At 49.9% G+C, this 70,365-nt stretch overlaps 2 protein-coding genes and 1 long non-coding RNA gene across 5 annotated transcripts; 2 read left to right on the top strand and 1 right to left on the bottom strand.

Moving 5' to 3' along the window:
* The first annotated feature begins 14,683 nt into the window (after positions 1-14,683).
* On the top strand, positions 14,684-21,462 carry LOC130266075 (coiled-coil domain-containing protein 81-like). Of its 2 annotated transcripts, none has more exons than XM_056515393.1 (7): positions 14,684-14,867; positions 14,945-15,009; positions 15,399-15,552; positions 17,052-17,302; positions 17,796-17,881; positions 18,820-18,974; positions 21,075-21,462. In XM_056515393.1, the coding sequence occupies exons 1-7, from the start codon at positions 14,783-14,785 to the stop codon at positions 21,197-21,199; spliced, it is 921 nt and encodes a 306-aa protein (XP_056371368.1). In that variant the 5' UTR covers positions 14,684-14,782; the 3' UTR covers positions 21,200-21,462. The 2 variants fall into 2 exon arrangements, with proteins under 2 accessions (XP_056371368.1, XP_056371367.1); XM_056515392.1 differs by having other exon boundaries at positions 14,695-14,867; positions 19,436-21,462.
* Positions 21,463-34,790: 13,328 nt separating this feature from the next.
* Positions 34,791-35,153, top strand: LOC130266092 (uncharacterized). The gene is made up of 2 exons (XR_008842738.1): positions 34,791-34,850; positions 34,952-35,153. It is a non-coding gene; the product is annotated as an uncharacterized LOC130266092 (long non-coding RNA).
* Positions 35,154-36,377: 1,224 nt separating this feature from the next.
* On the bottom strand, positions 36,378-59,544 carry FCGBP (Fc gamma binding protein). Of its 2 annotated transcripts, XM_056515390.1 has the most exons (22): positions 59,172-59,209; positions 58,584-58,642; positions 57,101-57,151; positions 53,033-54,241; positions 52,612-52,946; positions 51,818-52,388; positions 50,880-51,484; positions 49,951-50,521; positions 48,740-49,320; positions 47,811-48,378; positions 47,406-47,599; positions 46,547-46,688; positions 45,707-46,038; positions 44,454-45,033; positions 43,312-43,910; positions 42,317-42,881; positions 41,226-41,818; positions 40,092-40,584; positions 39,386-39,585; positions 38,146-38,520; positions 37,370-37,651; positions 36,378-36,524 (listed from the first exon to the last, which is right to left on the bottom strand). In XM_056515390.1, the coding sequence occupies exons 1-22, from the start codon at positions 59,180-59,182 to the stop codon at positions 36,522-36,524; spliced, it is 8,919 nt and encodes a 2,972-aa protein (XP_056371365.1). In that variant the 5' UTR covers positions 59,183-59,209; the 3' UTR covers positions 36,378-36,521. The 2 variants fall into 2 exon arrangements, with proteins under 2 accessions (XP_056371365.1, XP_056371366.1); XM_056515391.1 differs by lacking the exon at positions 58,584-58,642 and having other exon boundaries at positions 59,172-59,544.
* Between the last annotated feature and the right edge of the window lie 10,821 nt (positions 59,545-70,365).

The raw sequence follows: 70,365 nt of genomic DNA, 5'->3' as shown, positions 1-70,365 counted from the left end.
CATACATGCAGTTACAGGCACAGTATCATAGATATTTCACCCTAGAACAAGGTCTCGTTGGGGTATGCATTGTGTCTCTCCATCCTTTTGCATCACCCACCAAGTGCAGCCTGGTCTGTGAGCAAAAACCACCCCACGAACAGGATTGTCTTTGCTGGAGGGAGAGTTCACTCAAACAGTTTTTCCTAACATGCCTCTCAGGTGTACCACAGGGACCTTATCCCCATCTGGTGTTCCCAAGGGCTCAGATTGGGCAGGGCCTGCTCAGTTAGTGGAACCTCGGGTATTCACTAACCATGACTAACCATTCACTAACCTTTGGTAGATAGATCTCCCAGTTCTTGAAAATCCCCCCACCAAGTGTCTTTAAGGTGGTTTTAAGCAGACCATTGCACCGTTCAACTTTCCCAGCTGCTGGTGCATGGTAGGGAATATGGTACACCCACTCAATGCCATGTTCTCTAGCCCAGGTGCTTATAAGGCTATTTTTGAAATGAGACCCACTGTCTGATTCAATTCTTTCAGGGGTACCATGCCTCCAGAGGACTTGCTTTTCCAGGCCCAGGATGGTGTTCCGAGCAGTGGCATGAGGCACAGGGTAGGTCTCCAACCACCCGGTGGTGGCTTCCACCATGGTCAGCACGTAGTGCTTGCCTTGGCGGGTCTGAGGCAGTGTGATATAGTCAATCTGCCAGGCCTCTCCGTACTTGTACTTGGACCACCGCCCCCATACCAGAGGGGCTTCACCCGCTTGGCCTGCTTGATGGCAGCGCACGTGTCACAGTCGTGGATAACCTGGGAGATGCTGTCCATGGTTAGATCCACCCCTCGGTCTCGTGCCCACTTATAGGTGGCATCTCTGCCCTGATGACCTGAGGCATCATAGGCCCATTGAGCCAGGAACAATTCTCCCTTGTGTTCCCAATCAAGGTCTATCTTTGAGACCTCTATCTGTGCAGCCTGATCTACCTGCTCGTTATGCCGGTGTTCTTCATTAGCCCGACTCTTGGGAACATGGGCATCCACATGACGGACTTTCACGGGTAGCTTCTCTACCCGAGTGGCAATGTCTTTCCACTCATCAGCAGCCCAGATTGGTTTCCCTCTACATTACCAATCAGCCTTTTTCCACCTTTCCAGCCACCCCCACAGAGCATTGGCTACTATCCAGGAATCAGTGTAAAGGTAGAGCTTTGGCCATTTCTCTCTCTCAGCAATGTCCAAGGCCAGCTGAACAGCTTTGAGCTCAGCAAGTTGACTTGATCAACCTTCTCCTTCAGTAGCTTGTGCAACCTGTCGTGTGGGGCTCCATACGGCTGCTTTCCACTTCCGGTTCATCCCCACAATGCGACAGGAACCGTCGGTGAAAAGGGCGTAGCATTTTTCATCTGCTGGCAGTTGGTTGTATGGTGGGGCTTCTTCAGCCCGGGTCACTTGTTTCTGCTCCTCTTCATCAGCAAGACCAAAGTCTTCACCTTCCGGCCAGTTTGGAATTATCTCCAAAATCCCAGAGCGATTCGGGTTGCCAATACGGGCACGCTGCGTGATGAGGGCAATCCACTTGCTCCATGTGGCGTCGGTGGCGTGGTGGGTAGAGGGAACCTTTCCTTTGAACATCCACCCCAGCACTGGCAGTCGGGGTGCCAGGAGAAGCTGTGCTTCCGTGCCAATCACCTCTGAGGCAGCTTGAACTCCTTCATAGGCAGCCAGGATTTCCTTCTCTGTGGGAGTGTAATTGGCTTCAGATCCTTTGTAACTTCTTCTCCAGAATCCCAGGGGTCGGCCTCGGGTCTCACCAGGCACTTTCTGCCAAAGGCTCCAGGACAGACCATGGTTCCCGGCTGCAGAGTAGAGCACATTCTTTACCTGTGGTCCTGTCCTGACTGGGCCAAGGGCCACTGCATGAGCGATCTCCTGCTTGATCTGGGCAAAGGCTTGCTGCTGTTCAGTTTCCCAGTGGAAATCGTTCTTCTTGCAGGTGACCAGGTAGAGAGGGCTCACAATCTGGCTGTACTCAGGGATGTGCATTCTCCAAAAGCCTATGGCACCTAGGAAAGCTTGTGTCTCCTTCTTGTTAGTAGGTGGGGACATAGCTGTAATTTTGTTAATGACATCAGTAGGAATCTGACGCCGTCCATCTTGCCACTTCACTTCCAGGAACTGGATCTCTCGGGCAGGTCCTTTGACTTTGCTCCTTTTAATGGCAAAACCAGCTCCCAGCAAAATCTGGATGATCTTCTCTCCCTTCTCAAATACCTCTATTGCCGTGTTCCCCCACACAATGATGTCATCGATGTACTGCAAATGTTCTGGAGCCTCACCCTTTTCCAGTGCAGCCTGGATCAGTCCGTGGCAGATGGTGGGGCTGTGTTTCCACCCCTGGGGCAGTCGGTTCCAGGTGTACTGCACGCCTCTCCAGGTAAAAGCAAACTGAGGCCTGCACTCTGCTGCCAAAGGAATGGAGAAAAATGCATTGGCAATGTCAATGGTGACATACCACCTTGCTGCCTTGGACTCCAGCTCATACTGCAGCTCCAGCATGTCCGGCACGGCAGCGCTCAGCAGTGGAGTCACTTCATTCAAGGCACGATAGTCCACAGTCAATCTCCATTCTCCATCAGATTTTCGCACAGGCCAGATGGGGCTGTTGAAGGGTGAGTGGGCTTTGCTCACCACCCCTTGGCTCTCCAGCTCACGGATCATCTTGTGGATGGGGATCACAGCATCTCGATTTGTCCAGTACTGCTGGCGGTGCACTGTCATGGTGGCAATTGGTACCTGTTGCTCTGTCACTTTCAGGAGCCCCACTGCAGATGGGTTTTCTGATAGTCCAGGCAGGGTGTTCAACTGCTTAATGCTCTCTGTTGCTACAGCAGCTATTCCAAAAGCCCACCTGAACCTCTTTGGGTCTTTGTAGTAGCAATTCCTGAGGAAGTCTATGCCTAGAATACATGGTGCCCCTGGGCCAGTTACAACAGGATGTTTCTGCCATCCCTTCCCTGTCAGGCTAATCTCAGCTTCCAGCAAAGTGAATTCCTGTGATCCCTCCGTCACCCCAACAATGGAAACAGGTACCTTCCCCACATGTTCTGATGGTATCAGGGTACATTGTGAACCAGTATCAACTAGTACTCTATGTTCCTGTGGGTTTGATGTGCCAGGCCATCGCACTCACACTGTCCAATACTCTCTGTCATCCCATGCCTCTCCCTGGCTAGAGGCAGGGCCACTCTAGCCCTGGTTATTATTCCTTTCCTGGGCATACATAGTGGAGATTCCTTCCAGGGGATCTGACAGATCATCCTCCCTTCTGTGATACCCTGCACCTTTACCATGGGAGGTTGAGGCTACCTTCATTTTAGCGTGGTTCCCCTGGTTAGCATTTCCCTCCCTGAGCTGACGCACCCGTGCTGCCAGGACAGAAGTGGATTTCCCATCCCATTTTCCCATGTCTTCCCCATGGTCTCGCAGGAAAAACCACAGGTCAGCTCGTGGGGTGTACCCTCCCTCCCTAGCTGGGGGGCGTTGGGTTCTAGATTTGGGGCCTGTGACTCGCACTGGTGCTGCACTGATCTTCCTTATCTCCTCCCTTATCTCCTCCCTCATCTCCTCCCTCATCTCCTCCCTTATCTCTTCCCTCATCTCCTCCATCCTGTTTTGGACCTCTTGGAGGTCCCTGGCCACGGCAGAGACATTGACCTGCATTGGGCCATTCATCATGCTCTCAAAATTTCTGAATTTGTTGGCAACAGAACCCACTGTCTCTTGATGGTTATCAGCATTGATCATTGCAATGAAGGTGGTATATTGAGATGGCCCTAGGGTTGCAGAATTCCACAGCATCTGCCCTGTGCACCTGACCTTGTCAGGGTCATTGTCATTCTGTCCATCCCTCCCAAAGAGTACCTCTAATACTGCCACTTCTCTCAGCTGCTGGATCCCTTCCTCAAGAGTCTTCCAGTGCATTCTACGGTGGTGCTCCTGCATTCTCTCTTTGTGGACAAACTTCTCTCTCACACTCATTAAAAGCCGGTCCCAGAGGGAAAGGAGGCCTTGCTCCCCTACAAATATCTGGTCCACACCTGAGTCCTGGGCCGAAGATCCAAAATTCCTGGCCTCAGTTCCATCCAGTTGCACATCTGTTCCCGTAAGGTCCCAGACCCGGAGTAACCAAGTTGTAAAAGGCTCACGTCCTTGCCGTGCAATGTCTTTACGCAGGTTACGGAGACTGTCGTATCAGAGGGACTCGGTGACGATCTCAACCTCTGGCTCCCTTGCTGGTTGTGAGGACCCTCCTGGCTGATCCCCATTATCTAGGTGCCTTTTAATCTTAGATTTCCTAGTTTTTACAGGGGCAACTGCTGCTGCCCCTGGAACCTGGACAGATACAACATCTACGGGTTCCACTGCAGCACCATCTGAGACTTCCTCTTTAGGGCACGGGGAGGGTTTCTCACCAGCTGGAGAAAAGTGCTCCTTCAACATCTGGCTGTGCTCCTTCAACATCTGGCTTTGCTCCTTCAACATCTGGCCAATATCCTTCACTAGAGCCCCCACCCACTCTGGGTGGTTCATTTCTGCAGTGGGCTGTGGGGCAGCATCCCTATCCCTTGGTCAGGGTCATGTTCTGGGGCAACATCCCTAGTCCCTGGGGTAGGTATCAGACTTGTTATCCAAGCCAATATTCCCTTGTCTCTGAATGCTAAACAGAACAGGCATATCAGCAACACCAGTCACTGTGTGATATCATTAGCATTTAAAGCAGATCTGAAGTCCTTGAAAACTGGTGTGGTAGCCTCAAATAACTGGGTGATGGGTTGGGAGAAAATTTCCCTTGCATTCGTTACCTCACAATAAGTACTATTGAAAGTATTATTGAAATAACCCCAGAAACACACAGAGTACGATAGCTCTGGATCCATGTGACCACTTCCCAGAGAAAATTAAAAAACCATGAATTCCTGACATAATCAATCCACCAAATGAATCGGATAATAGCTACAATAACTTTGGTGAGGGGGCCCATATTCAAATAAGGGCTTGCAAATGTGAGAGAGATATCTGTGGCCACATGGAGCCCAAACCAGATTAAATCAGACGGCATGTTGCCACTTAAGAGAGCTGTTACTCCTGTCTTACCTCTCCTCTTAATGCCCCCGGGCCCCACAATGGGCGCCAAAATCTGTCCTGGTTTGAAGGACAGGTGTCTGCCAATAAAGGCAGAAGTTTTCTTTGAAACAGAGACCTTAATTCCACTCCCCCCAGGTATTATAAACCTGGTTTGAATCAAGGACTCTGAGGCAGAGATAAGGGGGTAGGAATAACAGCTCTTTTACTAATATATCTAACCGTCCAAGCAGAAACAACAGCAGTGGTTAAAATTACCAACAAAACAGAACAGATAACTCAGTTCCAGTCCTTTCTTTAGCTGAGGGCACACTCTCTCTCGGCGGGAGCGGAGGCGGGAAGGGGCGGCCGCGGCCGCGGCCGCGCCGGTCTTTGGTGGGAGTGGCTGGAGTGGGCAGCTCCTTGCTCACCGTGTGTGTCTGGGTGATTAACTGTGTCTGCAGAGGCAGGAGGCTGCAGCGGGGCAGATGCAGGGCAGGTGATCGCAGAGGGTCTGGCTCTCCTGCATTCGGCCACGTGGCTCCAGACGGGCAATCCTCCTCCGAGCTCCCCGGAAACACGAGTGCCTCCGGAAGTACGAGTGCCCCTCTCCAAGCCGATCCCACCTACTCCTTTTGTCTAGAGTCCTCAAAAGGTTCTGGGTGTAACCCAGCCAGCTCCATTGGCATGATAACAGGAAAAATTCTTTAAATTGACACAGTAATAGAAAAACACTCAACCCCCAACAGCCCTACAGAACCATGCCTGTTTGCAGGGCACTGGCTGGAGCAGGTTCTGTTTGCAGGTGTGAGAAAGGACAGGTGAGACTGAGCCTGATGGGTCCAGCAAAGGGGATGCTGGTGCTGTCCATGGGCAAAAGACTGGCTGAAAGCACTTCAGGAAACTCCTGCAGAGCACTCAAAGTTGCAGTTCAGTGCCTCCAGCATTTTGAAAATGAAGAATTTGTGTATCATTTCTTCAAATGTTTCCTCCTGAACTTGTCTCAAACCAAGACACCCCCCCCCCATTCCCCAAGGGTAGGAAACGTTAAACAAAGATTCAGGAAATTTCATTTTATAAGAAATTATTGTCTTGGAAATATTCCTGGACTCAGCTGAAGCTCTGAGCATGTCATCGTGCTTCACACTTGAGGTAGTAAGAGAATGTATTTACAGAGTCTATAGACAGTGGGATGTTCCAGCTTTAGGACATCATTGCAGGAGCTGCAGCTGCCTTGTTCTGCAGCCAGAGGCTTCAAGTCTCAAGGGATTGGAATGATTCTGCCCCAGTCACTTATCAGCATCTTCCCAGCCCAAACTGATTGAAGGTCTCTGTGCCTCTGTGATGTGCCCAGGGTGGCTGCAGGCAGTGCCCCAGCTCAGCAGCACAGACATAGCACAAGGACTTTAGTGACCCTCTAAGGGATTGGGGCTGAGTCCCTGGACATCAGTCCCTAAGAGGGAGCTGAAGAAATCTCTCTTAGAAGAATTCAAAGTCAGACTCAAGCTCTGAAGTTTAATGAAGTTTTAATGGGTCTCACTGAGAAAAATGACTGTGAAAGTGTCCCCAGTTTCCAGTGAGAGCAGAACAGTGGAGCAGTGATGACAGGTGAGGACAAACAAGGGAAAGGTGTCTCTGATGCTGAGAAAACCTGGATGTGTTTCAGGAATGCAAAGGTCCAAGGGCCGAGCCCCAGCCCCTGGCAAGGCACATCCTGTCCCTCCCTCATTGCTCAGGGTTCTTCCCAGGCCACTGGGCTCTGGGGATGTGCAATGCCAAGGGCAGGACCATGGGGCGGCCCCTGCCAGGCTGCTTAGCAGGGACAAGGAGGCAATGAGGCCCCAGCACAGCAAGGCTCACTTGTCCCCTGCTGGCCTCAGGCCCAGGGCCAGCAGCCATGGCCCAAGTGCTGCAGCAGTTGGCTCTGGCAGGGCCTTTCAGCTGCTGCCCATCCCTGTGCCCTGTGCAGCCCAGGCTGTCCTACGGTGTCCATGCCCTGCGCCTCTGTCCCTGCAGGCTGTCGTCATCCCCCAGCTGCCCCACCTCGCTGGCCCTTCCTTTGCTGGCAGCTCTGCGTCCTGCCTGCCTCTGCCTGGCCACACAAAGCTCCAGACTCCTTTTGGGAGATGTGTTGCACCACAGCCCTGCCCTAGGAGAGAAATTCCTTTCTCCTTGTTTCCAGTCTGGACCTCCCCAGGTGGTCTGTGTGGCATTATTTCTTTCTCAGGCTGTTACATATAGTGATGAAAAGCTCCACCATTTCTCAAACCACCCTTCAAGCCCTCTCAGGCTCCTCCTGTTCTGTCCTCAGTTTTCACATCAATTAGCCCAAGCCTCCCAGTCTCTATGGGTCATGTGCTTGATACCTCTAGATCCCATCTTGGGAGATTTCTGTGTCTTTTCAAGGTCTTTTCAGATGAAACATTGTGGTCATATATATATTTGCAAGAAAATAATAAAAAAACTGATTATTTTCGGGCCTGTAGTGGCAAAAGAAGGGGCAATGTCTTTAAAATTGTGAAGGAGAAATTTAGATTGGATAATAAGGAAGAAATATTTTTTGATGAAGGTGGCAAGACAGACAAACGGGTTGTCCATAGGAGTGGATGTTCCATTCCAAAAATTGTTCAAGGTCCGGACCTTTGACCATCTGTTCTAGTGGCAGTTGTGCCTTCCCCCATGTCTTGGAGTGACTTTATGATGCCTCTATCCCCAAATTGTCTGTTCTGTTCTGTTAGTGTTAAGTATTGAGTTCTGCAACTGTAAAACTGGTTCCAAGAGTAAAAGGGGGAGAAAAAAATACAGAGTTTGTTATCAGAAACGGCACTTGCTCTCCCCAAGTTCTTCACACAGACTGTTTGTCTGCAGTGGACAACAAGAGAGCTCTCTTTTGCTTTTTAGTTAGTTTTCTGGCTAGCTGAGGCAAAGGAGTCTCCTGGATTGTTTTTTCCCTTTTTCTTAAAATTATTTTAACCTGGTCTGGACTGAAAACCCAGAGGAATGTCAGGAGCTCACACCTGTGGCTCACCAGGACTGGCCTGGGCTGTGACATTTCCCAGCTCTGGAGGGACTGAGAACAGACTGAGTGAGCTGGGCTGCAACCCATGAAAGGGACTCTTCTGAATTTGTCATCTCTTCAGAACAGTGAAACGTTTTGCTGTTTAGTATTGTTCATTTCCGTGCTGGGGAGTGCTTTGTCTGTTAAATAAACAGGTTTTTTTCTACTTCCCTCTGATAAAAATATTTTTCCCAAACCAGCTGGGGGAGGAATCCCATTCAGAAGCTTACTCCCAAATTTGCCCTAAACCAAAACAAATATTTATTGGCGCCCAGCATGTGGCCCAAGAAAGTGGAAAAAAACCTGTTCTAATTGCATTTTGGTTGTACTTACTCTGTATTGGGGTAAAGCAGTCAATAACCATGTTGTTAAAATTCATAATGTCCCTCAGTGTAGAAGTCTTCATATGTCTTGAGTCCCTAAGCGTTTTTCAAGTTTTAATACCTTCCTGGTCCCTAAACTTATTTTCTTATCCGAAGATAGCTCCAGTAGTGTTCCTAACACCTAGCATTTTCAGAAAAACACACAGATTAAAATAACTATTATACTGATTTCAGTGATAATGATTTATAAAAAGTTTATAAAGCTACTAAAGTTTGTTCCAAGTATGTATAGTTTAGAGTTTCTTTGTCCTACCCTGCGTCCCAGTTCCAATAGCATGTTTTGGAGGTTTATTAGTAATTGCACCCAGTTTGTTAAAAAAAGAGCAAGGGATGAGGCTTTTCAGCCTTTCCTTCTTCCCCTTTAAATCTGTTAAGTCATTTTTAAAAAATGTTTATTATTAACACATAATAACAATTCATAATTAATTCATAATTCATAATTGTGTTCATAATTAACCCAAAAACACAACTTCTTCTAGCACTCCAACTACCAGTGCTAAAATAAATGTTCAAAAATGTTCCCTCTACCCACCACACCACCAACACCACATAAAACAAATAAAGTACCCTCATGACGCAATGTGCCCATATTAAAAAATTTAATCACCCTAAAATTTTAAAAATAATTGCAAATTAACCCAAATGTAAAAAACTTAAGTCTAGCTAAAAAAAAAAAACAAACAAAAACAACACATGCTAAAAAAGCCCCACCATACAATCAACTGCCAACAAATAAAACATGCTATGCTCTTTTCACCAACAGCTCCTGTCACATTGTAAAAATAAACCAAAAATAAAAACCAGCTGTATAAAGCCCCACACAACAAGCTACACAAGCTACCAGAAAAAAAAAGTTGACTTGCTGAACTCAAAGCTGTTCAGGTAGCCCTAAACATTACTAAAAGAAAAATGTGGCCAAAGCTCTATCTTTACACCAATTCATAAATAATAGCCAATGCTCTGTAAAATTAGCTAAAAAAATTTAAAAAGACTCACTGACAACAGAAAAAAACCAATCTAAACTGCTAACAAATAAAAAACATTGCCACTCAAGCAAAAAAACTGCCTGTAAAAATTCATCCTATAAATGCCCATGTCCCCAAAAATAATACTAGCAAAAAACACCAAAACAACAAACAAATAAATCAAGCTGCACAAATAAAAATATCAGAACAACACAAATTTACAACACAAATTAACAAATTAACAACACAAAAAAAGTTATTCCTAGCCCAATAAACCCATAATACTTCAAGTCATCAAGACAAAAATATCACCTATAAATAAGCACAAAACCAAAAAATAAATTTAACCATAAACAATATTTCCCAAGTTATACTTATATATATTGTTTAACTTATATGTTAAACATATAATACCATCAAGCAAACCAAACAAATAAAGCCCCTCTAGTATAAAAAAACTGTAATCCAAACATAAATACAAAAAAGCCTGACAAATTAACTACACTACACCTCAAACCCACCAAAACAAATGCTATGTACTGGCCATCATAGAAGCCACCACCAAATAATTAAAAACCAACTCTGTGCCTCACGTCACTACCCAGAACACAATCTTAAGCCTAAAAAAGCAAATCCTTTAAAAATATAGTACCCCTGAAAAAACTAAATCAAACAAAAAACTCATTTCAAAAATAACCTTATCAATACCTGAGCTAAAAAACACAGCATTGAGTAGGTATACCATATCCCCTGCCATACACCAGCGGCAAGCAAAGTAAAAAAATACAATAAACAGTTTAAAACCGCCTTAAAAACATTAAATAAGAAATCTTTCAAAAAATTGAAAGCAGCATCTAACAAAAGCCTCCTTGTTAGTTAAGACTCGAAGCTCCACCAACCGAGTGGGCCCTACCCAGTCTAAGTCCTTGCATACAGTAAACACAAATAAAGTCCCAGTAATACATACCAAAAATTTATTTTAAAAAACAGTTTAAATCAATTCTACCTCAAATACAAACAAACCCATTCATAAAATTGTCTTTGCTCACAAACCAGGTTATATGTAATAAATAATACAAAAAATAAAACAGCACAATATGTACCTCAAAAAAAATCTAATTATTAAGTAAAAATCATATGTAGATATTACTATTAAATATCACTGTCAAATATAACTGTCATTGTATATAACTATATCCTATATATATATACATATATACATATATACATATACATATATACATATATATATACATATATACATATATATATCTATAAAATATATGTATTTATAAAATTAAAATGTATAATAAATATAACAATAAACTAACAATATAAAAATAAAAAGTAAAATTACTTACGGTAACTTTATAATGCTTGTATCCTCAAATCCTCTGTTCTGTTCTGTTGGTATTATGTTCTACAACTTTAAAACTAGTTCCAAAAATAAAAAAAAATTTAAAAATGCAGAGTTTGTTATCAAAAACAGCACTTACTCCCCCAAATTCTTCAGACAAACTCTATTGTCTGCAATAAACAACAAAAGAAAGTCTCTTTTGCTTTTTAATTAATTTTCTCACTAGCTAAAACAAAAAAGTCCCCTGAACTGTTTTTTCCCTTTTTCTTAAAATTATTCAAACCTGCTCTAAACTAAAAACCCAGAAAAAACACCAGAAACTCACACCTGTAGCTCACCAAGCCTGGCCTTTTCCCAATGCCAAAAAAAATACGAATAAACTTAGTAAGCCAAGCTGCAACCCACAAAAAAAACCCTTCTAAATTTATCACCTCTTCAAAACAGCAAAAAGTGTTGCTGTTAGTATTGTTCATTTCCATATGAAAAAATACTTTGTCTGTTAAATAAACAGATTTTTCCACTTCTCTCTAAAAAAATATTTTTTACCAAACCAGTTAAAAAAAAATGCCATTCAAAAATTTCCTCCCAAATTTACCCTAGACTAAAACACCTCAGCAAGAAGGGTGCAGTAGATGGTATTTTAGGGCCATTCCAATTTAAACAACAAAAATTTAAAAATTAGTTCAAGGAAAGCTCTGACACCTCCTCTTCAAAGACTCACCAAGGGGTCAATGGCAGAGCTCTCCAGCATGGCCTTGCCAGCTGAACATGGCAGGTTCTGCATTGGGGTCTGAGATTCATGATGGAAATTCACAAAGGACATTTGGGGAATCTGCAAGATTTCCCACGGGCTGTCTAAGAAAGGACCCCAGGAAGGGAAAGAATGGGGATCAAGGTGGTTTGCTGAGAGATGATGGCCAGTGCCTATCACTGGCAGTGACCTACAGCTGATCCCCACAGCCTATGGCATTTTCCTAAACCCTCCAGTGCCAAGAACTGTCTGAGACAAGGGAGTTCTCTGTGCTCTGGGATGTCCAAGTGCCTGATACTGGACTGGGCACCATAGATCATCAGGTCCTGTGTCCTTTGGGGGCCCAGGCACTGGTGAGACTGGTGTGTGTGGGGCTGGGTGTAACCACCAGGGAACATCAGACAAACACTAGGGAGCAGCAGAGGCCTGGGAGCCGCTGTGAGATCAGCTCCTGCAGAGACCCACATGGTGTAGGTGTCTCTGCAGCTCTGTCTCTCATCTTGCCATGGCAGAGCACAGAGACAGCCTCTCCCTGTGTCCTTTCCCCACTAACTGTGCTTTGACCTGGCCTGGAAACCTCCTGAGGTCCCTCCCAGGAGGAGTCCCTGTGCATTTCCCTCCCCAATGACTCTGCCCTTCCTGATCCAGCAGCAGTGGGGCAGCAGAGCTGGGGCAGAGCAGGAGCAGTGCAGGGACAGGGCTGGCTCTGACCAGGGCCATGAAGCCCCTGCCAGGAGGTGACAGCAAGGACACTTTGCAAAGGGGAAATTTAGAAATGGTCACTTTGTGGTATTTAGGAAGGGAAAGCTTTGCTATAGCTTGTGAGGAGGATGACAAGGGGTGTTGGGTGAAACAAGGGATGTTCAGCTTGGAGATGGGAAAAAATGTTTTCCCACTTGCAGCATTGGTGCAGAGCAGGGTGGCCATGAGCCTGGCCAGCCTCCCTGTGTGCCAGGGCTGGTTGGGTTGTATAAGAGAGGTGCTCCCAGCGTCAGAGCCCAGGAGAGGCCTCTGCCTCTTGCCTCGCTCCTTCAGCTCCCCAAGGATGGAAGTCCTGTTTTGTGGGTTCTCTCATGTGCTGGATGGCCTTACACTGCTTCCTGGCTAGAATGTCTGCCGAGGACCAGCCAGGCTGTTGCAAGGGCAGTGACTCCACAGCCATCACCATTCCAGCCATGTCCCCCAGGCCTGGCTCTCCCCTTTCCTCTGCCCCTGTCTTATTTCTGCTGGGATGAGCATTTTCGTGGTTAATATCTTGTCCCCAAGTTTTGGGGCCAACCAGGTTCCTGGAGCAAAAGTGGCTTCACAGTCAACATGTGAACACTGAGAGATGAACTTCCCATCTGCTGATGGGAAGTTAGAGCAGGATGTGGTTGGAAAGGGGCTGTGTGGATGTGGGGCAGCATATTTCTGGGGCCACTGTGGGGCACAATGGGTTGGATAGCAACAGATCTGCCCAGAGCAGGTCAGGAATAAATTTGATCTGATCATTTGCTGTATTAGGTCCAGTTGTTTGGTCTGCTCATGTGGGTATGGAAGCTCACACTGTGCATATTCCCATCTGTGCTCCTCTTAGGGATCTTTTTCAGAGCAGGAAGAGGGATCAATTGCTTTGTTGCTGTATTATGGGATATCATTTTATGATGTGAGAACACCAAGGGCAGTGAGGCTCATTTGGGATTTGCCTTCAGTGCTTTTCTCCTGCCCTTGCCTTGGGTTCTGCCTCTCAGACTCCATTAATAATCGTACCCAGCCTAAGGGGGGAATAGGGGAAGATGATTTTCCCCTGCCTTCACCCCCTTTTCCTCCTTCAGGCCTGTTCCTACAGCTTTTGAGAAGTTTGAATTCCCTTTCAGTGTTAAGGAAAGCCTGTTCTTGTTGCCAAGTCTCCCAACTCTCCTCAGTGTGGTCCATACCATGTTTAGAGTCAGAGATTTCTAGGAAAGTCATTCAGAGATCTGCCCCAAGGGTGGATAGTCATGAGTGGCATGGAATGTGGGAGCAAATGGGCCGGTGTTTGGAGGACACCTCTCCTCCAGTGGTTTGGAAGTTCATCCCTGAACAGCCACAGGACCCTGTTAAAAATGCTGCAACAGCTCCAGAGGGGTGCAAAGTGATGCAACCTGCAGGGTCCTGGCTACTGTTTGTGGGACACTGCTGGTCACTGGACAGCACCCTCAGGAGGAAAGCAGAACAACAGGCACCGTGGGCACTCCTGAACCAGGGGAATAGCCCCTGCCAGGAGCAGTGGCTGCTACACAGAAGAAATCCAAGAACAAATCAGCACCAATCCCTTAGTGAGGGAGGAAGAGGAGGCAGGGCCCTCACAACAGGAGGAAGAGTCAGGGCCAGAGACCATCACTTGATCCCTGTTCTCAGGTGAGCTGCAAGATGTGTGAAAAGATTTCAGCCGCCAGTTGAGAAAGCCCCTGGTGACCCTTCTGCTCTCTGCTGAAACATCACGGCTTCGATGTAGAACTGGATGGTAGTGAAGTCAAGCAACTGTGATCTCTATCCCAGGATTTGGGCATTGACCAGATGTAAGGACCTGATAATAAAAATTGCTTTGTCATTATGTCTGCTTATTGTAATGTCTTTGAACACCTGGAAACTGTGTCCCCCATGTCTCCCTTGTCCCCCATTCTGTGCCTCCCATCCAACATCCTCCAAGTCCCCACTTCATGTCCCCCATTTCATGTCCCCCATCCCCCACATCCCCCATGTCCCTCATCCCATTCCCCCCTATCTCCCATGTTCCCAATTCCGTGTCCCCATCCCGTGGCCCCCATTCCATATCCCATCTCCCATGTCCTCCATCCCCTTCCCCCACATCCCCCCTGACCCCATTTCACATGCCCCATTCCACATCCCCCATATGCCCCATCCCATGTCCCATCCCATTGGTCCCACACCCTCCATGTCTCCCATTCCATGTCCCCCATTCCATATTCCATGCCTTCTCCCTGCCTCATCCTTGTATCCCCCACCCCTGTCGCCGCAATGTCACCACAACATCACAGAGGCCCCAGTGAAGTCACAGTGCCACCAGCTGAGTGACCAAGCATCCTTGAGGGACACAATGGGAGCTAGTCCGGTGGTGGGATGTTCTAGACTCCACATCCTGATCCCACATCCTAATACCACATCCCGAGGGAGTGCGGAATGAGCTCCTGCACTCGCACTGCCAGGAGGACCAAGGTGGAGCTCTGGGGGAGGACAGAGGTTGCTTCAGCCACCATCCTTGAAGGTACCAGCACCTCCTGGACCCCAGGAATGCCAGAATCTGTTGGGACCCACCCTGACTGAGTTTTCCTCAATTCCCAGAGTGGAAGAAAATTTGGGATGCAGTGGCTGACTTCATCCTGGAACAGCTCCTGCTGCGGAAGAAGGTCACCCCAATTCCCCTGCCATGTTCCCTCCTGGGGGTCGAGATCACCTCTGCTTCATTCCAAAATCCTGAAATTCCTCTTTCAGGGCATTCAGATCCCGAAATCCTGAAACTCCTCTTGCAGCGGGTGCAGATTCCAAAATCTCTTTTTCAGGGGGCACAGATCCTAAAATCCTGAAATTCCACTTCAAAATCATGAAATTCCACTTCCAGAGGGGAGCAGATCCCAAAATCTGAAAACTCTGCTTGCAGAGGGTGCAGATCCCAAGGTCCTGAAATTCCAAGTTACATGGGGCACAGACCCCACAATCTCAAACTTACACTTCAAAATCCCAAAATTCTACTTTCGGGGGGAAGCAGACCCCAAAATTGCCAAAATTCTGGTTGCAGGGGGTGTGGATCCCAACCCTCGGTGCCCTGGATGTGGTTCCCTGGCGGGTGCAGGTTGGAGACGTGGAGGTGACAACATGGAAGCCAATTTTTTGCCTGGCCAGGAATTTGGTCCAGAGCCACAATTTGATGGATGACTGGGAATTCTGGCCTGGTAGGACCATGGAGATTCTGAGGTGGACATGGATGGAGGTAGAGGGTTGAGGGAGGGGGTGGAAAACAGGGAGTTGAAAGGTGTGAGAAGAAACCAAAAAAATGTGAGGAGACCTTAAAAGTCCATGAGGAGATCCCAAAAACCACAAGGAGACCTCAAAAAAACATGAGATCCCAAAAATCACAAGGAGAATTCCACCAAAAAACAAAGAGGAGATCCCAAAAAATCCATGAGAAACCCCCAAAACCCACAGAGATACTCTAAAAAGCCCCATGAGAAGAACCCAAAAATCACAAGAACACGCCCAAGCATGTGAGGAAACCCAAAAATACATTACAAGACCTCAAAAAAAGCGCATGACAAGACCCCAAAAAACCATGAGACCTGAAAAAACATAAGAAGATCCCAAAACCACAAGGAGGTCCCATAAAACAATGAGGAGACCCCCCACAGAAGACAAGGATAGCCCATAAAACCATGAGAAGACACCCAAAAAGCACAAGACCCCAAAACTCACAAGACCCCAAAAAACCATTAGAAGAACCCCTAAAAACCATGAGGATACCAAAAAAAAACCCCAAATAACAAGAAGATGACCAAATTCACACGGAGAACCCCAAAAACATGGGGAGACTCCAAATCTCCACATGAGAAGACCCCAGAAAACCAAAAAGAGACCCAGAAAACAAGAAGTCCTCAAAAACCACAAGACCCCAAAACCCATTAGGAGACCCCTAAAATTTTGTGAAGACGCTAAAAACCACTATAAGAGCCCAGAACTCAGAAGGTGACCTCATAAAACCATGAGGAGACCCCCAAAATCATGACCCCCCCCAAAAAAAATGCATAGTAAGACAAAAAAAAAAGAGTAAACCCTCAAAAAAACACAAGGAACTCCCAAAAAACCACAAGAAAACCCCAAAAATCTCAAGCAGACCCCAAAATACCATCAGGTGACCCTTTTGCCCCTGAGGAGACTCCAAAAAAACACAAGAGGACCCCAAAAATCATGAGGACACCCCAAAAAAGCACATAAATCAAGGAGGATCCCATAAATCAGTGAGGAGACCCACAAAAATAGAAAGACACCCCATAAAACCATGAGAAGACCTCAAAACCCATGAGAAGACCCCAATATGAGAAAACCTGAAAAACCTACAAGAAACCCTCCCAAAAACATGAGAAGGCTCCAAAGCCTCTACAGAGATGTCAAAAAAAAACTCAAAAATCATGTAGACACCAAAAAAACCCATGAGAAAAATCCCATAAAACCACAAGAAGACCCCAGATACCACAAGGAGACAAAGAAAATCCCTCAAGACCCCAAATCACTCTGAGAAGACTCCAAAACATCCTAAGACATTAAGAAAAAAATATGAGGACAACAATAGCCACAAGGAGATCCCATAAAAACCTCAAGAAATCCCCCAAACCCAACCAGAAAACCACAAACCCCTCAAGGATACCACAAATCCCCACCATCTTCCATGTCCTCCCAGGGAACCTGGATTCACTCCGGACGTTTGCAGTGGCAGCAGTGCTGGGACTGCCCCGGCGCAGGGTGGAGGGTGCCCTCCAGGCCACTATGTCCCTCCTGTCGCGGTGCTTGGGGACAGGTGAAGACGTGGCCCTGGTCCTGGGGGACATTGGAGTCCTGCTGGTGGAGCGGCGCAAGGTCCGGATGAGGTTCTACCACGACTTCCTGGAGGCAGTGGCCGGGAAGGAGAACCTGGAAAACGGCGTCTTCAAGGTGAGGGGGTTGAGGGGATGGGGGCAGGAGAGTGGAGTGGTCCTTTAAAATTACCTCATCCATGGGGAGAAGGTCCTGCCATCTTTGGGATTCTTAAGTCCCTTGGCCATGTTGAGGAAATCCCATCATTTTTGGGATTCTTCAGCATTTCCTCATACATGAAGGAGGTCCAAACATCTTTGAGGTCCTCTTCGGTCTCCTTCATTGTTGAGTTCCTCATCCACATTGAGATCCTTCAACGTTCCCTCACCCATGTTAAGGCGGTCACAGCATCTTTGGGGTCCTCTTGGGGCTCCTGCAATGCTCGGTTCCTTATCTTTGGGGTCTTCCATCACTGCTGTCTTCATCCATGATAAGAAGTTTCAGCCATCTTGGTGCTCCTGCAACACTGAGCTTCTCATCCATGGGAAGATCCCACTATCTTTGGGGTCTTCTAATGTTGAGTTCCTCATCCCTATGGAGAAAGTCCCATCCCTGTTCTCTTCTGCTACAGATCCAGGAGCTCCTGGACATGGTGGTGCCTCGGGGAGTCCCTGTGGCTGCTCTGACCTCATTTGGCTCCATCATCATCTTCCCTGAGTGCGTCCAGGGACTATCCTGGGGCTCTGGGATGGGACTGGAATGGGATCCAACCCAACTCACTCCAAGATTCCTTGGATTTAGAGGGCCTGAGGAATTCCGCCCTGGGAGGGTCTGGGGGATGGTGGATTTTGGGAAAACTGTGGTGGATTTTGGGAAAATGTGGAGGATTACAGGGAGATGGGAGTTTTGGGGAAGATATGGTGGATTTGGAGGAAAGTAAGGAGGATTTGGGAGAAAACCATGGTGGAATTGGGAAATGAGGTTGATTTGGGAGGGAAAGAGATTTGGGGGAAAAAGATTAATTTGGGAAAGTCATGGTGAGTTTGGGAAAATGAGGTGGATTTTGAGGAAAATGTGGTGGATTGTAGAAAAAGAACAGGTGGATTAAGGAAGATGTGGAACTGGGAAAAACATTGATTTGAGAAAAAATAGGGTGGATTTAAGCAAAACATGGTGGATTTGGGGGAAAACATAGTATATTAAGGAAAATGTGTTGGATTTGGAGAAATACAAGATGGATTTGGAAAAACTATGGTGGATTTGAGGATAATGGAGGATTTGGGAAAAACGTGGATTTGCAGAAAACCAAGGTGGACTTGGGAAAAATGCAGTGGATTTTGGGGAAAACTATGGTAGATTTCTGAAAAAGGTTGAGGATTTGGGAAAAAAGTGGATTTTGGGCAAAATGGTGGATTTGGAAAAAATAGTATGGATTTGGGGAAACCTACGGTGGATTTGTGAGAAATTAGGTGGATTTGGGAAAAACAAGGTGGATTTGGGGGAAACGTGGCGGATTTAAGGAAAACTATGGCGGATTTGGGGGGAAAAAGTGAATTTAGGAATAAGTGGTGAATTGAGGGAAAATGATGTAGATTTGGGGAATACTGTGGTGATTCCAGGGTGGTTCCAGGGTGATCATGGTATTTCCCACCCAGATTCGAGAGGGAAATGGTCCAGGCACCACTTTCAAGGGTGCGGCTGCTACAGAGCCTTCAGAACCTCCCCAAGGAGACCCCACGTCCCAGGGGTGATCTGGGACCACAGATCAGGAAAGAAGGGAAAGGCAGGAAAACTGGGAGAGGCAGAGAAGGTAATTTAATTTTTTTTTAATGGGGAAAAATGAAAATAAATGGGAAAAAAGAAAAAAAAAAGGTGGAATCTGAAAAAATTGGGAAAATGGGAATTAATTGGGATAATAAAGTAAAGGAATGGGGGAAAGGAAACAAATAGCAAAAAATGAGGAAAATAGGAATTTTGGGGTATAATAAAGTAAAAAAAGTGGGGGAAATGGGAATTTCGGGGATTATAAAGAAAAAAATTGGGAGACAGAAATGTGTGGAAAAAATCAAGGAAAATGGGAAAAATGGGGGAAGGGTAAAGGGGGAATTGAGAGTGAAAAGGCAAAGAAATGAGGAAAAAAGCAAAGAAATTGATAAAAAATGGGAAAGAAAAGGGGAAAAGAAAAGGAATGGGGAAAGAAGAGAGAAATATGGGGGAAAGGGAAGAAATGGGACAAATTATGTGACCTCTGACTTGACCTCTTCTTCTCAGTTCCAAAGACAGTTTCTGGACTATCAGGAAGAGAGGAAAAATCTGAGGAAGAGATTCCAGAAAAACAGAAAACCCAGAGGAGGAAGGGGAAGGAGAAGAAGTCAGAAACAAAGCTGGGGAAGAAGGAAAAAGAATCAGGGAAGTCAGAAACCAAAGTGGGGAAAAAGAAGTCAGAAACTGAATTGGAGAGGAAGGAAAAACTGGGAAAGTCAGAAACTCAATTGGAGAAAAAGAATTCAGAAACTGAATTGGGGAGGAAGGAGAAATCAGGAATGTTGGAAACTGAACTGGGGAAAAAGGAGAAGTCAGGAAAGTTCGAATCCGAAGGGATGAAGGAAAAGCTGGAAAAGTCAGAAAAACCAGGAAAGTTAGAAAAGTCAGAAATGTCGGGAAAGTCAGAAAAGGTGGGAAAGTCAGAAATGTCGGGAAAGTCGGAAAACTCAGGAAAGTTGGAAAAGTCGGAAAAGTTTGAAAAGTTGGAAAAGTCGGAAAAGTTTGAAAAGTTGGAAAAGTCAGAAAAGTCAGGAAAGTTGGAAAAGTCAGAAAAGTTGGAAAAGTCGGAAAAGTTGGAAAAGTCGGAAAAGTTTGAAAAGTTGGAAAAGTCAGAAAAGTCAGGAAAGTTGGAAAAGTCAGAAAAGTTGGAAAAGTCAGAAACGTTGGAAAAGTCGGAAAAGCTGGAAAAGTCAGAAATGTCAGGAAAGTCAGAAAACGTGGGAAAGTCAGAAATGTCAGGAAAGTCCAAATCCGAAGGGATGAAGGAAAAGCTGGAAAAGTCAGAAAAATCAGGAAAGTCAGAAAAGTCAGAAATGTCGGGAAAGTCAGAAAAGGTGGGAAAGTCAGAAATGTCGGGAAAGTCAGAGAAATCAGAAAAGTTGGGAAAGTTGGGAAAGTCAGAAAAGTCGGGAAAGTCTGAAAAGTCGGAAAAGCTGGAAAAGTCAGAAAAGTCAGGCAAGTTGGAAAAGTTGGAAAAGTTGGGAAAGTCTGAAAAGTCAGAAAAGTCAGAAATGTTGGGAAAGTCAGAAAAGGTGGGAAAGTCAGAAATGTCGGGAAAGTCTGAAAAGTCGGAAAAGCTGGAAAAGTCAGAAAAGTCAGGCAAGTTGGAAAAGTTGGGAAAGTCTGAAAAGTCAGAAAAGTCAGAAATGTTGGGAAAGTCAGAAAAGGTGGGAAAGTCAGAAATGTCGGGAAAGTCAGAAATGTCAGAAAAGTCAGAGAAATCAGAAAAGCTGGGAAAGTTGGGAAAGTCAGAAAAGTTGGAAAAGTCAGAAAAGTCAGAAAAGACAGTAATGTCAGGAAAGTCAGGAAAGTCAGAAAAGTCAGAAATGCCGGGAAAGTCAGAAAAGGTGGGAAAGTCAGAAATGTCGAAAAAGTTGGAAAAATCAGAAATGTCGGGAAAGTCAGAAAAGTCGGGAAAGTTAGGAAAGTCAGAAAAGTCAGAAATGTTGGGAAAGTCAGAAAAGCTGGAAAAGCCAGAAAAGTTGGAAAAGTTGGAAAAGTCGGAAATGTCTGAAAAGTTGGAAAAATTGGAAACCGAGGGGAGGAAGAAGAAGTTGGAAAAGTCCCCAAACAAGTGAGGCTGAGGGCTTGGGGACAACCTGGTGCTCCCCAGCCCAGGATGACCTTTCCCATTGGATCCTTCCAGGGATCATCCTGAGACTCCAAAGGCCGGACAGCGCCGGGACCGCTCCAGGCGCCGGTGCCAGATGCAAAGGGCCAAAACTCCACGCTCCAGGGGAGGAAGAGCAGAAGGAGACAGGAAAGAGATGAAGAGGAAGGAGAAATCCAAGCGGATCCATCTTTGGGATCCCTGGATCTTCCAAACACCAGTGATCGCAGTGCTGTCAGTGTCCAGCTCTGGCTCCAGCATTCCTGAGGATCCCAACTCCAAGGAGCCCCTGCCCAGCCCTGTGAAGCCAATCAGGACATGCAACGAAAACTTCTGGCCAGTGCTGAAGGTGTCTCTGGAGTAGCTGGGAATCTCTGGGAATCTCCAGGAACCATCAATAAATGCGTCTGGTTTGGGATGGTTGAGGGATGACTGGGATGAGCTTCCTTTTCTCAGGATCCATTGGGATTTTTCCAATTTTCTCCCAGAATCTGCCCTTTTTGTTCCAAATCCCATTGGATCAAAGCCCAAATCCCATTGGATCCAAGACCAAATCCCACCAGATCCACCACAAAATCCCACTGGATGCAACCCCAAATCCCAGTAGATCCAACCTAAAATCGCAATGGATCCAACACAAAATACCATTGGGCCCCACCCTGTCTCATGGGGTGGCTCATGTTGATCAGGGTATCCCATGGCCATTTGTGCCAGGAATTGTCAGTGTTCCCCCCAGACTCTTGGCAGCTTGGGAGATATTGCCAGAGGTGTGAACTCACCTGGGACCCTGCAGGAGTGGAGCCAGGGCTGTCCTTCCGTTCAGGATCTAAAAGCAGCTGTGTGGGTGATGGAGTGAGTGTGGCTGCCCAGGGTATTGCTGCCCTGGGGTTTTCAGCGCTGCCACCAAAGCCTCCCTGCTCCTCCCTGCTCCTCCCTGCTCCCTGCCCTCCTGGGCCGAGTCTGGGTTCTTCCCCTCAGTCCCTTTCTCCGCCATCACTGCCCGCCCTGGTACCAGAGCGCCCCCTGCTGGCCACAAAACGGCGCCTGCCCCACCCCTGCCCTGCCCCTGCCCTCCAGCACCACCAGTGCCCCCTGCAAGGTGTGGCCAGAACTGCAGCCAAGTGGGAAGGGGAGCCTGGCGGGTGGGGAACTCCTGGGATTGTTTGGCTTTGTTTATTCTGTTCTGTCAGATAGATATATATATTTAAAAAAAATTATATATATATATATATATATATATATGTATATGTATATGTATATGTGTATGTGCATGTGTATGTATATGTATATGTATATGTATATGTATATATATATGTATATTTGCTAGTGAAGAACTATTAATCCTTTTCCATATTTTTACCTTGAGGGCTCACAATTTTGAAGTTTAATAATTTGGAAAGAGGAGGATTTCTTTCCGTTCTGGGAAGGTTCCCAGACCTTCCTTTCCTTGGCAGACACCTGTCTTGTATCAATTCAGACTGCATTAGAAAGTGGTGGGGATCAATATCAATTGGAAATTGCTGATATCAGTGTATAAACAGGAAAAGAATAAACAGGAAAAAAACAATCTTCTTTTATTGTTTTTTTAATGTAATATATGCACTTTGAGTACACTTCTGAAATCTAATTAACCTCAAAAGAACTGAAGACACACATTATTCCCAGAGGCTTGGCTTGTTAAGGTATTCTGAAATGCTAATGAGCCCTGGGGCACTAAATTCCTGAACTCATGAGCTGAAGGCTGAACAAGCCTCTGGAGCAGTCAAATTCAGCAGCAGCCTCCAAGTTGCTGAGGATGTCCGCAGCCCCCACGGAGGCCATCCCTGCCCATAGACCATGGGGGAATGGGCACACAAGGAGAGCATCCCTGGGGCTGGGAAAGCAGAACTCAGAGGCACCAGAGGCTCCAGGTGGAAATGGAGTGTGGAACGTGGCTGTGAAAGCCCTGCCTGGGCTGTGCCAAGCAGGACAGACAAGTCCTGACCCCATCCCCTGGGAATGGGGACTGGTGGCCTCACAGGATGCTCGTGGCTGTCCCTGAGCAGGGGGATGTGGGGTGGGAATGATGAGGGCAAGAGCAGGAGCAGGAGCCCTCCAAAGCTCTCTACGGTGGGGAAGGAGGCCACCAGCCCTGGGGCTGTAAGTAACTGTGTAGCACACAGATTACCTTTACAGTATAAGAGTTCTGGGGGTTTTGTTTTTTAAGCTCCCCCCATATTTTTCCTGGTATTCTTGGATATCAGAAACTCTCAGCATTTCTCAGAGCAACTTTTGCAAGGCAAGATGATGAGTGGAGACTGAGGGGAGGATTGGTCTGGCATTCTATCCTGTTCAGAATTTACCTCACCTTTCACTTTTCTCAAATGAAGAATGATCACACTCCCACGTTTCCCTTAAAAATCACCAGGCACTGCTGGCAGCAGATGCATCCATCACAGACCACCAAATATCTGTCCCTTCCTCAAGATCTCAGCACCACATTTGTAGCCAAGGACGGATATGGCTCTGATCACCAACTCAAGAGCGTTTTATCCATCACAGAACTTTGTGCATCTCCACGAGTCTTTCAGATAGCATAAATATGGATTATTTATGGACGTTCTGGATCCTCAAGAGAACCTCCCAGCTTGGAGGAATCTGCAGTAGGAGTTTGAAGAGTGCCAATAATGGCATTGGATTAAGGGAAATTCAGCTTCTGCCCTGGCTGCACTGATAGCATTGCCCACAGCCCCACAGGGGACAGCAAAGCTGGGCACTTGTTCCCAGGGACACAGCTGCAGGAAAGGACTTCAAAGGTCAGGGGGTGACTCTGCAGCTGAATCTCCCTTCTCAGAGATCCCAAAAGCAACAACAAGAGCACAGGAACCACGGCACACACAAGGGCAGGAACAAGGCCAAGCACAGCGAGGGTGGGGCTGGGAGAGGCCAGGACAGAGCCTTCTGGGCACTGGGACAGCATCACCCTGAGCCAGCTGTGCCACCTCCCAGAGCCCCCAGTGCCGGGCAGCTGCTCCCAGCCCTGTGCTCTGCAGAGGGAACTGGGCTCGGGGCTGCAGAGCTGCCCCACGGCTCTGCTGCAGCTCTGCCTGCACAGGAGGGGCTTCACACCTTGGACCCCCAGCCCTGAGGGCAGAAGCTTGGCTGAGGGACAGGAGGGGCTGCACTGCAGAGGATCAGATGGCGATCTCTAAACTCTCCCTGCCACAGGGTTTTGTTTTCTCTCATAGCCTGATCTTCTCTCTGCTTTCTGGAGATTTTCATCCTGCAGGTGTTTCCCTGCCTGATGTTTCCCTGCCAGCACTCACAGCCCCCAAATCTCTGTGCACTCTCCTTGGCCCTAGAGAACATTGGGCGGCCCCTGCCAGGCTGCTGAGCAGGGACAAGGAGGCAATGAGGCCCCAGCACAGCAAGGCTCACTTGTCCCCTGCTGGCCTCAGGCCCAGGGCCAGCAGCCATGGCCCAAGTGCTGCAGCAGTTGGCTCTGGCAGGGCCTTTCAGCTGCTGCCTATCCCTGTGCCCTGTGCAGCCCAGGCTGTCCTACGGTGTCCATGCCCTGCGCCTCTGTCCCTGCAGGCTGTTGTCATCCCCCGGCTGCCCCACCTCGCTGGCCCCTTCCTTTGCTGACAGCTCTGCGTCCTGCCAGCCTCTGCCTGGCCACACAAAGCCTTGGGCTGCTCCAGACTCCTTCTGGGAGATGTGTTGCACCACCGCTCCGCCCTGTGTCAGGAATTCCTTTCTCTTTCTTCCCAGTCTGGGCCTCCCCATCTGCCCTTTGCATTAATTCTTTCTTTCTCCAGCTGTTCTCTACTATGTTAAAAGGATCCACCATCTCTGAAATCACCCTTCACGCACTCTCATGGCTCTCCTCTGCTGTCCTCAGTCTCCACTCCACTGACCACAGAGCTCCTTTGTCCCTATACAGCAGTCATATGCTTGAGGCCATGGGCAATTGGACAAGGACAGTTCTTTTCTATAGCGAGAAAGCCACAGAAACCTAGTGTTTTGAGGGCAGATCAGAGGCACTCACCAGAGTCCAAGGCCAGCCTGACCCATCTGTCCCTGCAGCTTTGTCTGAAAGCAACCCTTGGATATTTGTGGAGTTCTGGAGGTGGAATTCCATGGGTGCCTGGAGCAGAATGACAGGTCTTCTACACAGGAAGAAAACGGCAGAGCCCCAGTGTTTTGAAGGCTGATAAGAAGTGACCTCAATGAGGACAATGCCAGCCAGATTCATTGTCTTGGCAGCTTTTGTCTGGGAGCAATCCTTGGATAGACGGAATTTGGGAGGCCAAATCCAGTTTTGTCCACGGGTTTCTGGACAAGAAGGACAGGTTTTTTTCCATAGGAAGGAGAGTAGAGCTCCAGTGTTTCAAGACAGATGAGAGCTGGTCCTCAGGAAGTCAAGGGAACCTAGATATTCCTCTCTGCTTTTCTCTGGGAGCTATCCTTGAATATTTTGAGGTGGATTTCCAATTTTGGCTATGGATGTCTGGACTTGAAAGATGTTTTTCCATGAGAAGATAAGTATAGTCCCCCCCAGTGTTTTGAAGGCAGATGAGAGATGCCCCCGCCAAGAGGCCAAGATCAGCCAAAGCTGTTTGTCCTTGGATATAATCAAATTTAGGGATAGAATCCCAATTTCAGCCACGGGCACCTGGAGGAGAAGACAGTTCTTTCCCACAAGAAGGAAAGCACGGATCTCCAGGATTTCAGGGCAGATGAGAAGCAGCTGCCAACATGCCAAGGTCAGCTGGACCAGTCAGGCAGCCTCCAGGAGGCCAAGTCAACCAGATCTGCTCCATATTCCCTTGGACCATGGATCTCTGCAGCATCACAATTGCCCCTTGGTTCCATGAGGCCCCATAGTACCACAACAGATCTTTGTATCCATGAGGCCCAGCAATATCACAATGTTCTCCTCGACTCCGCAGTGGCATAATGGCCTCTTGTTTCCATGAGACCCTGCAGTGTTACAGTGGTTTCCTTGGTTCTATGAGGCCCTACAGTGTCACAATGGGCTCCTTGGTTCCAATGGGTCCCAAAGAGTCATAAAGATCTCCATGATTTCATAAGACCACTCAATGATTCAATGGACTTTTGGTTCCATGAGCTTTCGTACTGCCAATAACAATCTGTTTGATTCCACAGTGTCAGAATGGATCTTTTGTTCCATGACGTTCCGTAGTGTCCACATCGTCTCTTTGGTTCCACAAGGCCTTGGTGTGAGGCAACGGCCCCTTGGTTCCATGCCATTCTCTACTGTCAAGAATGATTTCCTTGGTCCAATGGACCCTTGGTTCCATGCGGTGCTTGGCCTCCCACAGCGTCTCAGAGACCCTTTTACCCCTCAAGGCCTCTCACAGCTGCTCACAACGCCTCATGGCTCCTCATGGCCCCTCACAGCCCCTCATAGCCCCTCATAGCCTCTCATAGCCCCTCAGAGCCCCTAATGGCCCCTCACACCCCCTCACAGCCCCTCACAGCCCCTCACAGCCCCTCACGGCCCCTCACAACCCCTCACAGCCCCTCACAGCCTGTCACAGCCCATCACAGCCCCTCATGGCCCCTCATGGCCCCTCACACCCCCTCACACCCCCTCACAGCCCCTCACAGCCCCTCACAGCCCCTCACTGCCCCTCACAGCCCCTCATGGCCTTTCATGGCCCTCACAGCCCCTCACACCCCCTCACAGCCCCTCACGGCCCCTCATGGCCCCTCACAGCCCCTTACACCCCCTCACAGCCCCTCACAGCCCCTCACAGCCCCTCATAGCCCCTCACAGCCCCTCACAGCCCCTCACTGCCCCTCACAGCTCCTCATGGCCTTTCATGGCCCCTCACAGCCCCTTACACCCCCTCACAGCCCCTCACAGCCCCTCACAGCCCCTCACTGCTCCTCACAGCCCCTCACAGCCTGTCACAGCCCATCACAGCCCCTCATGGCCCCTCATGGCCCCTCACAGCCCCTCATAGCCCCTCACAGCCCCTCATGGCCCCTCACAACCCCTCACAGCCTGTCACAGCCCCTCACAGTCCCTCACAGCCCCTCACAGCCCCTCACAGCCTGTCACAGCCCGTCACAGCCCATCACAGCCCCTCATGGCTCCTCATAGCCCCTCATGGCCCCTCACAGCCCCTCACAGCCCCTCACAGCCCCTCATGGCCACTCACAACCCCTCACAGCCTGTCACAGCCCCTCACAGCCCCTCACAGCCTGTCACAGCCTGTCACAGCCCATCACAGCCCCTCATGGCTCCTCATAGCCCCTCATGGTTTCTCACAGCCCCTCACAGCCCCTCATGGCCCCTCACAACCCCTCACAGCCTGTCACAGCCCCTCACAGCCCCTCACAGCCTGTCACAGCCTGTCACAGCCCATCACAGCCCCTCATGGCTCCTCATAGCCCCTCATGGTTTCTCACAGCCCCAGGCATGGGGCTCCTTCCAAAGCAGAAGGGGTCAGGCCCTGCTTGTTCCCCTTTTATTTTGGTCCCTTCACAGCGATGAGTAAAGAAAGGCTGAAATGGAGCCTTTCCCAGCGTTTCCCTTGGGGTTAATTGCGGGCTGAAGCTCTGTCCTGGCACTGCCCGAGTGTGAACATCCCTGCAGCCCCAAAGCCTTTGCTGTCCCCCGTGTCCATTCCCTGTCCCCAGTCCTGCCCGGCTTTGGCAGCAGCAGTGGTGCTTGAAAACCAAGCAAGAAAACAGTCCTCCACAGTATAGGGCCTGTAGAGCAGGTATTTGTTTATTTGACACCAGGAGTGAATGACACAAACTCACTCGTCTATTCTTCACACAGTACTAGCTTTTACACTTTTTTTTTTTTTTTTAAATGTGCACATTATATTTTCCTGACTTGCATATTGTAACATATTTTCTAATTACATGGTTATGTTAACCCTTGTGTCACATGCACAGTTTCTGCACGAGGTGGTTGTCAGCCTCCTGGTGGTCATTTTAATAAAGGCTCAGAAAACTTCCTCGGGCTTGAACTTACTACCCCTGCTTCCTGCACATGCTCTATGAAATTGTCTGTCAGACACCTCTGGGCTGCTCAGATCAGGGGTACAGCTCAGGATCAGGAGGGGCCCCATCCACGGGGTCAGAGGCTCTGAGGCTCTCTGTGCTGCCTGGGTGCATTGGCACTTGAGGTACAGTGGCACCTCAGAGGGGCTACATCCTGTCACCAGCAGGAAGCCACGGTGCAGAGCAGGGGATGAGCTCATGGTGCCAGCTCATAAGTGCATTGCCCAGCCCCCAAAAGGAGACAGGCTCTAGGAGTCTGCTCTAGGTTGGGACTCCAAGACCAATCTGACCCCTCATGAGGTGCCTTGGCTTGGACAAAAGTTTGGAGTGAGCTGGAATGAGGGGAGGAAGGGGATGAGGAGACAGATGGGGGTAGGGATGAGAGGAGAGCTCTGAGCTCCCGATTGGTGTGAGAATCCAGCCACATGCAGGTGGATCTTGGTGAGCATCATGCCCAAGGGAGCCTCTCCTCTGCTCACCCTTTCCTTGCAGTTCTCCACCAGCAGTCAGAGAGCTCTGGAAGCAGCAAAGATGGGAGCAGATGCATAGGAGATGGCAATACCACCCTGGAGAATGCCCTCTGGGAGCTGAGGAAAGTCCTCTGCTTGTCACAGCTGCCAGGTAACAGCCCCAAGCCTAAGGTGTCTCTGATCCAGCAGCTTTCGCAAAATCTGATTGGAGACAAGTGAAGCTCAGGATGTCTCTGGGCAGCAAATGGGACTTACACACTTATCCTTCTCTGGGTGTGCAGGGGACTTCTCATTGGCTTAACCCAGCACTGATCCTGTCTTTCAGGGGGTGAGGTGTGCAGGCTCTGCCCCAGGGACTGGAGGCTGGCCAGACCCAAGTGCTATTGGGTCTCTGATGCCTTAAAGTACAAAGCAAAGTGACGCAGAGTCCCCAGGCAGCTGCAAAGAAGAGGCACTTTATTACAGAAACCAGGCCTTTTTAAGCAGTTAGCCAATTATCGGTTACATTCCATTTATGTACAAAGAATACAATTCAACCAACCATCATACAACATTGATGCAAACATGTGATGGTTACATAACTTGTTTTTCTACCTCTAATTCAGCTGAGTCACTTTCCCAGAGTCTTTTTCTGCTTAGCTGAAGTAGCAGGCCTGAGCCATGATTTTACAAAGGTAACAAGGCCGTTATTTTATAAGGTTTTACCTATATGCAGCACCTTAGAATTTTAGCTTTTATATTTTTCATATATTTGTAATCCTGAAATTCTTTAGTGTATAACTCTAAATTCCATATGTAATGTTAGTTGCTGCTTTCCCACTTTAGTCAGACAAAACAATCCCTTTCTAGGCCTGTGAATCCCTGGAACTACAGGTGTAGTAAGGACACCTTACTGTCTCAGGCCTTGAAAGATGTAAACAAAAGTGAATTGGGGGGAGCAAACTTGGGGTAAATTAATTCATTACCTGAAGCTGTAATTGAAAGATTAATCCCCAGTATGCAAATGGACCAAACTTATGAAAGTATGAAAACCTGTGACCCATGGTCCATCTCGGGTGTAGTCCCTGGGAGTTTCATCTGTCCAAAATGTACCTGAAGGCCCTTCAATAAATATAACCATTTTTTTTTTCTCTTAATTTTGTCTGGCTTCTGTTTTTAGCTAGCCCCAAAAGGCTGGATACAGACCATGGATTGAGAGCCACAAGGACTGCAGGAGTCTGGGGGCCACACTGCTGGTGAAGGAACTGATGGCACTGGGGATGGAGGACAGGCCCCAGATGAAGGTGTTCCCAGGGTGAAGGGCTTCCCAGAAGCCTGGGGTCAGTCAAGTTCCCCAGGTGCCCTGTGGCAGAGCAAGGGGGACACCACTGGGGTTCATTTTTGGGATGAGGATGGAGCCTGTTCTGGGGTGACTACTGTGGCACATTGCCGTTACCACTTGTCCTTTCCCTGAACCAGGATTTGCTACATAAAAGCCTGCAGAGACTTCTATATAACTTCTGGATCAGCTAGTATATTGCCCAGAGCAGGAGGGACTGGACCTACCTGAAGAGCAGATCCCCTCCACCCCCTGGGATCCCCAGGTGTGACCTTCTGTGCCTGGTGGTTCCCACTAGACCCCTGGCTGAGCCTTTGGGATGATCAGGTGGAATTAGGTCACCACTGAGGCCAGCAGCAAGGAGTTTCAGTGGATCTGCCAGATAGAAGCCACACAGCTCTGAGCCTCCATTGCCACACAGCTCTGAGCCTCCATTGCACCCAAAAAACACCTTTAAAGGAAGAAAATCCCCAACTCCTGCAGCTCTAAGATCCACCAGCAAGCTCCCATAGGGCTGTTGGTAAGGGCAGAGTTGCAGCTGCTGAAAGCTGTCCTGGGAGGAGATGCTCAGGCACAGGGGAGAAAACTGCCTAAAAAGGAATAAAAATAAAAATAACCTGAAAAAACCCAACAGTTTTAGGAAATGGAGGGATGACAAAGCAAGGGAGAAAGGTGACTTTTCAGCAGCTGTTTTGATGCTGGGATCACATGAGCCTCACTCAGCTGGAAGGAGGAAATGTGAAGCAGATTATCACCCCCACCCCATGTTCCCACTGTGCCCCTCCATGTCCCCCTTGTCTCACCCCTGCAACCCCTTGAATCTCACTGTGTTGTTCCATGTCCTCCCAAGATCTCCCTGTGCTAGCCCATGAAGGTCTGTGGATGTCCAGGCTACAAAGATAACTCACTTTGGTTGCATTGTCTCCTTAAAATTCAGGGCTCCAATGGTCCCAGCCCCAGGGAGGTTCCCAAAGCCTGGGCAGAGCAAGGTTTCCTGATCCTGGGCACAGAGATGCCGAATTTCTAGGCCACAGAGGCATTGGCAGTATTCCCAAGGTAAGGAAGAAACTAACAAAGCCAACTCAGCACCTGGGCTGGAATCAGCTCCTGCTGGGGAGCAGGTAATTCCAGAGGTGCACTATCCCATGGTCACTGACCCAAAATACCCATTGACCCCACAGAAGAGAAACACTAATTAGCATGAGAAGCATTATTAACCAGTTGAAGATAGAACACTAATTAGTAAGAGAACCAGGTAACTTGTAGCCAATGAACACAGATGCTGTTGTTTACTGAAACACAGAAATAGGGAGCAATTTTGTCAGTCATGGACTGGCTTTGGCTATTTTCCACCTGCACCGAACTGAATTAAATCCAGTCCCTCAGCTCTGGGTGGGATCAGCCTCAGGCACACCAGGGGAAATAACTTCTTTTGGGACAACAACCTCGGGGTGGGAGGCTGTGAGGGGGTTTGGAGAGGTCCCTGGGGAAAGCTGTGGGGCTGTGAAGGGGTTTGAAATCGCCCTATTCCCTGAGCCTTGAGGGGTCTGAGCAGCTCCACTCCCCCGTGTCCCCAGACCGTGTCCCATCAGTCCAAGGCTCCCACTCAGGAACTCCCATAGCCGGGGTTGCAGCACCCCCAACAGCCCCCAGCCAATCCGAATCAGCTCTGCTGGTGAACTCCCCAGGCACCAGGAGGGCCCACAGTGCCCAGCGCTCCCCATCTGGACCCCACCTGCCCCCCTTCCCCCCCCACCATTACTCCTTGAGAGCAGAATTTGGGCAGGGAGGAGGTGGGAGGTGCTCAGGCTGAGGCCCCCCCCACTTTCCCAGTGAGGGTGGCTGCAGTGAAGGCCGAGTAGAAGTGGGAGCCTGGGTATGCTCCAAACCCCATCCCACTGACCTGGAACAGCTCCAGGGATGGGGCAGCCACAACCTTTCTGGGCAACCTGTTCTACCTGTCTTCCTGGACTTAGTGACTGGGCTTGGGATACTTCATCGTGTCAATGCTGAATATCACAGACCTACTTTGGCCAATGTGCAGCTGCTGGAAACACATCACCACCCCATGGAACCTGCTCCATCAGCATCAGGGACCAGCCAAGGGCTCGTGTCATGATGTCTCACTGGGGAAAATCAACAGAGATAACAATCAGTTGATGTGACCATGAGATGTTGAGATGACTGTGGGCAAGAGACAGTCGTTACCAAAAGATGACCATGAGAAAACCACAACACAGCCATGACCATACGGTGACCAAAACAGTGATATGTCCCTGAGGTAAGAGCCCTTGGGGAGAGCCTGAGGTGACCCTGAGGTGCTTCTGAGGTATGTTGTGCCCAGGTGCTGCTGGAGCAGAGGCTCCTGAGAAGATGAAGTGCTATGGCTGAGGACATGCACCTGGAGGTGAGGAGCGCTCAGAAAGGAAACCTGCTGCAAGGAATCCCTGGGAACTGGGCAGGGAGGGGTGGGATATGAGACTCTAGGAAAAGGGGAGAGCAGGAATAGGGGACACCAGGAATGGAGTGTAATGGGAATGGGGGACAACAGCAATGGGGAACATTGGGAACAGGGGAGATTGAGAAGGGGGTACATTGGTAGCTGGGGACACTGAGAACAGGAGACAGGGAGTGAGGGACAGTGGGAATAGGACAGCAGGAATGGGGGGCACTGGGAACGGAGGTAACAGGGGGAATGAGGGATGCTGGAAATGAGGGACATTAGCAATGAGGGACACAGGGAACAGGGGACATTTGGATGGAGGGACACTATAAACAGGGGACACCAGTGTCCCCAAAAATTATTTTAAATGACAGGATTTTGGGAATTTGTAAGTATTGTTAGGTGATTTAAAGTGTACATAGCTGTGGCCACTCTGATCTGGGTTTTCATCACATTCCCCCTTTTTGTTTTTCAAGGATACACTTTAAAGTGCCATGAGCATGCTTATCAATGGCTTGTCCTATTAGAGGAATAAGGAACACCAACAAGACACACCCCGGAGCTGCAGAAACTGTCAAGTGTTCTGTGAATCATACGCAGGGCCATTATCAGCTTTTATAGTATGGGAATGCCTAGAAAAGGCCAATTGCCAATGTGCCACGACATCATGGCTTCTTTCTCTGGTGTGAGCTGAGGCCCATATGGCAGATGAAAAAGTGTCTATTGAAACATGCACCTATTTTAGGTGACCAAACTCCAAAATGTGTGTGACACCTGCCTGCCAAACTTGTAAGGCTCACAAACCATGGGGGTTAACCCCCATCCGCAGTGGCGCAGAGTGGCCTTGACACTCAGCAGAAGTGTTACCAATACTGCATGACTCTGTATTTGTTAGCAGGAATTGTAGAGCTCTAACACCTTGGTGGAAAAAGGCATGTGATGCTCTCACTTGTGCCAGCATATCTGATTATGGCGCTGTCCAGGCAGCGCTAGCTAGCCAGTCAGCTCAAGCATTACCTTCCTGGCAAGTTTGTATGACTCTGAATTTGCAGTATATAATAGAGACAAGTTCTGGCTTGGATTGTATGCCACAAAGTTTTTAACCACTCAAATAGTGTGGCATTATCAATTTCTTTTAGCAATGCTTCGTCCAGTCTTTGGGTAAGTCTGCAACATAGGCAGAATCGGTCACAATATTTAAGGGAATATGAGGAAAACATTGGAAAGCCATGGCTATAGCACATAACTCCACTAATTGAGGTGATCCACTATAGCAACCTTCTAGTGTTTGCCATTCATTGTCATCTTTCCAGGTCACTACGGCTTACCCTGTTTTCCCAGATCCATCAGTAAAAGGGGGGACCTTCATGTGTCCGGGCCTGTGGGAGTAGGAGGGGTTCCCCATCAACCATGTCCCCATGTCCCTTGTGACCTCTTCATCTTCTCCATGTCCCCAGTGTCCCCATATCTCCCCATGTCCCTCCACATCTCCGCCAATGTCCCGTATGGGAAATAAAAATAGAGCATACAATGGAACTGATAAAAGGGCCTGATATATTAGGCCTTATTGAGCAAAAACCATGGGAGAGACAGACACAAGATAAGCGCTCCCTGGGGTGGAAGTGACCAAGAAAGTTGTGAAACTTTGTAATGATTACCAAGTAATGGATGTCTTGAAGAATGTATAACCAATAGGAAATTGTTACCAAAATTAAGAATCATACAAGTATACCCTATATGAACCCTTTCTATCCTCAATAAAATCGGCTTCTGATCACAACTCAGAATGGTGCCCGCCCATATCCTGCATGTCCCCTGTCCAAGTTTAGGACAAAACTGGGGGAAAGCCTGCAAAGGAGCCCCCGAGAAAATAAACCCCCCCACAATTTCTCCCCCCCACCGGGCTCGGAAATAATTTTTCTCAGGGGGGAAAAGTGGAAAAAACCTATTTATTAACGAACACAAACAAACACTCCCCAGCGCAAGGAAAGTACAATCTCAGATGACAAAAACGTTTTCACCAAAGTGAGCGAGGATGGACGAGCTCAGACAGTCACTGCTGGGAAGGGTGAAAAGCTTCTTTGGCAGACTCTAGAGGCAGTCTCTGATGTTCAGGTCCCCGTCCGGAGCCGGTACAGATCTTCGAGATGAGGGGAAGAAGGGAGGGGGAAAAAAAACAGCAGCGGGGCAGCAGAAGCCGGGGGCAGCAAGCAAGTTGGGACACCGGCAGCGGCCCGGGCAAGGCAAGCAGCACACCTGGGCCTCCCCCGGGTAGGGGAGAAGCGGCACCGGCAGCAGGCAGCTCCGTGCAGACAGCGAGGTGGGGGGGGCAGGGAGAGAAGTAGACACAACACCAACCCGGGACATCCCCAAAGACCCCCTGTCCTGGGGTGACGTTGCAGTGCTCTGTATCCCCAAATCATGAGCTGTTCATGCCTGGAGGGTTTGTTTTGTCTAGCTAGGCAGCGTCCCTCCCCCATGGGCAGCCGCTGCCGCTGCGCCTACTTGCAAGCTGGCCCCCCTCTCTCTGGCCCCTGTGCTCAGCTCGGCTTGGCTTGGTAGTTGCTCTGGTGCTTGCTTGGCCTCACCGCACCACCCCACCACCCCCCCCCCCCCCCTCCTTTTTTTTTATTTGCTTCGCTTTATTTTTCCTTATTAGTTAGGAATACCATCCGGACATCAAGAAACCCCCGGACGTCTGTCCGTGACAAGAAATACGCGTTTTCTGCCCTTCCCGGCATCGGCTGAGGCTGTACATCCACTCGGACGGGTGAAGTTTTCTACATCACCCGTGGCTGTTTTTTCTTGTGTTGGGGATTGTTTTTCTGTGTGTTTACTAAATAAACAAGTTTTTTCCACTTTTCCCCTGAGGAAATCCTTCCCGAACCTGGTGGGGGGAGGGGGAGGAGTTTGGGGAGCTTGTTCCTTAGGGGGCTCCTTTTGGAGATTCTTCCCCTAATTTGTCCTAAACCAGGACATCCCCCCATGCCCACCCTATCTCCCCCCATTTCCCGCCATGTGCCCCACGTGCCCTCACTGGTCCCCCATATTCCCCTGTGTCCACCATGTCCCACATGTGCCCCCATGTCCCATATGTCCCCATGTCCCCCACGCCCACCAGTGTCCCCACTCACTGCACTCCCATGGTCCCAGTCTGTCCCAGTGCTGTGACTGAAGCCACTTTATCCCCAGGGAGGGGACAGGCTGGGGGGGGGTTGGGGGATGACATGGGACACCCCCAGGTGGCACCTCCCAGGGCCCCAGGCAGTTCCGTCTCTGCCCAGACTGCAACGGGGGGGACTGGAATGGACTGGGATTGACTGGGGAGGAACACTGCGGGGGGCTGGGATCTACTGAGGGACACTGGGGGGGCACTGAGTGTGACTAGGATACATTGGGAGGCACTGGGGGTTGCTGGAACATACTGGGAGACACTGGGAATGTTGGAGGGCACTGGGGAGGGACACTGGGAGGGACTGGGATGCATTCCGAGGCACTGGGGGATGCTGGGACATACTAGGGGACACTGCAAGGCTTAAACGGGCACTGGGGGGATACTGAGTGACACTGGAATGCAGTAGGAGGGACAGGGCGACTGGGAGGGATTTGGGAACACCATGGGGAATAGTGGGGGAGGACTGGAATGCACTGGGAGAGACTGGGGACAATGGGGGTACACTGGAGCCAGCTGAGCACGCCTGGAAGAGACTGGGGGATAGCGGGCTGTTGTACTGCGACAGACTGGGGATAAAGGGGGCACACTGGGGGTGGGTACTGGAGGAACTGGGCATACTGGTGGCAGGTCCCCTGCAGGCGTGCCGCGGCACACAGCTCCCCCGGTGGACTCGGATGTCCGGGAACCCCCTCGCCTCCCCCTCCCCGGCACCAAACATCCGGGTGCCCCCCCCCGCCCTTCTCCCCGTGGGACTCGGCGTTGGGAAATATTGACCGACGGGGGGGACACGGAACCGCCCGCGGCAGGACGGGGTGGGAACAGCCCTCCCCGCCCCCAGCTGCCCCCAGCGCATTCCCACGCTCCTGTCTGCTCTGAATTCCCACCATTTTATCCCAGATCACCCGCAAACGGCGTTTTCTCACAGGTTTTATTTTGGGGGCGAAAGCACAGTTTCGGGGCTTATAAAAAATCCGGGTTTTCCGGATCTGAGGCGGTTTGAGGATGACGTCAGCGATGGGGCGCGGCCACCCAGGTGAAATGTTAATTTTCCACATCACTGGATGGGAAGAAAGGCAAAATCGAGGGGAACTTCGTGGCAGTTTCCTTCAGTTCAGGGCCTTTTCTCCCTTTCCTGGACTTGTTATGCCCATTCTTGAGCTCTTTCCCCTCTACTGCCGGTCTCTTTGCCTTTGAGAGGCTCTTTCCCCCTTTTTTATTCACTTTTCCCCTGTTTTGGGCCCTTTCCCCCCCTTGTGCTTCTCTCCCACTGCCCTTCCCCCCTTTGTGGGGGGTTCTTTCCCCTGTTTCTGCTGTCTCTTTTTGGCCTCTTTCCCCCGATTTTTGTGCTCTTGCTCCCTTCTTAATATTCCTTTCCCCCACTGTCGGGTCCTTCACCCATTTTCGGTGTCTTTTCCCATCTCTTTGAGGTTTTATTCTCATTTCGGGAGGTTCTTTCTACCTTTTCTTCCCCTTCTTTTCTCCTTTTTTGATCTCTTTCCGCTTGTTTCAGTTCTTTTCTTTTTTTTTTGGTTCCTTTCCTCATTTATGGGTCTCTTTTCCCATCTTTTGGGGTTATTTTACACCCATCCCCCCCATACTCTTTCTCCTTATTTTTGTCTCTTTTCCTGTACTTTGGGTCCTTTCCCCAGTTTTCACTCTTTCCCCTCTTTTTGGTCTCCTTTCCCATCTTTTTTGGGCTCTTTTCTATATTTTGAGGAACTCCTTTTCTCTTGTTGGTCTCTTTTCCATCTTCTGGGGCTTCTTTCCCCTCTTGGGGGGATTCTTTTCCTCTTTTTTAGGTTATTTCCCCTCCATTTTTGGCATTGCTCCCCCTAGTGCCACCCCCAAGACACCCCAATTCCCCCCCAGCCCCTGTCCCCAGTGTCCCCTGGTGTCACCCACCGGGGTGAAGTCGGGCGCCCGCCAGGCCTCGGCCAGTGCCCGCGCGTCGCTCGTCCCCATCCCGTCGGGCCCCCGCAGGTCATTGCCGGTGGCCCCGTCGTAGTCGCCGCAGAGGCCGCAGAGCGTCGCCCGCGCCTCCCTGGGCACCTCCACTGTCACCCCCGTGGCGCCCAGCTCCACCAGGAAGCCCGGGGCTCGGCTGATCCGGAGCGTCGTGCGCATCTCCGTGATGGTCAGCGATCCTGGGAGCTCCACGGGCAGCGGGGTGGGAACCCCATTGAGCTGGAGAACACCCAATTAGGAGAAAAATGGGCATTTGGAGCCACGCAGGGCGGAAGGGTAGCTGGAGGAATCAGGGTGGAAAAGAGGGAGTTTGTGGAAAAATGGTGGGATGTGTCAAGGCATGGTAGGAGTAGGATGAGGGATAACCCATGTAGGTGCTTCTCTGACATGAAATTGAGGCAAAAAAGAGCAGTTTTGGTCAAAATTATGGGGTGCATCAATCTATGAATGTCTCTTAGTGACCATCACCCACATAGGTGCTTCACTGGTAGGAAACTGGGGAGGAAAAAGGAGCCATTTGGGGCAAAATTAAGGGAAGAACATCCTGTGGTGCTGACGGGACTGGACAACCCACGTGGACTCTAACCTGGTGACATTACAGAAAAAATATTGATTTTTTTTTCAATTAAAATGAAGGTCAGGAGGATGTTTAGGGAGACAACACACAGTGGTGACAACACTTTGGGGCGCCAGCCAGGGTGGCGATAACTTACCCAGACCTTCCTGTCCCTCCGCACGGTGATGAAGCCGTGGGGGGTGAAGAGGTGAAGTGCCATCACTGCCGGCTGCTCCCCACTGTCCCCGATGTCCCCCAGCAGCCGGAACCACACGGGGTCCTGGGGGTCACACACGCTGGCCACCACGTAGGTGCCGGTGGCCAGGCTGGCCCCAGTGATGCCATCAAAGGTGACGAAGCGGGTGGCAGGGGACAGGGAGCAGCGCCCCGGGTGCGCGATGCAGGTGCGGGTGCCATTACGGAGGCCACAGGTGTGGCCAAAGGGACAAGTGAAGGGGCGGCACTGGAGGCCCCCAGGCCCCCGGCAGATGCAGGACTGGGAGCAGTCAGGCGTCAGCATGGTCTCAGCGATCTGTTTTCCGTGGATAAAATATGGAAAGTGGGAAAAGTGGCCTAAAATGGCCCAAAAATGGGGATGATGATGCTGTGAGGTGGTGTGGGGCAGAAGGGAGCCCATGTCTCCCATATGCCCTGTGTCTTCATATCTCCAATGGATGCCCATGTCCCCTGTGTGTGCCCCCATCCCCATACATCCCCATGTCTCCATGGGGGGCACACTGGGGGGACTGGGACCTGCTGGGAGAAACTGGGAACACTGGCGGAGACACAGGGAGATACTGGGACATGCTGGGAGACACTGGGAAGGACACTACGTCACCCCACTAAGGGAATGAGATGCATTGGGAGGCACCGTGGGGGTAACAGAGACAAACTGGGAGGGATTTGGAACAGTGTGGGGGAAAGTGGGGGAGGACTTAAACACCCTGGGAGGGACTGTGCACAATACAGGGAATACCAGGGAAGACTGGAGGGGACTGGAGAGATGCTGGGTAAAGAGGGATCCACTGGGGGATATGTTTGGGGAAAGTGGGACACACTGGGGAGGAATGGTGACATGGGGAATGCTGGGGTGTACTAGGAGGGACTGGAGACACGGTGGGAAGCACATTGAAGGGACCTGGGATCAACTGGGAGAGACTGGAAGCGATGGGGAAGGAACTGTGTTGCCCTCGGAGGGACTGAGGATACTGCGAGGTATAATGGAGGGGACTGGGGTGACTGGGAACACTGGGGAGGGCACATTGGAAGGAACTGGGGTGTACTGGGAGGGACTGGAGACACTGTGGGAGGCACACTGAAGGGAATTAACATGGGGAGTCTGGAAGAAGCTAGGGCTGCAGCTGGGCTGTACTGGAAGGCACTGGGGCCACACCCACCTGGAAGTAGCGCCCCTGGTGGAAGCAGCCGCAGCTCCCCGGAAGGACGCAGCGCGCCCCGTCGAACAGCAGCCCCTCAGCGCACTGACACCCCTCAAAGCAGCGCTCACTGCACGGGGGCAGGGCCGACACACCTGCGCAGGTGTGCTCACAGGTGCGGGCACACAGCTGGTAGTGGCTCTTAGGGGGGCAGGTGAGAGCTGGGAGAGGGAGGGAAGAAACAGAGGGGGTCAATGGGGGCGCAGTGGGGTTATTGGGGGGTGATCTGGGATCAAAAGGTGTCTCTGAGATCAATGCCATACCATCTTTGGGGTGGGCGGTCCCATGGGGTCCCCATTTGGGGACATCGGGGGGCCCCACCGGTTGCACAGGATTCCACTAGGGGACACAGGCTTCCCATTTTGGGAGGAGGTGGGGCCCTTTGGGGGTATGATTATGGCATTCCCCAGATGGGGGCTTATCAATGTGGACATGTACCCCTTTTTCCATACAGGAATCAGCCCCTGCTCCATTCCACTCCCCCAGACCTCCAAATTCCCACCCCCACCAAAATTTCCACTCCCTGCAGAATTCCTGCCCCACAAAAATCCTGACCTCCAGATTCCCATCCTCCCAAAACTTCACCACCCCAGATTCCCAACTCCAAACTTCCTGTCACCTCAGATTCCCGACCCCCGGAAAAGGCCCAACCCTTCCATGTACTCACGGCAACCCGTGGCCTCCCGCCACTCCTGGAGCATGCCTCCGGCTGCCTGGCACGCGGCTGCGTAGCCCTGAAAGCCGGGGCAGCGGTCGCCCACACCCCCGCACACCTGGCGCTTGCAGTTCTCCAGGTAAGCGTGGGGTGGCACCGCCCTGTGACACCCCACGAAGGGTCCCTCAGGGTCCGCCAGCACCGCGCAGCGCCGCTCCTGGGCTGGGGAGCAGCTGGGGGCGGGCGCCAGGCGGCTGCAGGTTGAGGGGGGGATGCCCAGAGCTGCCCTGTCGGGGTCGTCGTCATTGGGGTCTCCATTGAAGTTGCCGCAGAGGCCCCGGGGGCGGCAGGATGCAGGGGGCAGCGTCAGCACAACATAGGCGTTACCGTCGTAGAGGATTTTGGGGCCCCCCTGGACCTGGAGCAGCCGGTGGGACCCCACCTGCGCCACCCCCACCATGCCTCCACGCAGCCACAGCGGCAGCAAGTGGCGCTCACCATCCACCTGGGGGGGACACAGGGCTGAGGATCCCAAAAGGGAAGGCAGACCACCAAAGGTGGGGTTAACCCCACAAAATAGGGATGGCATCCCCAAAAACAGAGTTTGCACCCCGAAAACCAGGGTCTGGACTTCCTTCTGAGCACCTCGAACCCATGGTTTGCATCCCAAAATGAGATGGTGATTACATTCCAAGAAGAGTTTTCAACCGCAAAATCATGCTTTGTGCCCCAAACCTAGGGTTAGCAGGCTAGAAAGAGTCCATACACCCCAGAGTCCACACCAAAAATGGGGTGTGTACCCCAAAAGCAGCTCTTGCATTCCCAAATAGCCTCTTCCCCACTGCCATGTCCCTCAAAACCCCTTACTCACCCCCTTCTTTTTCACCCAACCCCTTTTTACCCCCAAAACAGGGTTTGTACCTGCCAAACCAGGTTTACACCCCCAAAAGCTTTGCCTCCAAAACATGGCTTGCACCCACAAAACAGGTCATGCACCCCAAAGTCAGAGCTTTCACTCTAAACCAGGCCTTCCCTCACTGCTGCACCTCCCATAACCCCATTTCCATCTACTTTTTTGCCCCCCAAATATCTTTTTGCCCCCAAAACCCAGGCTCACACCCCCAAGCTCCCAGGCCCTCCACTCACCATCACCTCCCACTGCTGTCCCCGGTCCATCACCACGGTCACCCCGTAAGCCATCACCATCACTCGCTGCACTTCCGTGCCCTCCTGCTCCAAGGCCACTGTGATGGGCTCCAGCCCCTCTTCAGGCTCACCCCTCTCCAAATCCAGCAGCAGGAGGGTGCAGGACCCCCCAAAATTCCCCAGGTGTCCATCGAATGTGCTGTAAGCCCCTGCCCCCAAAACCTGGCACTGTCTGCAGGTGCGGGGGTGGCACCCCAGCACCCCGTCCTGCACTGTGCATTCCTCATCACTGGAGCAGCCTGGAGTGGGATGACACTCCAGCCTCCCATTTTTGGAGCAGACGCAGCGCTGAGTGCAGGGGGGCTCAGGGTAAAACTGCACCCCCCGGGGGTAGTAGCGGCCCTCCAAAAGACAGCCACACTGGGGGAGGGGCACGCAGTGATCCCCGCTCCGGAAAAATCCGGGATCGCAGAAACAACCTTCAGAGCACAGGGAGACATCAGAGCAGTCCTGAGGTCCAGCTTCGCCTTGGCAGGTGGGGGGGCAGGGGGGGCCGCAGAGCTCATAGTGCTGGTTTGGGGGGCACACAGGGCCTGTCAGGAAAGGAGAAGAGTTGGGAAAATCAAAACCCCCACGGACAGAAAATCTCCCTGCAAACCCTCAAAACTCTCATGGACACCCCAGATTACCATGGATACTCCAAAACTCCCCATGCAGTCCCCAAATTTTGAAACCTCACCTTGGACAGCCCAAAACTCTCTTGTCTGAACCTCAGAACCCCTCATCCAGGCTTCTCCTTGTGCAAACTCCAAATCCCCCACGGACACCCCAAAACTCCCTGGGTAGACCCCAAAACCCTCACTGACACCGCAAAACTCCCCATGGAGACCCAAACCCCCTGGGAACAGCTCAACACTGCCACGGACACCCCAAAGCTCCCACAGACAGCCCCAAGCCCCCTTCCCTTCCTGCTGCCAGACACCACAAACTCCTCCATGGACAGCCCAAAACTTCTTGCCTAACCCCTGTGTCTCTCTCTGCCCTCCAAACCCCCCCGTATTCTCCCAAGCCCCCCAAAGTTCCCCCCGTACTGCAGAAGGCAGCTGTGCGCCACGGCCGCACGGCAACGCCCTGGCTCTGGCACGCAGCAACATAGGCGCCAATGGCCTGGCACACGGTGTCCTGGTGTCCCTCGTACAGGCAGGCGTCGAAGAGACAGTCATCCAAGTAGGGGGCGGGGTCTATGACAGCGTGGCAGGCGGCAAAGGGCCCCCGTTTCTTCCCCAGCAGCCCGCAGTGCTTGTCCCCACGGTAGGCACGTTTCTGGGCATCGCTGCACACCTGGCAGCCCTCGCTGCACCCAGCTGAGCACCCTGGGACATCGCCGACCTTCCAGCTGTCCCCCAGTTGGGTCTCGTTGTCAGCATGGTGGCCATCACGGGTGACAAAGTCGTCGTGGGGGTCGCCATTGGCATTGCCGCAGAGGCCACAGATGGCGCTGGCGTAGGTGTTGGGGATGATGACACGGGCGTAGCTGTACCAGTCAAAGGTGACAGTGACACCCATGCCAGTGGTGATGAAGCCGTGGACACCACGGAGGGACACCTGGAGCTGGTGGTTGTGGGTGAAAGGAAGGTCCAACAGGACACCATTAACCTGGAAAGAGAGTCCTGGGTGGCATGAGGTCACACAATAAAGTTGAAACCTACCCAGGAGTCATAGAATGACCTTGAAGACCAGTTAGATGCCCCATGATGACCTTGAAACCCACCTGAAGATGATACAATGACCTTGAAACCTAACCCAATGCCACAGAATCACCCTGAAAGCCAACCAGATGTCACACAAGGGCTTTGTAGCCAACCAAGACACTTTGAAGCCCATCAAGGTGACTTTGTAGCTCACCCAGATGCCACCCCAATGACATCGAAACCCACCTAAACCCACCTTACAAGGACCTTGAAACTTGACCCAGGTGTCACAGGACGACCTTGAAATGCGCCTGAGGACCATACCACAACCTCGAGCCTTCCTCAGACATCATGAAATTACTCTGAACCACCCCCATCATCTCCTTCATCCCTACCTTGACCTTCTGGGGATGTTCCTGACTGAGGCTGAGGGTCATGTTGTACACCTCCATGGTGACCACCTTGGTGAAGGAGACCAGGCGGCTGCCGCGGTGATTGTTCTCCACAGTGACAGCAAAGGGGGTGAGGGTGGGGTCAGTGGAGCAGAGCCCAGCCAAGAGGTAGACACAGGTACCCATGAAGTCGAAACGGCGCCCATCGAAGGTGGTATAGTGGGGGTCACCAGTGGCCACGCAGATGGAGCGGCTGCTGGCCACGCACTGCCGCACGCCCTTCACCACCGCACACACCTCACCCGGCTTACACCTGGAGTCCTCGCACACCACCATTCCCAGCTCCATGTCACACTTGCACCTGGAGCGACAGATGTCATCGCCCCAAAACTCCTCGCCAGGGCGGTAGTAGCGGCCGTCACGGGTACAGCCACAGCGCGACACTGGCACGCACTCCCCTCCACTGAGCACGAGGCCGGCGTTACAGGCACAGGTCTCCACACAGGGCTGGTCACAAGTGGCCGGATTGTCCCAGTTGGAGCAGGTGGCTGGACAAGCGTTGCCACAGGGCTCATAGTGGCTGTTTTCAGGGCAAGGTAAGGCTGCAGGGGGAGGAAACGGGTGAGGGAGAGATTAGGGGAGTGGACAGCATTCAACAGAGTGGGTGGGGATTGGGAAAGGGTCTCAAGCATGGGGAACGGTCTGGAAAAAAGAAGGGCTTGGATTGCAAGGAGAAAGGTCTGGGAAATGTGAGAAGAGACTGGGACAAGTGGGATGAGGTCTGAGCCATGTGGGAAGGGTCTGGGCCATAGGTTCTGAAATGCACAGGATGAGGTCTGGGACATGAGGATAAAACAAACATGTGGCATGGAGGGGGTCTGGGAGATGTCTCAAAAATGTAGGATGGCATCTGGGAGATGTCTGGAACACAAGAATAAATGTCTGGCATGTGTGAGATGGATTCTTGGAAAGATGGGGTGAATTCTGAGACACAAGAAGCAGTTGGAGCACCAGGAGAAAGTTCTGGAGAACTTCCAAGGATCACCTGAGGGATTTGAGGGCTTCAACCCAGGATGGATCCCACTCCATGCCCCTTCTCCCCCACTCTGGCTCCTTCCCTTCCCAAAGAAAACCCCAGCCCTTACGGCATCCTGATGGCGTCCTCCAGTCATGGACCATGGCTCCATGCTTCTGACATGTCGCTGCATACGTCTCCAGCACCTGGCAGAGGATCGACCTCGCCCCATTGCTCAGGCACAGGTCAGAAAGGCAGCTGCGATAGAAGTCATGAGGCTTCACTATGTCGTGACATGCTCTGAAGGGGCCCTGGAAGGATTTTTTGATAATACCACAGTACTGGTTCCCGCCATAAAGCTCCTTCTTCTCCTCATCACACACTGGGCATGCTCCATCACAATAATCCCAACAAAGTGGGTCATCAACCTCGGAGTCAGCACTTTTCCAGCTTTTGGCCCATGTGATGATGGCAGTGATGTTGTCACCAGCCTCGGGGATGTCATCAAGGGGCTTGAGGTTGAAATTCCCGCAGAGGCCACGGACATGGTGGAAGTAGCTGCTGGGAAGGTCGATCAGGAGGTGCCAGTTCCAGTCGTAGGAGACCCGGAGACCAAAATCTGTCTCCAGAGCAACACGGAGCCCACTGGGACGGACCTGCACCTTCCCGTCTGCCAGGAGCACTGGGAGCAGCGTCACTTCCCCGTTCACCTGCCAATGGCCCAACACTCCCAGTTATCCCAATGCTTCATTCTCAACATACACCAGTATTTTATTCCAAATGTATCCTAATATTCTATTCCCTGCATATCCCAATTCTTTATTCCCATCTTATTCCAATAATAAATCCCATCATATCCCAACATTTTCATCCTACATACCCCTGCTGTATTCTATTACTGACATAACCCAACATTCTATTCCCACTATGACCCAGGATTTTATTCCCAAAATATTCAAACACCCCACAGTATTTTATTCCTGCTGCATCCCAACATTTCATTCCTGAAATATGCTAATATTTTATTCCCTAGACACACCAACATATTATCCCAGTTCATCCCAACATCTTATTCCTGGCACATCCTGTTTTATTGTCAACATATCCCAACATCTTATTCCAATCTTTGCACAACATTCTGTTCCAGACATATTCAAATATTCTATTCCCCATATTTTGTTCCCACCATTTCTCAGCTTTTTATTGCTGACATATCCCAACATTTTATTCCCAAAATATCCCAATATTTCAACAACTCACCTCCCAATCTGACTTATCCCAAATAACATTGGCACTGGCTGGATGAAGAAGCAGGTAGGGAAGAGCTGGATGCTGCAAAATGTTGGGGAAAAGCCCAGACTCTTACATTTCCACCCAACTTACCCAGACTTTTCCATCTTCATTCCGGCGGAAGGAGATGCGTTGTCCATAGACGTCAACATTGACCAAGGAGACATAGGACACAGATTGGATGCCGCCACGGATGTCGTTCTTGGCCTCAACCCTGAAGGGCACCAGCCCAGGGTCATTCCCATGGGATTCGGCCATGGTGTAGCTGCAGGTTCCTTGGAAGTCAAAGTCAAGGCCATCGAAGGTGCGGAAGTGTGGGTCACCCCATGCCCAGCACGTGGCGACCAGGGCTGGGACGCAGCGGGATTGGGCACCGCGGGGCCGGCAGCGCTCCTTAGGGCGGCAGTGCAGGGACTTGCAGGGGTCTGGGAGGGAAAGGAGAGTGAGTGAGACGTGAGCTTGGTGAAATAGGAGATAAACATTGAGGGAAGCCATGGGTTGGGGAAAAGGATGGGAAAAACTGGGGGCAAGCCACGTGAGAGAGAAAACTACGAGATGGGAAGGAACATGGAATAGGGAAAATCATGGGATGGAAGAAAAACTGGGAGAAACCATAGGAGAAATTATGGGATAGAAAACCATGGGAAAGAACATGGGAAAAACAATGAGAAACACCATGGGAAAGGCAACGGAAGAAGCTTTGGGATGGAAGAAACCATGGGAGGAACCATGGGAAAAATCATAGGACGTGGAAAAAAACACGCGAGAAACGTTGGGAGAAACCATGAGAAGAACTGCCCCATCCCTCACCCTTAGTGACAGACCAGATTCTGTTCCCTCCACCTCGCCTTCCCTTTTTTCACTAATCAACACCTTAATCATCCCCAGATCCAGTTAACATCTAAAACATCATTTTCCCTCATTTCTCCTCACTTTTATTGATGCATCCCAAGACCCCTTCCCGGATTTCGCAGGATTCATCCTCAGAGCAAGCATGCTCATGGCAGGTAAGGCCCTGGCCAGGGACACAGGTGCAACGACGCTGGCAGTGATCCTGGAAAAGCAACTCATGGGGCTGCGGGGAGGGAGAAGAGAGAAAGGGAAATCCATAAAAATAGGGGATAAAAGGAAAAAATGCAGAAAAAAGGACATAAGTGCAGAAGAAAAGGGAAAACAGTGAACAAATTGTAAGGGAAATGGATGTACATTAATACCTTCCCTATAAATAGGGAAAAAGGCGGAAATGCAGGAAAGAAAAGACATAAATATATAAAAATAGGGGCAAACACTGGGATAAGGCATAAATATAGGAAAAATGGGGAAAATACAGAAAAAGAAATGCAAATGCATAACACAAGGAGAAATACAGGCAAGAAAAAAGATGTAACTGCCTAAAAATAGGGAAAAAGAAAGGAAATGCAGGGAAATATGACATAAAAATGGGGGGACAGAAAAGGGAAGAATTCTGGGAAATCGAGAGAGAAAAATAGGGAAAAATGAAAAAAATAAAGATGTAAATGCATAAAAGTAGGGGAAATGGGGGAAAATTAATTTTTAAATTGTAAATACATTAACTCAGAGGAAAACAACCAAATATGAAAACAGAGGTAAATGCAGAAAAATATGGGACACGGGAAAACAAATGCAGGAAAAATGTAAGTAAGGACATAAAAATAAAAAAAAGAAGAAGGAAGAGAAGGAAAAAGGAAGCAAATGTATAAAAATAAGGAAAAATGAAGTGAAAAAAGACATAAATTTTCCTAAAGCCAGGAAAGAAGGCCAGTAAAACTACCTTATAGTATTCCCCATCCATAAAGCATGTGCAGTATTTCTCGGGAACGCATCTGTGTCCATCAAAGACAGAACCCTGGTGGCACTGGCAGCCCTCAATGCATGTTTGGGGACAGGTAGTGGCATTTCCAGCACAGGTGTTGGCACAGGTGTTGGTGCAAAGGGAGTAGGTGCTGTTGGCTGGGCAGGTGAGGGCTGGAATTTTCATGAAATCATGGATTGAGTTGTACTGGAATGGACCTTAAAGCTCATCCCATCACCATCATCCCAAGTCCTGCATGTCTCCACTGTCACCCACACCCAAACAGGGAACATTCCCCACCTGTGCCCCGCCTAACTCCAGTATCACCTGGAGACCTTCCCAACCCCAAACGGGACATTTGCCCTTGTGCCCTCCCAAACTCACGGCAGAAGGATGGTGTCCTCCAAGCCCCCACGGTGACTCCAGCATCTTGACATGCAGTGACATAGCTCTGGATACTCTGGCACAGGACGTGCATGTCCCCTCCCATCATACAGAGGTCATGGATGCAGGATTGGGAATACGGGATGGGGTCAATGATGTGATGGCAGGAGCCAAAGGGACCTTCGGGCGCCATGAGGAGGCCACAGTAGTTCGGTTTTTGGAGGACTGCCACTTTCTCCTCTGTGCAGGTGGGACACTCATCCTTGGGACAGGTGTCACTGCAAGGTGTAGCTGCTGTTTTCCATGCAGATCCGAAGGCTGTTGAATCTGGAGCCAGTTGGCCACTGGAGAGTTGGAAATCATCATTACGTTGGCCGTTGTAGTTGCCACACAGGCCACACAGGTGCCCCATGTAGGTGTGGGGGACTGTGACCATCACGTGCTGGACGAGGTCATAGTGGACAACGAGGCCGAAGTTGGTGCGGAGCAGGACACCTGTCCCATGTGGGTAGACCTGGACCTGTCCCTTGCTCAGGATAGTGGGGAGGTGGTGGGAGATGGAATCCACCTGGGATAGAGAAGGAAGAGTCCTCCAGTGAGGAAGTGGGACCAAAACTTTGGGGAAAACACCTTCCAAACAATATTCAGATTTGTGGATCCCCCATGGAAGGAAAAGTTTGGATGAGAATGGAGTAGCCTTGGCTCCCCTCACAAAGGAAACACAGTTTTGGGGTTGACTGAGGTAGAATGAAAAATTTAGGGAAAACAATTTCCGACCAAAGTTTTTATGCATTTATGGATCTTGGTTAGAAAGAAAAGTTGGGAGGAGTATGGACTGGGCTTGGAGATGGGCTGAGGTGTCCCTTCCATCAAGGAAACCCAATCTGGGGGGGATCCCATGAGAACTGGAACATCAAGTGCCACCTTACCATGACATCTGCCCCTTTTCCTTGTTTCAAGGTCAAGGTGACCCCATAGACTTCCACAGACAACACTTGGATCCCAGACATCTTCCCCTTCTGCCGTGCCTCCTTCTGGATTGTGACAATAAATGGTGTCATGTTATCACCTTTGCAGGTCTTAGTGAGGACGTAGGAGCAAGTACCAGTCATGTTGAAGGCCATCCCATCAAAGGTGACATAGGTGCGGTCACCTGTGGCCACGCAGGTGCTGGACACCTCCGAGGGACACTGGAAGACACCATCGATGATCTTCCCAGGGCCGCCATCAGGACAGGAAGTATTTTGGCACTCCACAGTGCCACCAGAGAGGCACTGGCACATCTCCTGCTCTGTGGGGTAGAACGTCTCCCCCTCTTTGTAGTAGACTCCATGGTGGCTGCAGCCACAGTGAGACATGGGGACACACTCATCGCTGCTGAGCATGAAGCCATCCCGACACGTGCAGCCCTCACGGCATCGCCCTGGGCATGTGGCAGAGTCAGCACCACAGGTGTGCTGGCAGGTGTGGGAGCAGAGCTCATAGGAGCTGTTGGAAGGACAGGGAATATCTGCCAGGAGACAACGGGATTCATTAGGAACCAGGAAATTCCATGCCAATTCCTGAAGTTTCCTGGAATTTAGGTGCAAACTTCACCAACTACAGAGATTTTAGCCCAGTTTCATGGCAAACTCTCAATTTTCCTCCCTGTAGACATGTTAAGGGGCATCATCAAATGATGATGTGATGATTACCCATAACGAATATCTCAGCCCATGACAATAGGAATTCTTGCTGCTAAACCAGCCGATCTCCCGCATTTTTACCAAGAAAAATGTAACACTCCCTCAAAGAATGGGACTGCTCCACATTGAGTCCTCAACTGACCTCCATTCTGGATCCCTTTAACTCAATTCCACTATTTTAGGTTCATTTTTTGGTGGTTCTCCCTCTAAATTATCCATTTTGTAGCAAACACAAGGAAATTGGAGATTTTGAGGGGGTAAATTACCCCAGATGAGATATCTTCTTCCTTCGGAAGTGTTTATTTTGGGTGGATTATGGGATCAAACCAAGACTTTGTGTGGCATTCTCAGTGGATTCCCACCCATCTCTGGGCTATTCATACATGGATTTGGAGCAGACTTTAGGATCTTCTGGATGCTACTGAAGGAAAAACCCTCCCATTATCCCAACTTACAGCAGAAATTATCTGTCCTCCACCTCCCGATGGACACACCAGCAGCCTGGCATGTGGTGGCATAGGAGGCAATAACTGGACACATCCCTTCTTCCTGATCAGGGAACAGGCAGGAGTCATGGATGCAGCTCTGGAAGTACTGGTGGGGGTCAACATGACTATGACATGCTCTAAAGGGTCCATCCACTTCCAAAATAATTTCACACCCCATCCCAGATACTTCCTGCTGCAGCCGGGAAGGTGCGACAGGGCTGGAACATTCCACTGTTGACCTCTCACCACATCCTGGGACATTCATGACTTTCCAGCTGCTCCCAAAGGCATCTGGATCTGATGTCACATGGTTGTTCCTCATCATCATGTCGTCACTGGCGGCGCCATTGTAGTTCCCGCAGAGCCCACACAGGGCGTTGGCAAAGCCACTGGGCACCATGGCGGTGACACGGCTGTGCCAGTCATAGGTGACAATGAGGCCAAAATTGGTCTCTACCACCGCATCCTGCCCATCACGATAGACAACAATCTTTCTTTCACTGTAGTGATAGGGGAGATTAACCAACTGCTCATCAATCTGGGGAGAAAACCATAAAAACTGGTCAAATTTGCAGTCAGATGGTAAACTATTTTCAACAGCCAGAGCAACCAAAAAGCATAGATTTAATTAAATTTTGAATTGAATAAAATTTCAGATTTAAGAGGATGAGAAGGTCCAAGTTCCAAGAGAAGGCTGATCAACCACTGATCTGGGGAGAAAACCATAAAAATTGATAAAATTTGGGTCTGATGGCAAATTCCAATTCTGCTTTCAACAGCTGGAATACCCAAATGATGGTGGTTTAATTACATTTCAGTTTTAATCACTCATTAATGGGATGAGGTTTAGGATGAGGTGGAGAATGTGGTGAAAAGGGATAATTTCCTAAACTCACCATGATTTTTCCAGGGCGTTCCCTGCTGATGCTGATGGTTTTGTTGTAGACTTTGACTGTCACCACAACAATGGATGATATGAGGTTGTCACTCTGGTGGCCATTCTGCACTAACACCTGGAATCCCACCAAATTTTGGGTGTCTTCACACAACCCAACCAACAGGTAGACACAAGTCCCCTGGAAGATGAACCTCCTGCCATCAAAGGTCTGGTAGTGGGTGGCTCCAACGGCAGTGCAGACCCCCAAAATTTTGGGATAACAATCCTGGATCCCCTTCTCCACCCGGCATTCCTCCTCAGCGCCACAACCAGAATTCCGGCACACTGCCTGCTGCTGCTCCGCATCACACACGCAGCGTTGGGTGCAGGTGATGTCGCCCCAAAATTCTTCACCAAGGCCATGGAAGAGACCCCGAAAGACACAGCCACATTCAGAGGGGAGGATGCAGGTGTTGGCATCAAAGACAAGGCCCTCATGACATGCGCAGGTGTCCACGCAGGTGGGGACAGTAGCACAGCTGAATGACACAGCGGGCATGTTGCAGGTGGCAGGGCAGGTGCGGCCACAGGTGCTGTAGGTGCTGTTGGGTGGGCAGGTGAGAGCTGGACAGGGAGGAAGACAGCAGTCAGGGTGGAGTGGCACATGGTGGGACAGACTTCTTGGGCTATCTACACAGATATCTTGGAGTCTCCATGGACTTCCTAGACCTTCTACCAGAACTTTCTGGAGTCTCTGTGGACTTCTGGACTTCCTGCTCAGACTTTCTAGAGACTCCGTGGACTTTCTACATGGACATTCTGGAATTTCCCTGGATTTCCATGGACATCCTGCTTGGATAACCTTTCCCAACCCATGATCCCGTGGATCTTCAGTCCCATATTAATTAGGCACCACCCACCACAAGGAGTATTTTCACCCAGACATCCTCTACTCACAACATCCTACTGCTGCCCTCCAATCCAAAAGGTTGATCCCTTCCTCTTGGCAGTCATCAGCATAAATCTGGAGGGCGTGGCACAGCACGTCGTGACGCCCCTCATTGGCACACAGGTCATAGATACAGTTCTTCACGTAGATACTGGGACTGATAGTGTCATGACACAGCCGGAACGGCCCGGAATGTTGGGACAACTTCCCACACCAGGTCTCTGCCTTGAATGTCACAACCTGGTCCCATCTACACCGCCCACAGTCGCCATCACAGCTGTCCTTGCAGTGGCCACTCTCACTGGTGACCTTCCAGCTCCGCCCCAGCTCCACAATATCCCACACCTGCTTTCCATCAGGAGAGAGAGCATCATCTCGGGGGTCCCCGTTGCTGTTCCCACACATTCCACAGACTTTCCCAGAAAGAGCAGCTGGAAGTTTGATCACTACATGATCATCCCAGTTGTAGAGGACCTTCAGCTTGAAATTTGATTGGATCAACACAGATTTACCTTTCTGGTAGATGCGGAGTTTCCCATGGGAGAGGGAGATGGGGAGGCGCGAGCGGTGGTTGTTCACCTGCAGGGCAACAACAACCATCAAAACTCCCAAAACCCATCCAAATTGAGCAATATATGGAGTTTAAGAAGACTTGAAGTGTTTTCATGCAAAGGTTGTCTGCACATCAGCATATCCAAGAATTATTTAGGAAAAGACCCTCAAAATCATTGCTAAATACATTATTTCAGTGAAATTCCATAAAATTACTTGGAATTTGGAAATGATGATAGCTTTTGCTTACCCTCACCATCCCATTCTCTGATTGGACAGCAGTGACAGTGACGTTGTCGACACGGATGGTGATGGAGCTGATAGAGGAAACTTTGGAGTTCTCATTTTCCTTCTTTTTGACCTCAACAGAGAAGGCAGGAAGGGTGGAATCGGGATTGCAGATGGTGGTCAAAGTGTAGGCACATGTTCCCATGAAATCAAAGGTTTTTCCATCAAAACTGCGGTAGTGTGGCCCACCAGCGAGCCAACAGGTGGAGAAAGTCTCCTGGACACACTCTGGTATTCCATCCACCATCTCGCACCTATCCTTGCATACCAAATCCTCACAGGAGAGCGGTGTGGGGGCTGAAAAAAAGGGGAAAACCCATGAATGGTCAACTGGACAACACCCAACCGTTGGAGTGACACAACAATGGACTGACTGTACTCACTGGCGGCACAGAGCCCGGGGAAGCCATATCCAGTGTGAGTCTGGAACCCAAATACCAGGAGCCCAATGGGCACCTGTGAGTTCTCCGTGCTCTGCATTGTTGTGCTCACAGTGATGCTGGCCCAGGAGAAATCTGTGCCAGGAATGGCCTGCCATGCCATGGTGTTGTCTGGCTGATGGTTGAGGGTGGTGGTGGCAGTGGCAGTGGTGGGTGCAATGAGGATGGCGTGGTTATGCTGGCTGGGCATGCTGCTGAAGCGGAACGCAGTGCAGTGGGCGGTGACAGGTGGGACAACAAGGAGGAAGGGATCTTGCCACGATGACCCGCTGAAGAAAAACACCACCTGCACTGCCACCACCGCACTGATGTACAGGTGGGAGTTACGGTCCACCAGAAACACCTGCACCTCCCCTGCCGCCATGGCCACAGTGGCATTCCCACTCCCGGTGTTGTAGGTGATGGTGTTGTCTTCATCTGTCACCACATAAATGAAGTCAACGACTGTCTGCAGAGGGTTGGGTGGCACTACGTAGCTCCTCCCCCACGCTGCCACTGGGAAGAGCTGCTCCACCACGAAGTCAAAGGCAGCAGACACCTTGACACAGGTGTGGCCACTGAGGACAGCCACAGGGGTGTCGGCCACCACGAGTGTGCCAGTGAAGTCCTGGCTGCTCTGGAGCTGCAAGCTGTGGTAGGGCTGCAGGAACAGGCGGAGCACGGTGCCAGGGACGTAGGTGGCCCCAGCATATTGGAAAGTGGCAGTGGTGGTGATGCTGATAGCAGTGGTGGTGGCACCAGCGGCCACCACAAATTCAGTCAGGCCATAAGTGTAGTTCCCAACAGGTGTCACCACATAGTACCTGGTGCCCAGGCTCGCTGTAGGCAGGAGGGCAGTGGCACCCACCGTGTAGTGCTTGCTGCTGACAGCCACCACAGAGATGTCAGCGCTGGCCTGAACCACTAAGGTTTTATGGGAAGTGCAGCTCCCAGCGAGCTCCAGGCTAGCGGGGAGGGGCAGGGGCATAGTGATATCTGGCCTCAGGGTGACGTTCTGGGTGACGGAGCCACCGCGGAGCATCACGGACACCTGGGTGTCGGCAGGGCCATAGGAGGTGAGCAGCAGCTGCAGGTGCGCGCTGGGGGACTCGTCATCATTCTGTGGGAACACAGCCAGGAACTCCCGGCCCCAGTAGCTGGCACTGGAGAGCGCTGGGAAAACGCAGGAAAAATGGGGCCTTGGTAAATTTCTATATTAACCAAGGGTGTTATAAAAAGGGGTCTTTATATTTTCATATTGAAATTTTTACATCAATTTTATATGTGTTCATATATCAAATTTCCTATTTTATAGTAGGAATAGTACTGAAATTATATTAAATATATGATTGCAGTATCCTATTTATACAGTCTGGTTTTAGATATAATAATAATAAAAATATATTTACAGTTTATTAGATTAATAAACAACATTTGAATAAAATTATAAATAATAATATACAAATAGTAAACTCTTATTTATATGCTCTATTAACAGATTATAAAAATACATAAATGTGTTAATAATATGAAATAATATTGTATTATTAACTAATACTAAGTTTATAAAATACTATTCCTTAATACAGCAATATTACCAGATATTTATATTATTATATCATGTGTTATTGATATTAATAATATTATGTAATATACTTTAGTATACTACTACTTATTAGAACACTGATAAAATATGAATAATATAGGACTCATATATCAGTAAAAACATATCAATTAATTTTTTAGACTGTTATTGTAATATTATACTTCTTATCCAGTATATATAACCTAGTTGTATAGTTTTCTATGTTATTACTATAGAGATTTAATAATTATAACACTGTAATGCAGAATACTTATATTTAAATATGTAGTAGTCTATTTTCTATCATTTTGTACTTAATTTTAATAGAAATATCAGCAAAGATTCATCCAATTCCATAAATATTTAAAAAATTAAAGTCATATAATAATGACTGCTGTGGTCATTGAGTTTATTTCAGTATTAATCATAGTAGAAAACAAATCTACAAGTTATTTCTTTAATTATATACAACAGTAGATAATTTATATTTTCTCTATAAAATCATACCAATAATAATTTAAAATAACTTTCTTTCTTGTTTTCATAGAAATGGTTTGGGAAAATAATTGTAAAAAGCAAGCAAAAATAAATAATAAGGAGCAAAATTACGATGGTAGAGAATATATTAGAGACCAGAATAGAATTATTATACCATTATATTATACTATACTGCAATATAATCTATCATTATATGTAACTAATACAACAATTCTAATAATTCTAATAATTACATTATAACACAAAAGATAATAATAAATAATTCTGTTATTAAATACAATAACAATTGCATATAGTCATAATACATTACAATACAAAAACATAATGCCATTCATATAAAATAATGCAATTCTATGTCATATTAAGTTGTAAAATAATCTAGAATTGTATATAATTATATGTAGACATTACCGCAATTTATATCTATCTTTTATAATTACCTCCCAATAACTATATAGTAATATATAAATGCAATATATATTGTGCTATTTTAATAAATACACAAATATATTAATATAAAATATATTACAGGTTTTTATATGTTTATGTGCTTTACAACTTTTAAATAATTTTATACTGAATTTTATACTGAACTTTTACTAAAAAATGCCAATCAAGAATAATGATAATAGCAACATAATCATAGCATAATTCTAGAATAGATAATGGTTTTTTTTGTATTTTTATATAATTATAGTAGAGATTATATTAAACATTCATATATAACTATTGTAGTGCATGTATATTATTAATTAATGGTGGGCATCTTCTTCTAATTTAAAAAGAGGGAATTTTTGAGATTTTCAGGGGAAAAATCCATGAAAATGAGATAAAAATTGATTAAAATTCAGTCTATATAATTCTATATATAAAAGTCTGTGAGAAGTATTATTTTTTTAATTTAAAAAATGGGGAATTGAGGATGTTGGGTAAAAATAGGTAATTCTGGTGATCTTTTTCTGAAAAAAATGGAATTTGAGTGTTTGGAGGAAAAAAGGGAATAATGAGGTTTGACTGTGAATAAAAAAATACGATTAAAGGTAGCATTCTGAAATAATACATTAAAAGAGTGGTTTGTTTTGGTTTTTTTTAATAGGGAGATTTTGAAGAAAAATCAACAATGAAATGAGCAAATGGAATTTTAAAAATTAGAACAGAGTGAATGAGGTTTTTCCTTTCTATAAAAATACCTGAAACCTAAACCAGAGTTCAAGAAGGCTTTTTTTCCCTTAATAAATAAATTCTAAAAACAAATTTTAAAAAATAAAAACAAACTCAAAAGGTAAATAAATGGGTTTTTCTTTAAAACAAGATCTAAAAATTTGGTTGATAAGGTTTTAAAGAAAAATAGAAAACAGCCAGGAAAATATGGAATAAAATAGGATTTTTATCCCATGAAGAACCAACTGCTTTAATTTAAAGAGCAAATAAAGGACTTTTTTCATTAAAAAAAAATAAAAATAGATCTTATTTCGCCGGAAAAAAAATACAATTCAAACATAAAGCCCTTGGAGTTTTTTTCCTGGAAAAAACACTAAAACACTAAATCTGGTCATTAGATTATAATTTAGCTCAAAAAAAACCCAAACAACACAACGAAAAAGTAAATTGAAATAATCAGGACAAAGCACACTTCTTTTTCTGCCTGTATAAAGTGAGGAAAAAGGTGAATTTTCTATGAAAATTAATGAGGGGTTCATGGGGAAAAATATTATTCTAAAAGTTTTTGGATTTAAAAAAAATATATTTAAAGGTGAATTTTGGTCACAAATAATAAATCTACAGATGAGAGGTTGCTGGAGAAAACACAAAAGGAGGGAAGAGGGGGATTTTTCAGCAAAAACAACCCAAGGATTCAGGATTTCATTTTCTGTGGTTAAAAGTCAGGAAATAAGTACAGCATCCAGGAAATTTGGGAATTTTGCATAGAAAATGGGGGTTTTGCTTACCGCAAAAGGGAAGAAGAAGAAGAAGCCAACAGACCCCATCTTGTGCCATCCCTGTGAAAAACACCCAAAATCATTAAAAATTGTTATTTTATGGGAAAAAAAAAAAAACACGTGAGCCCTGAGGTGTCTCCTGAACCCTCCAATAAGCCTCAAATTACACCCAAAATGCCTTTTCTTACCCCAAATTGCCTTTTTTAACCCCATGGAAATCTCTTGAGGCTTATTTTGACCCCCATTGCCCCCAAATCCACCCCACTCATTCCAAACACTAAGAATCTCACCCAAAGCTCCACAAATTTGTATCAAAATGGTTTTTCTTCCCAAAATCTCCCATTTTAGGTCAAAATATTTTTTCCCCCCCTCGAACCTCCCCCCTTGAGGCCATATCCATCTCCATCTCTATCAGATTCACTCCAAAATCAGATGAGTTTTAACCAAAATCATCCAGATTCATGTTAAAATGGGGTTAAAATGCTGACACAACCCTCCCATCAACCCTCTCCTTGATATCCCCTCCATATCACATTTCCACTAAATCCATACTAAAACTTTATGGAAAGGATGAATTTTTCCCCAAAGCCCCCAGTTCTGGTCAAAATGGGAATTTTTTTTGCCCAACATCCCCCAAATTTGGATCAAAATGGGGCTCAACATCCAGGAAAACCCTTCACTCAGCTAGCCACACAAAAAACCTCCCAAATGCTCAAAATGGGGGAAACACCACCAAATTCTGGGCATGATGAGGGGAAAAAAATCTGAAATTTGGAGTAATAGGGCACAAAAGGGCAAAACCCTAAGATTTGGGGGGAAATGTGCAAAAATCGGAGAAAAAGTGTTTAAAACCCAACACTTTCAAAGTAAAAAAGGTTAAAATTATGAAACTCGTGGGGAAAAGGCCATAAATTTGGGAAGCGAAAATTTTAAAAACCCTGAAATTTGGTCAGAAAAAATCCTCAATTTCTGCCCATCCCCAAACAATAAGGAAAAGCAGAAATAAACAAGGAATGAAGCCTCCTCACTCTTCCCCACTCACCGGCCCCTTGGCTCTTGAATTCCCAGAATACTGCAGATGCGGAGTGTTTGTTCCAAATCACTCTTTTTATACCCAAATAATAATACCTGAGCCACAGCCAAACCATGCAGATTTGGCCAGATTCAGCAGAATTTCGGGATGGGGGAAGGGGAGGGGCCCAGGGACATGACCTCCAGTTCCAAAGAATTTGGGAACAGGCAGCTGGATCCAGTCACCAATGGGACATGATGGGAGCAGAACCCACAGGGACATCGTGAGAGATGTGAGAGCCACAAGGATGTCACGACAGGTGTGGGCCCCACAGGGATGTCACAACAGGTGTGGGACCCACAACAATCATCCCACATTCCATGAACTTCCAAAATCACTGGCCCCGTCGTACCCTCTGGCCCCATGACCCCGGGAAAAGGACAGACCAAATCCAGATGGTTTTCACCCAAAATTAATGACCTGAATCACAGCAGGGAATTCCAGAGAGACGGAAATTCTGGCCCAAACAACTGAAAAAGCTGAAGAAAATCAGCTGGAATCAGGAGAGACAATGGCAAACAGGGAATTAAAGGGTTTTTGCCTTAAAATGAAGATATATGAAACCAGGGAATCCCTGAACCCCACAGACACCCTCAAAACTGTCCAGAGACAGAGACCCCCCAAACCCATCCAGGGACGTCCAAAGCCACATGGGGATCCCCCCAAAACTACCCGGGGATCCCCCCAGCCCTCTGAACCCCACAAACCACAAGGTCCCTGTGGGGAGATGGGGGTCCCTGGGAGGCATTGGGGGTCCCTGGAAGGGTTTTGGGGTTCCTGGTAAATGACACCCAGAAGAGAAATTTTCAGTTGCCCTGAAGGTGCTGGATGGAGCTCAAAGACTAACTGGCAAACAGGATGAAAGGATGTACAGGTAGGCAGAGGATCACAAGCACAGCTGGAGCCAGTGGACAAACAGGTAATGAGGAATATTAGTGGCGTTTTTGTCAAGTTATGTAACAAGAAGCAACAGCACATGCCCAAGGAAAACGTACAAGGAAAGGTCACCTGTAAAGCATTCAGTGAACGTGACCACCAGAAATGCGTTCATGGTCCTTCCAGGACCATATCCAGCTGTAAAGTTTCACCACAAACATCAGATTATATGAGAAATCCTTCAGTGTGCCCCGCACAGATAAAGAAGGCCTGCTTTCTAATGCTGGTGTTAGAAAGTTTCTTTTCCAGCCAATTTCGGTATCATTCCCTTGGACGGGCTTATGGATCTGCGGGGAGCTGAGAGTCCTGTCGGGGTTTGGGGGTCCCTGGGAGGGTTTGGAGTTTCTAGGGGAGATCTGGGGGTCCATGGGAGAGATTGGGGCTCTCTGTCAGCGGGATGTAAGCTCTCTGCCACTTTAACCATCCCAAGAACCTCCCAAGCCACATGGGGACCCCCTCGACCCCCCTGGACCGCCAACCCCCTCTAGGACGCCCAGAACCACACCAACCTCCCCAAACCTTTCCCTGGGGATCCCAAACAACATCTCTGGGACCCGCAAAACCACCCCAGTGACCCCCAAAACTCCCTGGCCGTCTCTCGGCGCCCCCAGACCCGCAAACCCCTGCACGGACCCCACACGTCCTGCAGGGACTCCCTCAGTGCCCCCAAACCCTTCGGGAACCCCGAGCGCCCCGACACGGAGCCCCCCTCCCCCGCCGCGCTGCGCGCCGCCGCTTCCCGCCTTCCCCCGCCCCCGCCTCCCATTGGCCGCCCCGCCCGCCCGTCCCCGCCCTTAACCAATCAGCGCCCGGATCGGAGCGCGCGGGCGATACCAAACCAGAGCGCGGGCGATGGAGTGGGTGAGGCCTGAGGGGTCCGGAGGGGACAGGGTGGGGGGGACTTGGGGGATCCCGGAGGGGAATTTGGGGGGCTCGCGGGGACCCGCGTCACTCCCCGCATCCCCGCCGCAGAGGCTCAGCCTGGAGCAGCGAACGGAGCGTCTGGTGCAGAGGAGGTGGGAGAGCAGCCCGGCCTCAAGTGCCCCTCGATAGCTCCAGGTGCCCCCTGGAGACCCCAGTCTGCTCCCCCGTTCCCTCAGTGTTCTCCTGGACTCCAACGGCTCCCCACACCACCAAATGTCGCCCCACACTCCTGAGTGCCTCCCAATTCCCTCCCTTGCCCCGGTGTTCCCCAAGAGCACCTCGGGGACCCCCAACTATCCCACCGATCCCAGGTGATGCCCCGGACCCCCATTCAGCCCGTAAGTGCGTCCCGCAGCCCCTCCCGAGAGCACCAGTCCCGCGGGGCGCAGAGCAGGGTCAGTATTTTGGGGCTCCTCGCCCCCCTCCCCAAACCCGCTCTTCGCTCCCAGCCAGGCCCTGCTCAAGCCCCGCCCCCGCGGGGCAGAGTGGGCGGGGCCTCTGCTTGGCTCCGCTCCCCGGCTCCATGCTCCATGACCCCCTCGGTCAATGGCACTCGAGGCGGTGCCGAGGGGCGGAGCCAGCTCTGGACACGCCCCCTGATGAGCGGGGCCGTTGCTGGGCTCTGCTGCTCCCACAGAGTGCCAGGGGGAGGTCACGTGAGCCCCCGGGGCCCTGCAGGGGGCAGCACCCTGGCAGTCACGTGGCCCCTCTGAGGCCCCATGGTTAATCAGGAGACACTTTCGCAAGCGCCGGGGGGCGTCTGCACCCCCGGCTGTCTCCCAGGAACCCCTACGGCAGGAGCCATGTTGGAGGTCACATGACTCCCACAAGGCCCGCTGGCCAATGAGGAGCAGCTCACTGGACACCCTGGAGGGGTCAGGATACTCACAGTCACGTGACTCCCACGAGGCCCTGTGGCAAATCAGCAGGAGGTGCTGCGCATCTGCGGACCATGGGGCGCCACTCTGTGGGGAGCAAGAGTCCCATGAGCCCTTGTGGCATGAGCCATTTTGGGGGTCGCATGACTTCATCGGAGATCTGTAGTGTGCCCCATATTGGGAGTCACGTGACTCCCAGGATGCCCTGAGGCCTGCAAGGGAGGCGCATCCTGAGCCCTGCGCCAGGGTTGGGGTCACGTGACCCCTGCAAGGCCCCCACATCCAATCAGGAGCAGTTCTGGTGATGCCCTACAGGGGGCGCCATTGCAGCAGTCACTGGGTGAGGAACCAGAGGTGCCCCTGTGGGGCATGGGGGAGTCACTTGAAAGCTGGGGGTCACTTGTGGGTCATGAGGGAGTCACTTGAGGATCATGGGGGTTACTTGAGGGTCACAGGGGCACTTGTGGGTCACAGAGGCACTTGTGGGTCATGGGGGGGTAACCTAAGGGTCATGGAGGGTCACTTGAGAGTATGGGGTTACATGAGTGGCGCATTTGTGGGTCATGGTGGGGGGTCACTTGAGGGTCACATGGGTACTTGTGAGTCATGGGGGGCAACTTAAGGGTCATGGGGGTCACTTGAGGATCATGGGGTTACTTGAGTGTCACGTGGGGTCACTTGAGGGTCACAGGGGGCATTTGTGGGTCAGAGGGGTCACTGATGGGGCTGGAGGTTCCCTTGTGGGCCAGGATTGGTCACTTGTGGGTAGGGGTGAGGGCCAGTTGTGGGTCAGGGATCACTTGAGGGGCTGAGGGGGGCACTTGTGGCTCAGGAATTCCCTTGTGGGGCTGGGGGAACACTTGTGGGACTGCCGCCCCTGTGACATGCAGCCCCCCAGACGCTCTGGGGGACCCCCTCCTGTGGATGCTGCGATGCCACCGCCGGGCCATGAGAGGGCGCCTTCGGTAGGACACCCCCACCCCCAAATTTCAGGGGACTGCACTGCGCCTCCCCCAGGCCCCTCTAATCCCCCCTCTGCTCTCCCTTCTCCCCCCAGGGCCATCGAGATCCTCCTGGAATGCCCACCTGGGCACCCCAACCCATGGTGGGGCCAATACAGCAGTGACACCCCAAAATTGCACCAGGGAGGTGGGGAGATGCCCAGAATCCTCTCCTTTACCTCCCTCACCTTTGGGATTGTCCCCAATCCCCTCTCCCTCCATATGTCCCCAAGAGCATTTGGGGGGTTCTGAGGGCTCGAAGGAGGGTGTTGCTGAGCTGCTGTCTGTCTCTGGGGGTCCGAGAGGGTCTGTGGGGTGTTTGGAGGGGCTCTGAGGCTGCAGAAGGGTTTTGGGGGCTGCATGGGGAGCGCTGGAAATCGGGAGTGGTTTGGGGGACCCTCGGTGTCTACAGGGGGTCTGGAAGGAACCTGTGGGATTTGGGGGGGCACTCTAGGGGTGTTGGGGAAGGTCTGTGGAAGGTGTTGGGGGTCCAGGAAGGGGTTTGCGGGCACCCTTGGGTTTTGGGGGTCTTTAACGGTCCAGGGGTCTGTGGGATGTCTTGGGGGGCCCAGGACAGGGCTGGGGGTTCTGTGAGGACTAGGAAGTCTGTAGGGGCTTCTGTGGGGTTACTGGGCCTATTGGGGCAGGGAATCCCAAACCTGTGGGGCTGGGGCTCACCTGTCTTCTTCACACTCACGGCCGACATGGTGCCGGGGCATTCTGGTGTTCCCCCGCCCCTGAGTGCACTGTGGGGGGTGTTATAAATGAGAAATAAAGTCTCTGTATTTAGCAAAATTTAGATTGTTTTTTTTATATAGACAGACCAAGCAGCACGCTGGGGAAAACATGAGGGATCACCACCTGCTCCATGCTTCTACCGAACTTGGTGTGAAGCTCCCTTCTTAAAGTATGGTTTTCCTTGTAGTAAGCAATAATTGCTATTGTTTTGTTGTAGTAATTCTGCAAGGTAGGCAGTGGTGGTCAAAGAAACTTCCAAACTGTACTGGGCTGCACTGGGTAGGATTATGCTGTACTGGGTCAGACTGGACTGGACTGGGATGCACTGGGCTTGACTGGGCTGTACTGGGTTGGATTGTGCTGTACTGTGCTGCACTGGGCTGTACTGCGCTGTACTGGGCCTCACTGTGCTGCACTGGGCTGTACTGGGCTGTATTGGGCTGCACCGGGCTGCACTGGGCTGTACTGGTTTGTACTGGGCTCTACTTGCCTGTACTGAGCTGTACTGGGCTGCACTGGGCTGTACTGTTTTGGGTTGGGCTGCACGGTGCTGCACTGGGCTATACTAGGCTGCACTGGGCTGTACTGAGCTACACTGCTCTGCATTGGGCTGTACTGCGCTGTACTGGGTTGGACTGTGCTGTCCTGGACTGCACTGGGCTGTCCTGGGTTGGACTGTGTTGTCCTTGACTGCACTGGGCTGTACTGGGTTGGACTGTGCTGTACTGGGCGGCACTGCGTAGTACTGGGTTGGACAGGGTTGTACTGGGCTGCACTGGGTTGCAGTGGGCTGTACTGGGCTGCATTGGGCTGAACACGCATAGACTGGGCTGTACTGGGCTGCAGGGGCTGTACTGGTCTGTCCTGGGCTGGACTGGGCTGTACTGAGCTGCACTGGACTGGACTGTGCTGTACTAGGCTGGACTGTGCTGTACTGAGCTCTACTGGGCTCTGCTGGGCTCTCCTGTGTTGGACTGGGCTGTACTGGGCTGGATTGGGCTTCACGGTGCTGCACTGGGTTGTACTGGGCTGCAGTGGACTGGACTGTGCTGTACTAGGCTGTACTGGGCTGCACTGGAGTGGAGTGTGCTGTACATGGCTGTACTGGGCTGTACTGGACTGTACTGGGTTGGACTGTGCTGTACTGGGCTGTACTGGGCTGGATTGTGCTGTACTGGGCTGTACTGGGCTGCACAATGCTGTACTGGGCTGCACTGGGCTGTAATGTGCTGCACGGTGCTGCACTGGGTAGTACTGGGTTGGACTGGGCTGCACAAGGCTCGACTCGGCTGGAGAAGGCTGCACTGAGCTTTACTGGGCTTCACGGTGGTGTACTGGACTGGACTGGGTTGTACTGGTGTCAGGGTCCACACCACATGCAGAGTCCTGATAGGTTCTTTTAGGGATCTCAAAGTGCAAAAGACACAACAGGGGACAAAACCAGTGTACTTTTGCAAAAGATGCACTTTTATTTAGTGCCAACAAAATGCGATAGAGGGACGGAGAGAGAGAGAGACAGAGACAGAGACAGAGAGAGAGAAAAGGGGTTGGGATTATAGCTACCAGACGGGCAGACGATCCTCGTGGAACCAGCCAATAGATGTCCGTTGCCGTCCGGGGAGATCTCGGGGGTCTTTAGTTTGAGCATGTCTATTATACTCTTTTCCAAGGCGTCGGGCGACTGGCCAAACAGGTGAGGACTTTCATGGACGCTTTGGGTTCCGTGGGGGGAACAAACCCATAACAAGCCCAAGCGAGTCCTTGTCGATGAAACAAACACAGGGCACTCCATCTCTGACCAGTTCATTGTTCTCACACCTGTGGGAGCCTTGTCGACTAAACACAGTTCAGTGCACCGTGACTATCCGTAAACCAGTCTCCTGAGAAACCAGTCCTGGTCCAAGGGCACCACCTGCGAACAATGGCTTGGCATTCCTCCCATCCCTGGCCAGTGCCTTTAAACTGCAGTTTGAGGGGTCTTCTTAGGCCTCAGGCAAGGGTCGTTGGGCAGAACAAACGAGAGGCTTTTAGATGGACTCTTACAACTGGGCTGGACTATGCTGCACTGGGGTGTACTGGACTGGACTGTGCTGTACTCGGCTGGACTGTGCTGTACTGGGCTCTATGGGCTCTAGTGGGCTGGACTGGGCTGGACTGGTCTGTACTGGGCTGCACTGCACTGCACGGGGCTGCACTGGGTTGCACTGGGCTGCAGTGGACTGGACTGTGCTGTACTAGGCTGTACTGGGCTGCACTGTTTTGGACTGTGCTGGACTGGGCTGGACTGTGCTATTCTGGGCTGTACTGGGTTCTACTGGGCCGCACTGGGCTGTACTGGGCTGCATTGTGCTGCACTGGGCTCTACTGGGTTGTACTGGGCTGTACTGAGCTGTATTGGCCTGCATTGTGCTGCACTGAGCTGTACTGGGTTGTACTGGGCTGGACTGGGCTGGACTGGGCTGCACTGGGCTGCACTGGGATGTACTGGGTTGTACTGGGCTGCACTGGGTTGTACTGGGCTGCACTGGGTTGGACTGGGCTGTACTGGGATGTACTGGGTCGGATTGTGCTGTACTGAGTTGGACTATGCCTCACTGGGCTGTACTGGGCTGTACTGTGCTGGACTGGGTTGTACGGGGCTGCTCTGGGCTGGACTGTGTTGGACTGTGCTGTACTAGGCTGCAATGGGCTGCACTATGCTGTACTGGGCTGCACTGGGCTGCACTGGGCTGCACTGGCGTGAACTATGCTGTACTGGACTGTACTGTGTGGTACTGGGCTGGACTGTGCTGTACTAAGTTGCACTGGGTTGGACTGGGCTGCATTGGCTGTACTGGGCTGTACTGTGCCGTACAGGGCTGCACTTGTGTGCACTGGGCTGTACTGGGTTGGATTATGCTATTCTGGTCTGCACTGGGCTGGACTGGGCTGGACTGGGCTGCATTATGCTGTACTGGGCTGCACTGGGCTGTTTTGGGCAGTACTTTCTCTTTATTGATGGTTCCTGCCATATTGTAGGGATGCATCAAAAATGGAAAGCTGCTGTATGGAGTCCTACATGACAACTTGTGAAGGCCACTGAAGGGCAAGGTGGATACAGTCAGGTTATAGAGCTTAAAGCTTAAAGCTATCTAGCTGGTTTTGGATATGGCTGAATGAGAAAAGTGGCCAACACTCTGCCTCTGCACTGACTCGGGGATGATGGCAAATGCTCTGTGGGGGTGGCTGGAACGATGGAAAAAGGACAATTGGCAGTGCAGAGGGAAACCCATCTGGGCTGCTGGATTGGGGCAAGACATCACTGCCCAGGGGAGAAGTTGGCTGTTAAAGTTCCTCCTGTGGATGCCCACATACCCAAGAGTCTGGCACTGAAGATCAGCCCAACAACAGACAGGGGGAGGGGGCTGCCAGGATTAAAGTGTCTCAGGTGGGTCTGGACTGGCCACACAAGGGTGAGTTATTTCTGGCTCAGTGGGCCCATGATGCCTCAGGTAACCAGTGTTTCAGGGGCAGATGAGAGGCTGCCCAGGGGAGGTGAAGACCTTTCTGTCCTGGAAGATTTTGTGGGAGAGCAATCCTTGGTTGGATCCAAATTTTCAGCTTGGCAGCAAATTTAGGAAGTTTGGCTCAGAAAGTGAATGAAAACACATTTCCTTGGGAGGAGAAATACCTAGCCCTACTGTTGGTGCTGCACCCAAGAAAAGAAAAGGTAAGCAAGACCTATGTCTCCAGACACCTATGCTGTTGGAGCAATCCTTGGACATGTTCATTAGTAGAGGTGGTTTCCAAATTTCTCACGTGCTCCTGAAAGGGAATGACACCGATTTTCTTTGGAAAATAAATTAATAGTCACAGTGTTTTAGGACAAAAACATTTTGCTGGCTTTCACCTCCACCTGGTAGATGATGATCTGCAGCATCATCAGTCAGACAAGGTGTTTCACTTCACAAGAATAGGTACTGTCATTCACATTGAAGAACCTAGTTCCAGAGTTTGGAGCCAAGTTCCAGTACTGAATACATCTAGGGATTTCTCTCACACCAGACTAGGGCAGAAAAGTTGCTGGCATTTTCCTCCCCTCTCCACTTTATAATCTGACGATAGCCGCTTTCCTTCCCATGTAAAAGCATTATCATTCCATTTCAGGAGTCAAACAATTTTGTATACCACCTCTGATATTGACTACCTCCAAGGATTGCTCCCAAACAAAGGCTCCAGGCCTGAAAGGTCTTGCTGGCATGTCTCTCTACTGGGCAGATGATCATCTGTAGCACCAACCTGAGGACTGCGAGTTTCACTTTTCTAGGAAAGGTACTGTCGTTCACATTCAGGGCCCGAGTTCTGACATTTAGATTCAAGCTCCAATATTGAATGTCCAAGGATTGCTCCCACACAAAAAAAATGTAAAAACAGAAAGCTGTTGCTGTCTTTTACCTTCACTTTTCAGCCATCTGAACACCACCAACAGGATTATGTGGCTCCCTGAGCGCCGAGCGCCTCCAGCCGCTCCCCACGGGCTCTCTGAGCACTAAGTGTGAGCCCGGCTGCTCCCGAGGGGCGTCCTGAGCCCTGAGCGTCGAGCACCTCCGGCCGCTCCCCAGGGATACCTTGAGCCCTGACTGGCCCCCGTCCCCATAAGTACCCCCAGTGTCCCTCTCCTGACCCTCAGGGCCCCTCCAGCATCCCTAAGTCCACCTGCCCCCGTCCTGTATTTGCCCCAACACGCCTCCTGTGTGTCCCCTCCGACCCCCAAATGCTCTCCAGCTGCCTCCCCGACCCCTCAGTGCCCCTCCAGACCTTTTCTAATCCCACAAGCACCCCGCAAGTGCCCCCCAAGTGCCCCTGAATGTCTTTTGGGAACTGGCATGATGGCGATGGTGTAGAGAAAGACCCTGACCCTCTCGCAGTATCAGCAACAGCTCAGCCTTTAATTAAAATCTGAATCTGCAATTGCTGATGTGGGGGATGTGCAAGCCTCCCCACTTCTTCGTGCCACTCCGTGGTCCCTCTTGGAGCCGGGGAAACGGCAGGGAAAACATTCCTGTGTGTTGCACACATCAAAAATTCCACGGGAATCTGGAACAGAGTCCGTAGTGAGCTTCCCTGACGGGTGGTAATCCATTCCTGTCGGGTGAGGAAGAGGTTGAGACGACTTTGGGGACCTGGAGTACACACTCCTATAGTCCCCTCAAAACCCCAGAGACCCCCCACAGACTCCCCACTAGATCCCAAATACCCTTAGAGTCCCCTCAAAACGCTCCATACCCCATCCAGTCCCCACATAAACCCCCTATAAACCCTCAGGACCCTCCCAAACCTCTCTTTAAAACTTCCTGAGGCACTCTAAAATAAGCCATAGATGTGCCCAAATCCCCAGCACTCCCCCACACCCCCCCAAAAGGGGCTACCCCAGGTGGCCACAACTATTCATGTATGTAGGTATAAAGATAGTAGAGATGTAAAATATTCTGTAGACAGGGGCCTCCAGGAGAGCTGGGGAGGGCCTATGTCAGGGGACAGGATGGGCAGAGGGCTTTCAGCTGCCAGAGGGCAGGGTTAGATGGGATATTGGGAAGAAATTCTCCCACTGAGGATGGTGAGACCCTGCACAGGTTGTTTCACCTTTTATAAATAAAAAGACGATGATGATGATGATGATGCTTGGTTAGGCTCCCTTGCAGCACATCTGCAAGGCAGGTACTTTGCTCTCAAGACTTCAACATGTGCAGATTTTACCTTTCCCTTGCTCATAATTTTCATTTGCTGGGTTGCTCCCACTGACCATCACCAAATCCCACAAAATCAGTCTCTTAATTGCACCAAAATACAATTAAACTGTGAATGTTATTTTTCTCAAGGAATTTAAGGTTTATAAATCCCCTGTTCTGAAGTGATATGGGGTGTGGCAGGCAAGACTTAGAGGGTTTAGAGATAAAAGCAGCATTTCTCATATTTATGAAAAATAAAATATTTTCACTTAGACATGGCAGGTTCTCTCCTGGTATCTGCTGCAGGGTTTGGGGAGGGAACCTGGGGATATCCAGCAGATCCTGATACCTCATTTTTCCTTAAGTGAAGATTCTGAAATGGCAAAGGAAAAGCATCGGGAAACTTTAGAAGATGGGGAAAGCTACCCAAAATGTGGTTGCTGAGGCCCTTGCCTATGTTTTGGGCAGTGAAAGAATAGTTGGGGTTGGAAGGGCCTCTAGAGATCAACCAAGAAAATGTCCTCGTCTGGCACAATCTCTTCACCTCAGAATGTCTGAGGTTTGGGAGGTGAAAGGAATGGATGGAGTTTTCTCCAGGTTTGAGTTTGGAGGAAAAAGAACTGTGAGCGTTGCATTGCTCTCAGCTGGTTTTTGTGTCTGCCAGCCCTGTGACACGTGGCAGGAGGTGAGGCTCCTCTCTGCCAACCTCTCCCACTTGCTGAGTCCTTCCAAAGGGCTGCACAGGGAGCCCGGACCCCTTCACTCCCCTCATCCATCCAGGAACTGTGCCATTGTAGAAGGCAATCAGATTGGTTCTGTGATGTAATTTTATGGAGTCCAGTGGGGAACCTTCTCCCTGCCTTCCTCCTGATTATCTCATGCTCCTCTTCCTGTTTTCTCTGTTGCTGTGTCCTGCTCCCTGTGCCATCGCTTTTCTCTGTATCCCCTGTCCTGCTCCCTGTGCCATCATTCCTCCTTCTGCCATCACTCCTCCCTGTATTCCCTGTCCTGCTCCCTGTGCCATCATTCCTCCCTGTAACTGGTAGAATTTTCTTTCCCCCAATTGTTCGTATTCCATCATCACTTGTGAGCTGCTCCTGATTTCACAGAATCTCAAAATCAGTTTGATTGGAAGGGACCAGTGGGTCACCTGGTCCAACCTCCCTGCTCAGGCAGGATTAGCCCAAGGCACGTGGCACAGGGTTGTGCCCAGACCTACAGTCCCCTGTAGATCCAGATGAGGCTTAGTGCACACAAGGCACGTGGTAGAGGTTCCTGCTGAGGTGCCATCACCATCTACCAATTCATTGGCAGTGTTGTCATGGAAAGAGTGGATAATTTGGTTACCAAACTCTGGCAATAAGAATAAAGTCTCTTTTTCTCCCTATGGGCCTGCATCTCATCTGTGGAAAGGACCTTCAGCAATTTAAAGGAGACTACCAGCAATTTAAAGAAGTGCCCCATGCCCCACCAATACAGACCAGAGTCTATAAGGAGCAAGTGCCCCCTGCTCAAGAGAGAGGGGGCACACCACGAGGTAACCTGTGGTTTTACCTGTCTGACCATGGTGAAGACATGAGGAAGTGGGATGGAAAACCCACCTCTGCCTTGCAGGACACGTATGTGAGTTAAGAGGAAAAATTAACCACCACAGAAAACTCTTCAAAGAACAATTATACTCATTTTCCACTGGGTATCAGGCAGAATCCAAGGGCTGATGTTACTTCTGACCCTCTGGAAGGGATCTCCAGGTTGTATTCGCAAGAAGTGAGCAACGACTGCCATGATCAGAGCTAGAGGGGCACTGGCTCCAGCCACATGTGGGAAAAGGACAGTGGGGTCCGTTGGACTGTGTGGATCCATGGCCTGGCACAGCAGAGCTGCTTGAGCACAAGGCTTTAGTTGATATGGGTGCACAATGTACTCTGATGCCATCAGCAGGGGCAGAATCCATCTCTGTTTCTGGGATGACAGGGGGATCCCAACAGGGACTATACTGGAAGCTGAAGTGCTCCTG

This window comes from Oenanthe melanoleuca, unplaced genomic scaffold (genome assembly GCF_029582105.1).
Source record: "Oenanthe melanoleuca isolate GR-GAL-2019-014 unplaced genomic scaffold, OMel1.0 S001, whole genome shotgun sequence".
In the NCBI taxonomy this organism is placed as follows: Eukaryota; Metazoa; Chordata; class Aves; order Passeriformes; family Muscicapidae; genus Oenanthe; species Oenanthe melanoleuca.
Note: the sequence above shows the minus strand (reverse complement) of the source record. Positions and strands in the feature narration are given on the sequence as shown.

Coding starts and splice junctions, on each gene's coding strand:
- LOC130266075 (XM_056515392.1), top strand. CDS start 14,783: ATGAGCTCCTGCACTCGCACTGCCAGGAGGACCAAGGTGGAGCTCTGG. Junction 17,303..17,795: donor TGGAAAACGGCGTCTTCAAG/GTGAGGGGGTTG, acceptor CTTCTGCTACAG/ATCCAGGAGCTCCTGGACAT. Junction 17,882..18,819: donor TCCATCATCATCTTCCCTGA/GTGCGTCCAGGG, acceptor TTTCCCACCCAG/ATTCGAGAGGGAAATGGTCC.
- FCGBP (XM_056515390.1), bottom strand. Junction 46,039..46,546: donor CTTGGGATGCATCAATAAAA/GTGAGGAGAAAT, acceptor TTTCCCTCCCAG/ACCCCTGCAAGTCCCTGCAC. Junction 39,586..40,091: donor GCGGGAGGCCACGGGTTGCC/GTGAGTACATGG, acceptor TCCCTCTCCCAG/CTCTCACCTGCCCCCCTAAG.